This window comes from Oncorhynchus masou, unplaced genomic scaffold (assembly GCF_036934945.1).
Source record: "Oncorhynchus masou masou isolate Uvic2021 unplaced genomic scaffold, UVic_Omas_1.1 unplaced_scaffold_1678, whole genome shotgun sequence".
NCBI classification, from domain to species: Eukaryota; Metazoa; Chordata; class Actinopteri; order Salmoniformes; family Salmonidae; genus Oncorhynchus; species Oncorhynchus masou.
The window spans coordinates 48,416-120,504 of NW_027006918.1; the positions used below are offsets into that span (position 1 = coordinate 48,416).

The following is a 72,089-nucleotide window of genomic DNA, read 5'->3' on the forward strand; positions in this document are numbered from 1 at the left end:
ACCCACCAACCCTGGAGAGATACAGTCACCCACCAACCCTGGAGAGATACAGTCACCCACCAACCCTGGAGAGATACAGTCACCCACCAACCCTGGAGAGATACAGTCACCCACCAACCCTGGAGAGATACAGTCACTCACCAACCCTGGAGAGATACAGTCACCCACCAACCCTGGAGAGATACAGTCACCCACCAACCCTGGAGAGATACAGTCACCCACCAACCCTGGAGAGATACAGACACCCACCAACCCTGGAGAGATACAGTCACCCAACAACCCTGGAGAGATACAGTCACCACCAACCCTGGAGAGATACAGTCACCACCAACCCTGGAGAGATACAGTCACCCACCAACCCTGGAGAGATACAGTCACCCACCAACCCTGGAGAGATACAGTCACCCAACAACCCTGGAGAGATACAGTCACCCACCAACCCTGGAGAGATACAGTCACCCACCAACCCTGGAGAGATACAGTCACCCACCAACCCTGGAGAGATACAGTCACCCACCAACCCTGAGAGATACAGTCACCCACCAACCCTGGAGAGATACAGTCACCCACCAACCCTGGAGAGATACAGTCACTCACCAACCCTGGAGAGATACAGTCACCCACCAACCCTGGAGAGATACAGTCACCCACCAACCCTGGAGAGATACAGTCACCCACCAACCCTGGAGAGATACAGACACCCACCAACCCTGGAGAGATACAGTCACCCACCAACCCTGGAGAGATACAGTCACCACCAACCCTGGAGAGATACAGTCACCACCAACCCTGGAGAGATACAGTCACCCACCAACCCTGGAGAGATACAGTCACCACCAACCCTGGAGAGATACAGACACCCACCAACCCTGGAGAGATACAGTCACCCACCAACCCTGGAGAGATACAGTCACCCACCAACCCTGGAGAGATACAGTCACCCACCAACCCTGGAGAGATACAGTCACCACCAACCCTGGAGAGATACAGTCACCACCAACCCTGGAGAGATACAGTCACCCACCAACCCTGGAGAGATACAGTCACCACCAACCCTGGAGAGATACAGACACCCACCAACCCTGGAGAGATACAGTCACCCACCAACCCTGGAGAGATACAGTCACCCACCAACCCTGGAGAGATACAGTCACCACCAACCCTGGAGAGATACAGTCACCCACCAACCCTGGAGAGATACAGTCACCACCAACCCTGGAGAGATACAGTCACCACCAACCCTGGAGAGATACAGTCACCCACCAACCCTGGAGAGATACAGTCACCCACCAACCCTGGAGAGATACAGACACCCACCAACCCTGGAGAGATACAGTCACCCACCAACCTTGGAGAGATACAGTCACCCACCAACCCTGGAGAGATACAGTCACCCACCAACCCTGGAGAGATACAGTCACCCACCAACCCTGGAGAGATACAGTCACCCACCAACCCTGGAGAGATACAGGCTTTGCAGGATTTTGTTCCAGACCACCACTGAAATGCCTGAAGTCAAATTGGCTCATCATAAAGGATTTGATGATATATTGATTGACTGGTATGTGTTGTAGTGGTACCTGGCTGGGGAAACATCTGCATACCTGGTTTGTGCCCCAATAATCTCTCCTTCCTCCCAAAGTGTGTGCTTGTTCACCTCCCTTCATGGACAGGATTTGACAGGAATTGATTAGTATGGAAACTCATGCCATAACCTTCGCCTTCACCAATCCAATGCTTTTACATTTTATGGGGAGTAGTGAATGAGTGTACACTTCAGGAAGCAGTAAATACTTTTGGGACGCACCCCTGGCCCAGGCCGGAGGATCTCCAAATTGACCACTTGTCAAAGGTTGCCTACACATTCTGTGGTGCTCTATTCTGGAATATGAACTGTCGTTTGTCGCCCCCTGGTGGAAAGAACGTAATATAATCCTTCTCTCTATATTTCTGTGCATTTTGTACCTCGCAGCGCACCGTACAAATATTCAAAGTTCAACGCCGAGATTACCGTTCTGCGAGCAGCAGGATAATATGTAGGCAGCACAACAGCATATTATTTTTTTCCGAAATAAAAAATAATAATAACAAATAATAATAATACATCAATAAAAATATAAATGTATATATTTTTATTCTAAATAAGAGTCGAATTTGACAATATCGATTATTGTGGCACTGTAGTTCAATACAACTGTTTTTCACAGCATTGCAACCACGTTTGAAACAAATAAATGGATAATTTGACATATTTTTAACTTGTATAATTTGACCAGCATTTGTTTTGAAAGTTTCCAATCTGAATACTGGCATGTTGAAAGCTGTTGTGTAGGTCAGTGATGTAGTGGTGCCGGAAGAAGTGGGTATACAGTACTCTAATTTAGTAAAACATTTTCCAAACGGCCCAGAGAAGTAAAGGCACCCTATGGGAAAGATTATATGAGAAACGGTGGCACTGAATGACCTAAAACTATAAATCCCCATATTGGTCTTTCACAGTCAGACCAACACAAGCTGTACTGTTCAGTAGGATAATAGTAGACCAACCCAAGCTGTACTGGTCAGTAGGATAATAGTAGACCAACCCAAGCTGTACTGTTCAGTAGGATAATAGTAGACCAACCCAAGCTGTACTGGTCAGTAGGATAATAGTAGACCAACCCAAGCTGTAATGTTCAGTAGGATAATAGTAGACCAACCCAAGCTGTACTGTTCAGTAGGATAATAGTAGACCAACCCAAGCTGTAGTGTTCAGTAGGATAATAGTAGACCAACCCAAGCTGTACTGGTCAGTAGGATAATAGTAGACCAACCCAAGCTGTACTGTTCAGTAGGATAATAGTAGACCAACCCAAGCTGTACAGTTCAGTAGGATAATAGTAGACCAACCCAAGCTGTACTGTTCAGTAGGATAATAGTAGACCAACCCAAGCTGTACTGTTCAGTAGGATAATAGTAGACCAACCCAAGCTGTACTGTTCAGTAGGATAATAGTATTACTATTATTGAAACAGAGAAACTGACTTTGTTCTCAGTCAGACTTTGAACAGAAAAACAATACAATTGAATGTACTAAGTATATAACAATGATTAAACCACATTAGAAGACCACATTTGAGTTTTCGGAAAAATCTAAGAAATGTAGATTAGAGAGTAGTTTCCCTTTAATTCAAGTGTGAACCTGTAGTACAGGCACCAAGCACTATTGTTGGATTAGCAGTGTTTCTATAGTACAGACACCAAGCACTATTGTTGGATTAGCAGTGTTTCTATAGTACAGACACCAAGCACTATTGTTGGATTAGCAGTGTTTATATAGTACAGGCACCAAGCACTATTGTTGGATTAGCAGTGTTTATATAGTACAGGCACCAAGCACTATTGTTGGATTAGCAGTGTTTCTATAGTACAGGCACCAAGCACTATTGTTGTATTAGCAGTGTTTCTATAGTACAGGCACCAAGCACTATTGTTGGATTAGCAGTGTTTCTATAGTACAGGCACCAAGCACTATTGTTGGATTAGCAGTGTTTCTATAGTACAGACACCAAGCACTATTGTTGGATTAGCAGTGTTTCTATAGTACAGGCACCAAGCACTATTGTTGGATTAGCAGTGTTTCTATAGTACAGGCACCAAGCACTATTGTTGGATTAGCAGTGTTTCTATAGTACAGGCACCAAGCACTATTGTTGTATTAGCAGTGTTTCTATAGTACAGGCACCAAGCACTATTGTTGTATTAGCAGTGTTTCTATAGTACAGACACCGAGCACTATTGTTGGATTAGCAGTGTTTCTATAGTACAGACACCAAGCACTATTGTTGTATTAGCAGTGTTTCTATAGTACAGACACCGAGCACTATTGTTGGATTAGCAGTGTTTCTATAGTACAGACACCAAGCACTATTGTTGGATTAGCAGTGTTTCTATAGTACAGGCACCAAGCACTATTGTTGTATTAGCAGTGTTTCTATAGTACAGGCACCAAGCACTATTGTTGGATTAGCAGTGTTTCTATAGTACAGGCACCAAGCACTATTGTTGGATTAGCAGTGTTTCTATAGTACAGACACCAAGCACTATTGTTGGATTAGCAGTGTTTCTATAGTACAGGCACCAAGCACTATTGTTGGATTAGCAGTGTTTCTATAGTACAGGCACCAAGCACTATTGTTGGATTAGCAGTGTTTCTATAGTACAGGCACCAAGCACTATTGTTGTATTAGCAGTGTTTCTATAGTACAGGCACCAAGCACTATTGTTGTATTAGCAGTGTTTCTATAGTACAGGCACCAAGCACTATTGTTGGATTAGCAGTGTTTCTATAGTACAGGCACCAAGCACTATTGTTGGATTAGCAGTGTTTCTATAGTACAGACACCAAGCACTATTGTTGGATTAGCAGTGTTTCTATAGTACAGGCACCAAGCACTATTGTTGGATTAGCAGTGTTTCTATAGTACAGACACCGAGCACTATTGTTGGATTAGCAGTGTTTCTATAGTACAGACACCAAGCACTATTGTTGTATTAGCAGTGTTTCTATAGTACAGACACCGAGCACTATTGTTGGATTAGCAGTGTTTCTATAGTACAGACACCAAGCACTATTGTTGGATTAGCAGTGTTTCTATAGTACAGACACCTAGCACTATTGTTGGATTAGCAGTGTTTCTATAGTACAGACACCGAGCACTATTGTTGGATTAGCAGTGTTTCTATAGTACAGACACCTACACTATTGTTGGATTAGCAGTGTTTCTATAGTACAGACACCTACACTATTGTTGGATTAGCAGTGTTTCTATAGTACAGACACCGAGCACTATTGTTGGATTAGCAGTGTTTCTATAGTACAGACACCAAGCACTATTGTTGGATTAGCAGTGTTTCTATAGTACAGACACCTAGCACTATTGTTGGATTAGCAGTGTTTATATAGTACAGACACCGAGCACTATTGTTGGATTAGCAGTGTTTCTATAGTACAGACACCTACACTATTGTTGGATTAGCAGTGTTTATATAGTACAGACACCTAGCACTATTGTTGGATTAGCAGTGTTTCTATAGTACAGACACCGAGCACTATTGTTGGATTAGCAGTGTTTCTATAGTACAGACACCTACACTATTGTTGGATTAGCAGTGTTTCTATAGTACAGACACCTACACTATTGTTGGATTAGCAGTGTTTCTATAGTACAGACACCGAGCACTATTGTTGGATTAGCAGTGTTTATATAGTACAGACACCTACACTATTGTTGGATTAGCAGTGTTTCTATAGTACAGACACCTACACTATTGTTGGATTAGCAGTGTTTCTATAGTACAGACACCTACACTATTGTTGGATTAGCAGTGTTTCTATAGTACAGACACCTACACTATTGTTGGATTAGCAGTGTTTCTATAGTACAGACACCTACACTATTGTTGGATTAGCAGTGTTTCTATAGTACAGACACCGAGCGCTATTGTTGGATTAGCAGTGTTTCTATAGTACAGACACCTACACTATTGTTGGATTAGCAGTGTTTCTATAGTACAGACACCTACACTATTGTTGGATTAGCAGTGTTTCTATAGTACAGACACCTACACTATTGTTGGATTAGCAGTGTTTCTATAGTACAGACACCTACACTATTGTTGGATTAGCAGTGTTTCTATAGTACAGACACCTACACTATTGTTGGATTAGCAGTGTTTCTATAGTACAGACACCTACACTATTGTTGGATTAGCGGTGTTTCTGTAGTACAGACACCTACACTATTGTTGGATTAGCAGTGTTTCTATAGTACAGACACCTACACTATTGTTGGATTAGCAGTGTTTCTATAGTACAGACACCTACACTATTGTTGGATTAGCAGTGTTTCTATAGTACAGACACCTACACTATTGTTGGATTAGCAGTGTTTCTATAGTACAGACACCGAGCGCTATTGTTGGATTAGCAGTGTTTCTATAGTACAGACACCTACACTATTGTTGGATTAGCAGTGTTTCTATAGTACAGACACCTACACTATTGTTGGATTAGCAGTGTTTCTATAGTACAGACACCTACACTATTGTTGGATTAGCAGTGTTTCTATAGTACAGACACCTACACTATTGTTGGATTAGCAGTGTTTCTATAGTACAGACACCTACACTATTGTTGGATTAGCAGTGTTTCTATAGTACAGACACCGAGCGCTATTGTTGGATTAGCAGTGTTTCTATAGTACAGACACCTACACTATTGTTGGATTAGCAGTGTTTCTATAGTACAGACACCTACACTATTGTTGGATTAGCAGTGTTTCTATAGTACAGACACCTACACTATTGTTGGATTAGCAGTGTTTATATAGTACAGACACCAAGCACTATTGTTGGATTAGCAGTGTTTCTATAGTACAGACACCTACACTATTGTTGGATTAGCAGTGTTTCTATAGTACAGACACCTAGCACTATTGTTGGATTAGCAGTGTTTCTATAGTACAGACACCGAGCACTATTGTTGGATTAGCAGTGTTTCCAGCACTATTGTAACACAGGATATCTGTTAGATAGGAACAACAGTAGTGACACATGGTTAGGTTGGACACAAGATATCTGTTAGACAGGAACAACAGTAGTGACACATGGTTAGGTAGGACACAAGATATCTGTTAGATAGGAACAACAGTAGTGACACATGGTTAGGTAGGACACAAGATATCTGTTAGACAGGAACAACAGTAGTGACACATGGTTAGGTAGGACACAAGATATCTGTTAGACAGGAACAACAGTAGTGACACATGGTTAGGTAGGACACAAGATATCTGTTAGATAGGAACAACAGTAGTGACACATGGTTAGGTAGGACACAAGATATCTGTTAGACAGGAACAGTAGTGACACATGGTTAGGTAGGACACAATATATCTGTTAGATAGGAACAACAGTAGTGACACATGGTTAGGTAGGACACAAGATATCTGTTAGACAGGAACAACAGTAGTGACACATGGTTAGGTAGGACACAAGATATCTGTTAGACAGGAACAACAGTAGTGACACATGGTTAGGTAGGACACAAGATATCTGTTAGATAGGAACAACAGTAGTGACACATGGTTAGGTAGGACACAAGATATCTGTTAGACAGGAACAACAGTAGTGATACATGGTTAGGTAGGACACAATATATCTGTTAGATAGGAACAACAATTAACATTTAAGTCATTTTAGCAGACGCTCTTATCCAGAGAGACTTACAGTAGTGACTGGATACATTTTCATACGTTGCATTGGCAGGACAATTCCATTAGTAGTTGGGAGGAGAGCAGAAACAGCCTAACACCTCCACTGATACTGTGTAACCTGTCTGCAGTCAACCAGCCATCCAGACTGAAGTGAAGGCCTTGTTACAGAATGAAAACACCTTCTCTTTCGTCGGCATGGCAACCTGTAAACATGTCAGTGGCGTCACAATGTTGCACAACAGCAGCAGAACATTGGATGGAGGGTCATTGTATCATGACACAGTGTCCCTGTCTATTCTACTGTATTGGTACATGTGGTATTACAATACATTAGAAGATCTGTAGACGGCAGCATTGAAACAATTTACAACACATCGTCAACTAGCAACCTACTCTGTTTCAGTGCTGTTTAAATATCCCACTTATTTTATTCTGCTGTTAGAGGCCATCAGTAGAGACAGTCAGGAAAATAGTCTTTGTAGGAAGTTTTTTTCTTTCAAACACGGGAAGTGTTTGTCTGTGTTTGGGAACTGTAACTGTACTGTATATAGTAATGTACTGTATATAGTAATGTACTGTAACTGTACTGTATATAGTGATGTACTGAATATAGTAATGTACTGTAACTGTACTGTATATAGTAATGTACTGTAACTGTACTGTATATAGTAATGTACTGTAACTGTACTGTAAATAGTAATGTACTGTATATAGTAATGTACTGTATATAGTAATGTACTGTAACTGTACTGTATATAGTAATGTACTGTATATAGTAATGTACTGTATATAGTAATGTACTGTATATAGTAATGTACTGTAACTGTACTGTATATAGTAATGTACTGTATATAGTAATGTACTGTATATAGTAATGTACTGTATATAGTGATGTACTGTATATAGTAATGTACTGTAACTGTACTGTATATAGTAATGTACTGTATATAGTAATGTACTGTATATAGTAATGTACTGTATATAGTAATGTACTGTAACTGTACTGTATATAGTAATGTACTGTATATAGTAATGTACTGTATATAGTAATGTACTGTATATAGTGATGTACTGTAACTGTACTGTATATAGTAATGTACTGAATATAGTAATGCACTGTAACTGTACTGTATATAGTAATGTACTGTAACTGTACTGTATATAGTAATGTACTGTATATAGTAATGTACTGTAACTGTACTGTATATAGTAATGTACTGTATATAGTAATGTACTGTAACTGTACTGTATATAGTGATGTACTGTAACTGTACTGTATATAGTAATGTACTGAATATAGTAATGTACTGTAACTGTACTGTATATAGTAATGTACTGTAACTGTACTGTATATAGTAATGTACTGTAACTGTACTGTATATAGTAATGTACTGTATATAGTAATGTACTGTAACTGTACTGTATATAGTAATGTACTGTATATAGTAATGTACTGTATATAGTAATGTACTGTATATAGTGATGTACTGTAACTGTACTGTATATAGTAATGTACTGAATATAGTAATGTACTGTAACTGTACTGTATATAGTAATGTACTGTAACTGTACTGTATATAGTAATGTACTGTATATAGTAATGTACTGTAACTGTACTGTATATAGTAATGTACTGTATATAGTAATGTACTGTAACTGTACTGTATATAGTAATGTACTGGAACTGTACTGTATATAGTAATGTACTGTATATAGTAATGTACTGTAACTGTACTGTATATAGTAATGTACTGTAACTGTACTGTATATAGTAATGTACTGTAACTGTACTGTATATAGTAATGTACTGTATATAGTAATGTACTGTAACTGTACTGTATATAGTGATGTACTGTAACTGTACTGTATATAGTAATGTACTGAATATAGTAATGTACTGTAACTGTACTGTATATAGTAATGTACTGTAACTGTACTGTATATAGTAATGTACTGTAACTGTACTGTATATAGTAATGTACTGTATATAGTAATGTACTGTAACTGTACTGTATATAGTAATGTACTGTATATAGTAATGTACTGTATATAGTAATGTACTGTATATAGTAATGTACTGTATATAGTGATGTACTGTAACTGTACTGTATATAGTAATGTACTGAATATAGTAATGTACTGTAACTGTACTGTATATAGTAATGTACTGTAACTGTACTGTATATAGTAATGTACTGTAACTGTACTGTATATAGTAATGTACTGTATATAGTAATGTACTGTAACTGTACTGTATATAGTAATGTACTGTATATAGTAATGTACTGTAACTGTACTGTATATAGTAATGTACTGGAACTGTACTGTATATAGTAATGTACTGTATATAGTAATGTACTGTAACTGTACTGTATATAGTAATGTACTGTAACTGTACTGTATATAGTAATGTACTCTATATAGTAATGTACTGTAACTGTACTGTATATAGTAATGTACTGTAACTGTACTGTATATAGTAATGTACTGTAACTGTACTGTATATAGTAATGTACTGTATATAGTAATGTACTGTATATAGTAATGTACTGTAACTGTACTGTATATAGTAATGTACTGTAACTGTACTGTATATAGTAATGTACTGTATATAGTAATGTACTGTAACTGTACTGTATATAGTAATGTACTGTATATAGTAATGTACTGTATATAGTAATGTACTGTAACTGTACTGTATATAGTAATGTACTGTAACTGTACTGTATATAGTAATGTACTGTAACTGTACTGTATATAGTAATGTACTGTATATAGTAATGTACTGTAACTGTACTGTATATAGTAATGTACTGTAACTGTACTGTATATAGTAATGTACTGTAACTGTACTGTACTGTATATAGTAATGTACTGTACCTGTACTGTATATAGTAATGTACTGTAACTGTACTGTATATAGTAATGTACTGTATATAGTAATGTACTGTAACTGTACTGTATATAGTAATGTACTGTATATAGTAATGTACTAAATATAGTGATGTACTGTAACTGTACTGTATATAGTAATGTACTGTATATAGCAATGTACTGTATATAATAATGTACTGTATATAGTAATGTACTGTAACTGTACTGTATATAGTAATGTACTGTATATAGTAATGTACTGTATATAGTAATGTACTGTAACTGTAACTGTACTGTATATAGTAATGTACTGTATATAGTAATGTACTGTAACTGTACTGTATATAGTAATGTACTGTATATAGTAATGTACTGTAACTGTACTGTATATAGTAATGTACTGTATATAGTAATGTACTGTAACTGTACTGTATATAGTAATGTACTGTATATAGTAATGTACTGTAACTGTACTGTATATAGTAATGTACTGTATATAGTAATGTACTGTAACTGTACTGTATATAGTAATGTACTGTATATAGTAATGTACTGTATATAGTAATGTACTGTATATAGTAATGTACTGTAACTGTACTGTATATAGTAATGTACTGTAACTGTACTGTATATAGTAATGTACTGTAACTGTACTGTATATAGTAATGTACTGTAACTGTACTGTATATAGTAATGTACTGTATATAGTAATGTACTGTAACTGTACTGTATATAGTGATGTACTGAATATAGTAATGTACTGTAACTGTACTGTGTATAGTAATGTACTGTAACTGTACTGTATATAGTAATGTACTGTAACTGTACTGTATATAGTAATGTACTGTATATAGTAATGTACTGTATATAGTAATGTACTGTAACTGTACTGTATATAGTAATGTACTGTATATAGTAATGTACTGTATATAGTAATGTACTGTATATAGTGATGTACTGTAACTGTACTGTATATAGTAATGTACTGAATATAGTAATGTACTGTAACTGTACTGTATATAGTAATGTACTGTAACTGTACTGTATATAGTAATGTACTGTATATAGTAATGTACTGTAACTGTACTGTATATAGTAATGTACTGTATATAGTAATGTACTGTAACTGTACTGTATATAGTAATGTACTGGAACTGTACTGTATATAGTAATGTACTGTATATAGTAATGTACTGTAACTGTACTGTATATAGTAATGTACTGTAACTGTACTGTATATAGTAATGTACTGTATATAGTAATGCACTGTAACTGTACTGTATATAGTAATGTACTGTAACTGTACTGTATATAGTAATGTACTGTAACTGTACTGTATATAGTAATGTACTGTATATAGTAATGTACTGTATATAGTAATGTACTGTAACTGTACTGTATATAGTAATGTACTGTAACTGTACTGTATATAGTAATGTACTGTATATAGTAATGTACTGTAACTGTACTGTATATAGTAATGTACTGTATATAGTAATGTACTGTATATAGTAATGTACTGTAACTGTACTGTATATAGTAATGTACTGTAACTGTACTGTATATAGTAATGTACTGTAACTGTACTGTATATAGTAATGTACTGTAACTGTACTGTATATAGTAATGTACTGTATATAGTAATGTACTGTAACTGTACTGTATATAGTAATGTACTGTAACTGTACTGTATATAGTAATGTACTGTAACTGTACTGTACTGTATATAGTAATGTACTGTACCTGTACTGTATATAGTAATGTACTGTAACTGTACTGTATATAGTAATGTACTGTATATAGTAATGTACTGTAACTGTACTGTATATAGTAATGTACTGTATATATTAATGTACTGTATATAGTAATGTACTAAATATAGTGATGTACTGTAACTGTACTGTATATAGTAATGTACTGTATATAGCAATGTACTGTATATAATAATGTACTGTATATAGTAATGTACTGTAACTGTACTGTATATAGTAATGTACTGTATATAGTAATGTACTGTATATAGTAATGTACTGTAACTGTAACTGTACTGTATATAGTAATGTACTGTATATAGTAATGTACTGTAACTGTACTGTATATAGTAATGTACTGTATATAGTAATGTACTGTAACTGTACTGTATATAGTAATGTACTGTATATAGAAATGTACTGTAACTGTACTGTATATAGTAATGTACTGTATATAGTAATGTACTGTAACTGTACTGTATATAGTAATGTACTGTATATAGTAATGTACTGTAACTGTACTGTATATAGTAATGTACTGTATATAGTAATGTACTGTATATAGTAATGTACTGTAACTGTACTGTATATAGTAATGTACTGTAACTGTACTGTATATAGTAATGTACTGTAACTGTACTGTATATAGTAATGTACTGTAACTGTACTGTATATAGTAATGTACTGTATATAGTAATGTACTGTAACTGTACTGTATATAGTAATGTACTGTAACTGTACTGTATATAGTAATGTACTGTAACTGTACTGTACTGTATATAGTAATGTACTGTACCTGTACTGTATATAGTAATGTACTGTAACTGTACTGTATATAGTAATGTACTGTATATAGTAATGTACTGTAACTGTACTGTATATAGTAATGTACTGTATATATTAATGTACTGTATATAGTAATGTACTAAATATAGTGATGTACTGTAACTGTACTGTATATAGTAATGTACTGTATATAGCAATGTACTGTATATAGTAATGTACTGTAACTGTAACTGTACTGTATATAGTAATGTACTGTATATAGTAATGTACTGTAACTGTACTGTATATAGTAATGTACTGTATATAGTAATGTACTGTAACTGTACTGTATATAGTAATGTACTGTATATAGTAATGTACTGTAACTGTACTGTATATAGTAATGTATTGTAACTGTACTGTATATAGTAATGTACTGTAACTGTACTGTATATAGTAATGTACTGTAACTGTACTGTATATAGTAATGTACTGTAACTGTACTGTATATATTAATTTACTGTAACTGTACTGTATATAGTAATGTACTGTAACTGTACTGTATATAGTAATGTACTGTATATAGTAATGTACTGTAACTGTACTGTATATAGTAATGTGCTGTATATAGTAATGTACTGTAACTGTACTGTATCTAGAGTAGAATCCATCTTCTCTCACCTTCTCCCCTCAAGACCAACATCACACAAGATGCTTCAGAAAAACAACAACAACAAGCTGGTGAAGTTGCTACCCAACAGGAACAACCAATATGTTTAAGTTATATAGTCTACAAAGTGTTAATATCACCACCATGGATGTTTAAGTTATATAGTCTACCAAGTGTTAATGTCATTGTAGAGGGTGGGGCCCAAAGACCCTCCCCATTAGTGATTAAGGGGACTTGAAGATTCATCTGTTTTGCTGCAGGCCTTATAATAGATACTGTTTCTATGTGTCTAAAACTCTGCCACTATACGTTGTACAAGCATCTATATTAGTTTTTGTGGTTCGGCCCTGGCTGATGTGAGAGTGTTCTTGCAGGCTGGGTCTGAGTCTATATTAGTCTTTGTGGTTAGGCCCTGGCTGATGTGAGAGTGGGCTTGCAGGTTGGGTCTGGTTTAGACTGAAACTAGATAAAGAGAAGTAACCACTGTCTGGTTTTGACATGTTGGTATTGTGTGACAGTGGACAATGCTAATGAATTCAGAGAAGCTACTGTACCAAGTTACTTTATAAGGTAACCTCAGCTTATTGATACACACACACACATTGACATAGGTGATCATACCACGAGAGAGTGAAAACATGTATATAATCAGCTGTGAACTTGTGATGTTATAGCACAACTATGTGTAACTTTGCTGCTCTGCCAGCAGTTTCCTGTGGAGTTTTTCTAATGTCAGTGTTTCCTGTAGGTTGGTGGGTTTAACCACTGATCTTATCTGCTTATAGGTTTGTCACGTCATAGAAGTAAGGAAGAGATGAGATAGAAGTCATATAGTCTAGCAGTATTTCTCACTCTTCAGTCCTCTCTTCATGACAGTAGACTTGTTTCGCTCAGTGGAGCCCCAGTTAGAGACAGATATGATACCTGCAGTGATTTTCATGATCCTATTCTGGAGCACAGGTAGGATGCTGTTATAGTGATATACACTTGTGACAGTTACTGAGATATGATTTAATATTGTAAGATATATTATAATTTGCAGGGTTAGTAAAATAACATACAACTGGAAGCAGACAGTAAACATCTGTCTCAAAGCAGGACAATGATGTGATCACCTGTAAATATACTTTACTGTAGTCTAACTGTCCATCTGGGGACAGGCACTAATGTCAGTTAAGTTGTGATGGTGTCCTGCATCCTGTTGTATATTCAGTGTGTCAATGATTGATTGTATCTGTCTCAATGTAAATTAATGAGAGTATATACGATGTATTATATATTATATTGGTGTTATGTTAGAGTAGGAGAAGGGAGGGGTGTAGATGCTAGAGGTCTATGAGCTGAGTCAAGATCAACAGGTCCAACACTATGAGAGAGAGAGAGAACATGCGCGAGAGAGAAAAAGAGAGATGAGCAGCGTGAGAGAGAGGAGAGGGGAGGAATGGGGTGAACAGAGGAGAGAGAAGGGGAGGGGACAGAGGAGGGGAGGGGACAGAGGAGGGTAGGGGAGAGAGAAGGGGAGGGTGGAGAGGTGAAGGGGAGAGAGATTTGTGGAGGAGAGAGAATGAGAGAGAAAGGGAGGGGAGAAAGAAGGGGAGGGGATATTTGAGGAGGAGAGAGAAAGTATCAAGTAAGGGCAACAGTAAGACCTTCTCAGCCAGCTGGATCCACTAAGGCCCTCTCAGTCAGCTGGCTCCACTAAGGCCCTCACAGTCAGCTGGCTCCTATAAGGCCCTCACAGTCAGCCGGCTCCACTAAGGCTCTCTCAACAAGCCAGCTCCACTAAGGCCCTTTCAACAAGCCAGCTCCAATAGGGCCCTCTCAACCAGCTGGCTACACTGGTGCCCTCTCAACCAGCTGGCTCCACTGGTGCCCTCTCAACCAGCTGGCTCCACTAGGGCCCTCTCAACCAGCTGGCTCTTATCGGGCCCTTTCAACCAGCTGGCTCCACTAGGGCTCTCTCAACCAGCCTCCTCCACTAGGGCCCTCTCAACCAGCTGGATCCATTAAGGCCCTCTCAACCAGCTGGATCCATTAAGGCCCTCTCAACCAGCTGGCTCCACTAGGGCCCTCTCAGTCACCCGGCTCAACTAAGGCCCTCTCAACCAGCTGGATCCATTAAGGCCCTCTCAGTCAGCTGGCTTCACCTAGGCCCTCTCAGTCAGCTGGCTCCACTAAGGCATTAAGGCCTCTCAGTCAGCTGGCTTCACCACAGGCCCTCTCAGTCAAGGCTCCCTAAGGCCCTCTCACAGTCAGCCGGCTCCACTAAGGCCCTCACAGTCAGCCGGCTCCACTAAGGCTCTCTCAACAAGCCAGCTCCACTAAGGCCCTTTCAACAAGCCAGCTCCAATAGGGCCCTCTCAACCAGCTGGCTCCACTAGGGCCCTCTAAACCAGCTGGCTTCACAAGGGCCTTCTCAGTCACCCGGCTCCACTAAGGCCCTCTCAGTCACCTGGCTCCACTAAGGCCCTCTCAGTCACCTGGCTCCAATAGGGCCCTCTCAACCAGCTGGCTACACTGGTGCCCTCTCAACCAGCTGGCTCCACTTGGGCCCTCTCAACCAGCTGGCTCCACTAGGGCCCTCTCAACCAGCTGGCTCCACTAGGGCCCTCTCAACCAGCTGGCTCCACTAGGGCCCTCTCAACCAGCTGGCTCCACTAGGGCCCTCTCAACCAGCTGGCTCCACAAGGGCCCTCTCAACCAGCTGGCTCCACAAGGGCCCTCTCAGTCACCTGGCTGCAATAGGGCCCCTCTCAACCAGCTGGCTACACTGGTGCCCTCTCAACCAGCTGGCTCCACTGGTGCCCTCTCAACCAGCTGGCTCCACTAGGGCCCTCTCAACCAGCTGGCTCCACTAGGGCCCTCTCAACCAGCTGGCTCTTATCGGGCCCTTTCAACCAGCTGGCTCCACTAGGGCCCTCTCAACCAGCCTGCTCCACTAGGGCCCTCTCAACCAGCTGGATCCATTAAGGCCCTCTCAACCAGCTGGATCCATTAAGGCCCTCTCAACCAGCTGGCTCCACAAAGGCCCTCTCAATCAGCTGGCTTCACTAAGGCCCTCTCAGTCACCCGGCTCCACTAAGGCCCTCTCAGTCAGCTGGCTTCACCTAGGCCCTCTCAACAAGCCAGCTCCAACAGGGCCCTCTCAACCAGCTGGCTCCACTAGGGCACTCTCAATCAACTGGCTCCACTAGGGCCCTCTCAAACAGCTGACTCCACTAGGGCCCTCTCAGCCAGCTGACTCCAGTAGGGCCCAATCAACCAGCTGGCTCCACTAGGGCCCTCTCAGTCAGCCAGATCCACTAGGGCCCTTTAATCCAGCTGGCTCCACTAAGGCCCTCTCAGTCAGCCGGATCCACTAAGGCCCTCTCAACCAGCTGGCTCCACTAGGGCCCTCTCAGTCAGCCGGATCCACTAGGGCCCTTTAAACCAGCTGGCTCCACTAAGTTCCTCTCAGTCAGCCGGCTCCACTAAGGCCCTCTCAAACAGCCGGCTCCACTAAGGCCCTCTCAGTCATCTGGCTTCACTAGGGCCCCCTCAACCAGCTGGCTCCACTAAGGCCCTCTCAGTCATCTGGCTCCACTAGGGCCCTCTCAACCAGCTGGCTACACTTGGGCCCTCTCAAACAGCCGGCTCCACTAGGGCCCTCTCAGCCAGCTGGCTCCACTAGAGCCCTCTCAGTCATCTGGCTCCACTAGGGCCCTCTCAACCAGCTGGCTCCACTAGGGCCCTCTCAAACAGCCGGCTCCACTAGGGCCCTCTTAGTCAGCTGGCTCCACTAAGGCCCTCTCAACCATCTGGCTCCACAAGAGCCCTCTCAGCCAGCTGGCTCCACTAGGGCCCTCTCAGCCATCTGGCTACACTTGGGCCCTCTCAACCAGCCGGCTCCACTAGGGCCCTCTCAGCCAGCTGGCTCCACTAGAGCCCTCTCAGTCATCTGGCTCCACTAGGGCCCTCTCAACCAGCTGGCTCCACTAGGGCCCTCTCAAACAGCCGGCTCCACTAGGGCCCTCTTAGTCAGCTGGCTCCACTAAGGCCCTCTCAACCATCTGGCTCCACAAGAGCCCTCTCAGCCAGCTGGCTCCACTAGGGCCCTCTCAGCCATCTGGCTCCACTAGGGCCCTCTCAACCAGCCGGCTCCACTAGGGCCCTCTCAACCAGCTGGCTCCACTAGGGCCCTCTCATCCAGCCGGCTCCACTAGGGCCCTCTCAACCAGCTGGCTCCACTAGGGCCCTCTCAACCAGCCGGCTCCTCTAGGGCCCTCTCAACCATCTGGCTCCACTAGGGCCCTCTCAACCAGCCGGCTCCACAAGGGCCCTCTCAACCAGCTCGCTCCACTAGAGCCCTCTCAGTCATCTGGCTCCACTAGGGCCCTCTCAACCAGCTGGCTCCACTAGGGCCCTCTCAACCTGCTGGCTCCACTAGGGCCCTCTCAGTCATCTGGCTCCACTAGGGCCCTCTCAGTCAGCTGGCTTCACCTAGGCCCTCTCAGTCAGCTGGCTCCACTAAGGCCCTCACAGTCAGCCGGCTCCACTAAGGCCCTCACAGTCAGCCGGCTCCACTAAGGCTCTCTCAACAAGCCAGCTCCACTAAGGTCCTTTCAACAAGCCAGCTCCAATAGGGCCCTCTCAACCAGCTGGCTACACTGGTGCCCTCTCAACCAGATGGCTCCACTGGTGCCCTCTCAACCAGCTGGCTCCACTAGGGCCCTCTCAACCAGCTGGCTTCACTAGGGCCCTCTCAACCAGCTGGCTCCACAAGGGCCCTCTCAGTCACCCGGCTCCACTAAGGCCCTCTCAGTCACCTGGCTGCACTAGGGCCCTCTCAACCAGCTGGCTCCACTAGGGCCCTCTCAGTCAGCTGGCTTCACCTAGGCCCTCTCAGTCAGCTGGCTCCACTAAGGCCCTCACAGTCAGCCGGCTCCACTAAGGCCCTCACAGTCAGCCGGCTCCACTAAGGCTCTCTCAACAAGCCAGCTCCACTAAGGCCCTTTCAACAAGCCAGCTCCAATAGGGCCCTCTCAACCAGCTGGCTCCACTAGGGCCCTCTCAACCAGATGGCTCCACTAGGGCCCTCTCAGTCACCCGGCTCCATTAAGGCCCTCTCAACAAGCCAGCTCCAATAGGGCCCTCTCAACCAGCTGGCTACACTGGTGCCCTCTCAACCAGCTGGCTCCACTTGGGCCCTCTCAACCAGCTGGCTCCACTAGGGCCCTCTCAACCAGCTGGCTCCACTAGGGCCCTCTCAACCAGCTGGCTCCACTAGGGCCCTCTCAGTCAGCCGGATCCACTAGGGCCCTCTCAACCAACTGGCTCCACTAGGGCCCTCTCAGTCAGCCGGATCCACTAGGGCCCTTTAAACCAGCTGGCTCCACTAAGGCCCTCTCAGTCAGCCGGATCCACTAAGGCCCTCTCAACCAGCTGGCTCCACTAGGGCCCTCTCAGTCAGCCGGATCCACTAGGGCCCTTTAAACCAGCTGGCTCCACTAAGTTCCTCTCAGTCAGCCGGCTCCACTAAGGCCCTCTCAAACAGCCGGCTCCACTAAGGCCCTCTCAGTCATCTGGCTTCACTAGGGCCCCCTCAACCAGCTGGCTCCACTAAGGCCCTCTCAGTCATCTGGCTCCACTAGGGCCCTCTCAACCAGCTGGCTACACTTGGGCCCTCTCAAACAGCCGGCTCCACTAGGGCCCTCTCAGCCAGCTGGCTCCACTAGAGCCCTCTCAGTCATCTGGCTCCACTAGGGCCCTCTCAACCAGCTGGCTCCACTAGGGCCCTCTCAAACAGCCGGCTCCACTAGGGCCCTCTTAGTCAGCTGGCTCCACTAAGGCCCTCTCAACCATCTGGCTCCACAAGAGCCCTCTCAGCCAGCTGGCTCCACTAGGGCCCTCTCAGCCATCTGGCTACACTTGGGCCCTCTCAACCAGCCGGCTCCACTAGGGCCCTCTCAGCCAGCTGGCTCCACTAGAGCCCTCTCAGTCATCTGGCTCCACTAGGGCCCTCTCAACCAGCTGGCTCCACTAGGGCCCTCTCAAACAGCCGGCTCCACTAGGGCCCTCTTAGTCAGCTGGCTCCACTAAGGCCCTCTCAACCATCTGGCTCCACAAGAGCCCTCTCAGCCAGCTGGCTCCACTAGGGCCCTCTCAGCCATCTGGCTCCACTAGGGCCCTCTCAACCAGCCGGCTCCACTAGGGCCCTCTCAACCAGCTGGCTCCACTAGGGCCCTCTCATCCAGCCGGCTCCACTAGGGCCCTCTCAACCAGCTGGCTCCACTAGGGCCCTCTCAACCAGCCGGCTCCTCTAGGGCCCTCTCAACCATCTGGCTCCACTAGGGCCCTCTCAACCAGCCGGCTCCACAAGGGCCCTCTCAACCAGCTCGCTCCACTAGAGCCCTCTCAGTCATCTGGCTCCACTAGGGCCCTCTCAACCAGCTGGCTCCACTAGGGCCCTCTCAACCTGCTGGCTCCACTAGGGCCCTCTCAGTCATCTGGCTCCACTAGGGCCCTCTCAGTCAGCTGGCTTCACCTAGGCCCTCTCAGTCAGCTGGCTCCACTAAGGCCCTCACAGTCAGCCGGCTCCACTAAGGCCCTCACAGTCAGCCGGCTCCACTAAGGCTCTCTCAACAAGCCAGCTCCACTAAGGTCCTTTCAACAAGCCAGCTCCAATAGGGCCCTCTCAACCAGCTGGCTACACTGGTGCCCTCTCAACCAGATGGCTCCACTGGTGCCCTCTCAACCAGCTGGCTCCACTAGGGCCCTCTCAACCAGCTGGCTTCACTAGGGCCCTCTCAACCAGCTGGCTCCACAAGGGCCCTCTCAGTCACCCGGCTCCACTAAGGCCCTCTCAGTCACCTGGCTGCACTAGGGCCCTCTCAGTCACCTGGCTCCACTAAGGCCCTCTCAGTCAGCTGGCTCCACTAAGGCCCTCACAGTCAGCCGGCTCCACTAAGGCCCTCACAGTCAGCCGGCTCCACTAAGGCTCTCTCAACAAGCCAGCTCCACTAAGGCCCTTTCAACAAGCCAGCTCCAATAGGGCCCTCTCAACTTGCTGGCTCCACTAGGGCCCTCTAAACCAGCTGGCTCCACAAGGGCCTTCTCAGTCACCCGGCTCCACTAAGGCCCTCTCAGTCACCTGGCTGCACTAGGGCCCTCTCAACCAGCTGGCTCCACTAGGGCCCTCTCAACCAGCTGGCTCCACTAGGGCCCTCTCAGTCACCCGGCTCCATTAAGGCCCTCTCAACAAGCCAGCTCCAATAGGGCCCTCTCAACCAGCTGGCTACACTGGTGCCCTCTCAACCAGCTGGCTCCACTTGGGCCCTCTCAACCAGCTGGCTCCACTAGGGCCCTCTCAACCAGCTGGCTCCACTAGGGCCCTCTCAACCAGCTGGCTCCACTAGGGCCCTCTCAACCAGCTGGCTCCACTAGGGCCCTCTCAACCAGCTGGCTCCACAAGGGCCCTCTCAACCAGCTGGCTCCACAAGGGCCCTCTCAGTCACCTGGCTGCACTAGGGCCCTCTCAACCAGCTGGCTCCACTAGGGCCCTCTCAGTCACCCGGCTCCATTAAGGCCCTCTCAACAAGCCAGCTCCAATAGGGCCCTCTCAACCAGCTGGCTACACTGGTGCCCTCTCAACCAGCTGGCTCCACTTGGGCCCTCTCAACCAGCTGGCTCCACTAGGGCCCTCTCAACCAGCTGGCTCCACTAGGGCCCTCTCAACCAGCTGGCTCCACTAGGGCCCTCTCAACCAGCTGGCTCCACTAGGGCCCTCTCAACCAGCTGGCTCCACAAGGGCCCTCTCAACCAGCTGGCTCCACAAGGGCCCTCTCAGTCACCTGGCTGCAATAGGGCCCTCTCAACCAGCTGGCTACACTGGTGCCCTCTCAACCAGCTGGCTCCACTGGTGCCCTCTCAACCAGCTGGCTCCACTAGGGCCCTCTCAACCAGCTGGCTCCACTAGGGCCCTCTCAACCAGCTGGCTCTTATCGGGCCCTTTCAACCAGCTGGCTCCACTAGGGCCCTCTCAACCAGCCTGCTCCACTAGGGCCCTCTCAACCAGCTGGATCCATTAAGGCCCTCTCAACCAGCTGGATCCTTTAAGGCCCTCTCAACCAGCTGGCTCCACAAAGGCCCTCTCAGTCAGCTGGCTCCACTAAGGCCCTCACAGTCAGCCGGCTCCACTAAGGCCCTCACAGTCAGCCGGCTCCACTAAGGCTCTCTCAACAAGCCAGCTCCACTAAGGTCCTTTCAACAAGCCAGCTCCAATAGGGCCCTCTCAACCAGCTGGCTACACTGGTGCCCTCTCAACCAGCTGGCTCCACTGGTGCCCTCTCAACCAGCTGGCTCCACTAGGGCCCTCTCAACTAGCTGGCTCCACTAGGGCTCTCTCAACCAGCTGGCTCAACTAGGGCCCTCTCAGTCACCCGGCTCCACTTAAGCCCTCTCAACAAGCCAGCTCCAATAGGGCCCTCTCAACCAGCTGGCTACACTGGTGCCCTCTCAACCAGCTGGCTCCACTAGGGCCCTCTCAACCAGCTGGCTCCACTAGGGCCCTCTCAACCAGCTGGCTCCACTAGGGCCCTCTCAACCAGCTGGCTCCACAAGGGCCCTCTCAGTCACCTGGCTGCACTAGGGCCCTCTCAACCAGCTGGCTCCACTAGGGCCCTCTCAGTCACCCGGCTCCACTAAGGCCCTCTCAACAAGCCAGCTCCAATAGGGCCCTCTCAACCAGCTGGCTACACTGGTGCCCTCTCAACCAGCTGGCTCCACTAGGGCCCTCTCAACCAACTGGCTCCACTAGGGCCCTCTCAACCAGCTGGCTCCACAAGGGCCCTCTCAGTCACCTGGCTGCACTAGGGCCCTCTCAACCAGCTGGCTACACTAGGGCCCTCTCAGTCGCCCGGCTCCACTAAGGCCCTCTCAGTCACCTGGCTCCACTAAGGCCCTCTCAACCAGCCGGTTCCACTAAGGCCCTCTCAACCAGCTGGCTTCACTAAGGCCCTCTCAACAAGCCAGCTCCAACAGGGCCCTCTCAACCAGCTGGCTCCACTTGGGCACTCTCAACCAACTGGCTCCACTAGGGCCCTCTCAAACAACTGACTCCACTAGGGCCCTCTCAGCCAGCTGACTCCAGTAGGGCCCTATCAACCAGCTGGCTCCACTAGGGCCCTCTCAGTCAGCCAGATCCACTAGGGCCCTTTAAACCAGCTGGCTCCACTAAGGCCCTCTCAGTCAGCCGGATCCACTAAGGCCCTCTAAACCAGCTGGCTCCACTAAGGCCCTCTCAGTCAGGCGGCTCCACTAAGGCCCTCTCAAACAGCCGGCTCCACTAAGGCCCCCTCAACCAGCTGGCTCCACTAGGGCCCTCCCAACCAGCCGGCTCCACTAGGGTACTCTCAGCCAGCTGGCTCGAGTAGGGCCCTATCAACCAGCCGACTCCACTAAGGCCCTCTCAGTCATCTGGCTCCACTAGGGCCCTCTCAACCAGCTGGCTACACTTGGGCCCTCTCAACCAGCCGGCTCCACTAGGGCCCTCTCAGCCAGCCGGCTCCACTAGGGCCCTCTCAGCCAGCTGGCTCCACTAGAGCCCTCTCAGTCATCTGGCTCCACTAGGGCCCTCTCAACCAGCTGGCTCCACTAGGGCGCTCTCAAACAGCCGGCTCCACTAGGGCCCTCTTAGCCAGCTGGCTCCACTAAGGCCCTCTCAACCATCTGGCTCCACAAGAGCCCTCTCAGCCAGCTGGCTCCACTAGGGCCCTCTCAGCCATCTGGCTCCACTAGGGCCCTCTCAACCAGCCGGCTCCACTAGGGCCCTTTAAACCAGCTGGCTCCACTAAGGCCCTCTCAGTCAGCCGGATCCACTAAGGCCCTCTAAACCAGCTGGCTCCACTAAGGCCCTCTCAGTCAGCCGGCTCCACTAAGGCCCTCTCAAACAGCCGGCTCCACTAAGGCCCCCTCAACCAGCTGGCTCCACTAGGGCCCTCCCAACCAGCCGGCTCCACTAGGGTACTCTCAGCCAGCTGGCTCGAGTAGGGCCCTATCAACCAGCCGACTCCACTAAGGCCCTCTCAGTCATCTGGCTCCACTAGGGCCCTCTCAACCAGATGGCTACACTTGGGCCCTCTCAACCAGCCGGCTCCACTAGGGCCCTCTCAGCCAGCTGGCTCCACTAGAGCCCTCTCAGTCATCTGGCTCCACTAGGGCCCTCTCAACCAGCTGGCTCCACTAGGGCCCTCTCAAACAGCCGGCTCCACTAGGGCCCTCTTAGCCAGCTGGCTCCACTAAGGCCCTCTCAACCATCTGGCTCCACAAGAGCCCTCTCAGCCAGCTGGCTCCACTAGGGCCCTCTCAGCCATCTGGCTCCACTAGGGCCCTCTCAACCAGCCGGCTCCACTAGGGCCCTCTCAACCAGCTGGCTCCACTAGGGCCCTCTCATCCAGCCGGCTCCACTAGGGCCCTCTCAACCAGCTGGCTCCACTAGGGCCCTCTCAACCAGCCGGCTCCACTAGGGCCCTCTCAACCAGCTGGCTCCACTAGAGCCCTCTCAGTCATCTGGCTCCACTAGGGCCCTCTCAACCAGCTGGCCACTAGGGCCCTCTCAACCAGCTGGCTCCACTAGGGCCCTCTCAGCCATCTGGCTCCACTAAGTTTTATTTACTGTGGTGTTTGTTCTCCACTGGTTACCCTGTTCTCATCACAACAGGTCACACATTCTGCTGACATGATTGCACACTGTGGTATTTTACCTAACAGATAACAATATTATATTTGTTTTCAAATTATTTTGGGGTCTTTGTAATCTGAGGGAAATATGTGTCTCTTTTATCGTTGTACATTTGGCAGGAGGTTAGGAAGTGCAGCTCAGTATCCAACTCATTTTGTGGGCAGTGGGCACATAGCCTGTCTTCTCTCTGCGTACCTCTCTCAATAGCAAGGCTATGCTCACTGAGTCTGTAAATTGTCAATTTTTTTCTCAGTTTTTTTTCTCAGTCACAGTGGTCAGATAGTTTGCCATCGTTTATGTATGTTTGGTTATAATTTGTTTGGGCCAGACTGTCTGAGTTCTGTCCTGAGGCTTTGTTGGGTTAGTAGTGGTTTGTGAACTAAGCTTCAGGACCAGCTGGATGAAGGGACTTTTCTCTATGTTCATCTCTTGGTATTTCAGTGCTGGTCTCTTGTTTTTATGTGGTTATAGACATTGAAGACTTGTTTCTGGATATTAATTAGTGATGGAAATTAATGACAGCTTGCTAGCTAACCTAGCCAATGAGGTGTGTGTGAAAGAAATAGTCAAATAAGTTATGCTAGTTACTACCCCTAATAACTTTCTCAAATAATAATGTTTGAAAGAGTGTGAGTGTGTATGCTTGATAAATAGTAATGGAAGGTCTGGCTTTCCAAGACATTCTGTTCCTCTGCAAGCAGACCTGATGATTGTAGATGGAGGGAGAACCTGTTATTTAAAATGGAAGAATATAACTTCCTGTAGCCTATATAATATAACAATGACAACAATCCCTTCATATATACTGTAGTTGAATGTTATTTTAGTTTCATAAAAAGTGTTCATTAAAACAAATCATGATGTTTGGTGGATGGATTCAGTGTAGATGTTCTGCTGTGTATCGAGGGGTTTATATGAAAGTGGTAGATTTGTAATTCTTTACCAGAGAAAGTTCTGGATTACTTGTCTTTGGGTGACCTCAGGCTTTGACAATTCAGCTACTTTGTTCACAGTACTACTGTAATGTTCTGGGTGTAGCTGGTGCAGAGGAGTCAGGACAGTAGAGATGAGTAACACATGTAACTTTACTCAAATATTCCAATAACGTGTCGTAAATACCGAGCCCACAGTAACAGACCAAACATACATAAAACAATCCCGCACAAAAATCATGGAGAAAACAGAGGGTTAAATAATGAACATGTCATTTAGAATTGGAACCAGGCGTTTAAAACAAAGACAAAACAAATGGAAAATGAAAAGTGGATCGGCGATGGCTGGAAGGCCGATGACGTCGAACGCCGAACGCTGCCCGAACAAGTAGCGGGACCGACTGCTGTGGAAGTTGTAACAGTAACCCCCCCTTGACGCGCAGGGCGATCCGGATGGAGACGGTGGAACTCCCACAGCAATGAAGGGTCCGACACCGGCACCCGGCATCTCTCTTCCGGACCGTACCCCTCCCACTCCTCGAGGTACTGAAGGCCTTTCGCCCGATGCCTCGAATCCATTATGGCTCAAACAGCATACGCCGGGGCCCCCTCGATGTCCAGAGGGGGTGGAGGAACCACCTGCACCTCAGACTCATGGAGTGGACCAGCCACCACCGGCCTGAGGAGAGACACATGGAACGAGGGGTTAATACGGTAATCGAGGGGAAGCTGTAACCTGAAGCAAACCTCGTTCAGTCTCCCCAGGACTTTGAATGGCCCCACAAACAGCGGGCCCAGCTTCTGGCAGGGCAGGCGGAGGGGAAGGTTTCGGGTTGAGTGCCAGACCAGGGCCTCACTGCGGTGGCGGAGGTGAAAACCCAGTGGCGCAGGTGAAAACCAGAGGTAAGGCTGACCGAGACCCCAGACGTTCCATAAACGCCCTCCAGACCCTTGACGTGATCTGGTGACCTCGATCAGACACTATAACCTCTGGCACCCCATAGTGCCGGAAGACGTGTGTAAGCAGGGCCTCCTCAGTCTGTAGGGCCGTTTGGAGACTGGGAAAAGGAAGGAGACGGCAAGACTTAGAGAACTGATCCACAACGACCAGGATCGTGAGGGAGGAAGATCCTTGAGGAAATCCACAGACAGGTGCGACCACGGACATTGTGGAATGGGTAAGGGCTGTAACGTCCCTCTGGGCAGGTGGGGGGAAGTGGGCTCTGTACGTAACGCCGCTCGATGTCCGCATCCAGCTCCCACACTACCGGTGCCACCAGGCAAGAGGCCGAAATTTCGGGAGTGTGATCTATGGACCGCTCCTCTGTGTCATACATCCGGGACAGTGCGTTTGCCTTCGCGTTCTGGGAACCTGGTCTGTAGGACAGTGTGTCTGCCTTAGCGTTCTGGGAACCTGGTCTGTAGGACAGTGCGCCTGCCTTAGCATTCTGGGAACCTGGTCTGTAGGACAGTGCGTCTGCCTTCGTGTTCTGGGAACCTGGTCTGTAGGACAGTGTGTCTGCCTTAGCGTTCTGGGAACCTGGTCTGTAGGACAGTGCGTCTGCCTTAGCGTTCTGGGAACCTGGTTTGTAGGACGGTGAACACAAAACGGGTACAAAAAATATTCAGTCTCCACCTTGCCTGGCGAGGGTTCAGTCTCCACCTTGCCTGGCGAAGGTTCAGTCTCCACCTTGCCTGGCGAGGGTTCAGTCTCCACCTTGCCTGGCGAGGGTTCCGTCTCCACCTTGCCTGGCGAGGGTTCAGTCTCCACCTTGCCTGGCGAGGGTTCAGTCTCCTCGCTGCCCGGATGTACTCCAGATTGCGGTGGTCAGTCCAGATGAGAAAAGGGTGTTAAGCCCCTTCAAGCCAAAGTTTCCACGCCTTCAGAGCCTTGACAACAGCCAACAGCTCCCGATCCCCCACATCATAGTTTCGCTCCGCCGGGCTGAGCTTCTTCGAAAAGAAAGCACAGGGACGGAGCTTTAGTGGCGTACCCGAGCGCTGAGAGAGCACGGCTCCTATCCCAGATCCGGATGAGCCAGCACGGGAGCCGAGGTAAACAGAGCCCTCAGGTGACCAAAAGCCCTGTCCGCCTCAGCCGTCCACTGCAGTCGCACCGGTCCCCCCTTCAGCAGTGAGGTAATGGGAGTCGCTACCTGACCAAAGCCCTGGATAAACCTCCGGTAGTAGTTGGCTTCCTGACCAAAGCCGCTGCACCTCCTTTACTGTGGTGGGAGTCGGCCAATTACACACGGCTGAAATGCAGTCACTCTCCATCTCCACCCCTGAAGCTGAAATGCAGTCACTCTCCATCTCCACCCCTGAAGCTGAAATGCAGTCACTCTCCATCTCCATCCCTGAAGTGGAAATGCAGTCACTCTCCATCTCCACCCCTGAAGCTGAAATGCAGTCACTCTCCATCTCCATCCCTGAAGTGGAAATGCAGTCACTCTCCATCTCCACCCCTGAAGCTGAAATGCAGTCACTCTCCATCTCCATCCCTGAAGCTGAAATGCAGTCACTCTCCATCTCCACCCCTGAAGCTGAAATGCAGTCACTCTCCATCTCCATCCCTGAAGCTGAAATGCAGTCACTCTCCATCTCCACCCCTGAAGCTGAAATGCAGTCACTCTCCATCTCCATCCCTGAAGCTGAAATGCAGTCACTCTCCATCTCCATCCCTGAAGCTGAAATGCAGTCACTCTCCATCTCCATCCCTGAAGCTGAAATGCAGTCACTCTCCATCTCCACCCCTGAAGCTGAAATGCAGTCACTCTCCATCTCCATCCCTGAAGCTGAAATGCAGTCACTCTCCATCTCCATCCCTGAAGCTGAAATGCAGTCACTCTCCATCTCCATCCCTGAAGCTGAAATGCAGTCACTCTCCATCTCCACCCCTGAAGCTGAAATGCAGTCACTCTCCATCTCCATCCCTGAAGCTGAAATGCAGTCACTCTCCATCTCCACCCCTGAAGTGGAAATGCAGTCACTCTCCATCTCCACCCCTGAAGTGGAAATGCAGTCACTCTCCATCTCCACCCCTGAAGCTGAAATGCAGTCACTCTCCATCTCCATCCCTGAAGCTGAAATGCAGTCACTCTCCATCTCCACCCCTGAAGCTGAAATGCAGTCACTCTCCATCTCCATCCCTGAAGCTGAAATGCAGTCACTCTCCATCTCCACCCCTGAAGCTGAAATGCAGTCACTCTCCATCTCCATCCCTGAAGCTGAAATGCAGTCACTCTCCATCTCCACCCCTGAAGTGGAAATGCAGTCACTCTCCATCTCCACCCCTGAAGCTGAAATGCAGTCACTCTCCATCTCCATCCCTGAAGCTGAAATGCAGTCACTCTCCATCTCCACCCCTGAAGCTGAAATGCAGTCACTCTCCATCTCCATCCCTGAAGCTGAAATGCAGTCACTCTCCATCTCCACCCCTGAAGCTGAAATGCAGTCACTCTCCATCTCCATCCCTGAAGTGGAAATGCAGTCACTCTCCATCTCCACCCCTGAAGCTGAAATGCAGTCACTCTCCATCTCCATCCCTGAAGCTGAAATGCAGTCACTCTCCATCTCCACCCCTGAAGCTGAAATGCAGTCACTCTCCATCTCCATCCCTGAAGCTGAAATGCAGTCACTCTCCATCTCCACCCCTGAAGCTGAAATGCAGTCACTCTCCATCTCCATCCCTGAAGCTGAAATGCAGTCACTCTCCATCTCCATCCCTGAAGCTGAAATGCAGTCACTCTCCATCTCCATCCCTGAAGCTGAAATGCAGTCACTCTCCATCTCCACCCCTGAAGCTGAAATGCAGTCACTCTCCATCTCCATCCCTGAAGCTGAAATGCAGTCACTCTCCATCTCCATCCCTGAAGCTGAAATGCAGTCACTCTCCATCTCCATCCCTGAAGCTGAAATGCAGTCACTCTCCATCTCCACCCCTGAAGCTGAAATGCAGTCACTCTCCATCTCCATCCCTGAAGCTGAAATGCAGTCACTCTCCATCTCCACCCCTGAAGTGGAAATGCAGTCACTCTCCATCTCCACCCCTGAAGTGGAAATGCAGTCACTCTCCATCTCCACCCCTGAAGCTGAAATGCAGTCACTCTCCATCTCCATCCCTGAAGCTGAAATGCAGTCACTCTCCATCTCCACCCCTGAAGCTGAAATGCAGTCACTCTCCATCTCCATCCCTGAAGCTGAAATGCAGTCACTCTCCATCTCCACCCCTGAAGCTGAAATGCAGTCACTCTCCATCTCCATCCCTGAAGCTGAAATGCAGTCACTCTCCATCTCCACCCCTGAAGTGGAAATGCAGTCACTCTCCATCTCCACCCCTGAAGCTGAAATGCAGTCACTCTCCATCTCCATCCCTGAAGCTGAAATGCAGTCACTCTCCATCTCCACCCCTGAAGCTGAAATGCAGTCACTCTCCATCTCCATCCCTGAAGCTGAAATGCAGTCACTCTCCATCTCCACCCCTGAAGCTGAAATGCAGCCACTCTCCATCTCCATCCCTGAAGCTGAAATGCGGTACCCTAGGAAGGAGACATTTCTCAGCCTTGGCGTACAGGTCAGGCTCCAACAGTCGACCAAGTACCTTGAGCATCAGGGACACACACTTGGCGCGTGTAGCGAAGTATATCAGAATGTGGTCGATATATACACTACTACACCCTGCCCCTGCAGGTCCCGGAAAATCTCGTCTACAAAGGTCTGGAAGACATCAACCCGTACGGCATGACAAGGTTCTCATAGTGCCCTGAGGTGGTACTAAATGTCTTCCCCTCGTCCCCCTCCCGGATACGCACCAGGTTGTAAGCGCTCCTGAGATCCAATTTTGTGAAGAAGCCCGTGCATTGACTCTATCGCACTAGATATGAGAGGCAGCAGGTTGCTGTACCTCACAGTGATTTGGTTGATACCTCGATAGTCAATGCACGGGCGCAGACCGCCATCCTTCTTCACCGCCAGAACAAGGACAGGGACCGACTTCGGCGGAAGTCGTGACACCTACAACTGTCACCTTTTGTAGCAACTGATTTACTTAACTAAAGGCACATCTCAATATGTGATCCAGGTGTCTTAGTGTTCCTATAGAAATCCGTGTCCAAACACAGCATTAAAGAGCGTCTAATCAGAATAGTGTACAGAGCTAAGTTATTACAACTATTAAAATGTAATGTGTTTTTTAGTGTTTATTCTGTGTCATTAAAAAAACACTGTTGCCTATTAGATCAATATTAGTGTGAACACATCTGATTGGACTAGATCCATGTTTAGGTGACACCATTCCTTGTCTTTATTGGTTTGTATGAGAAGGCATTTTGGGAGAAGGTGGTGGACCGTTTGAGGAGTCTACAGTTCCCCTGGTGGAGGTTCTTCGAACACTGATATTTAAGTCTGAGGTTGATTAAAACCAAACGTGGTGCTGCTGTGTGGTGTGTTATCTTGAATACCAGGCAGATGTTGGAGTACAGAATTAAATGGTGGAAACTGAACACGTTGAACTTGTTGAATTCTTTCTCAGAAAAATTGGTTTCCAACAGGGTTCTTTGGCTGTCATAAAAGGAGAACCCTGTTACATGTAGAACTCTTTTTGGTTCCATGTAGAACCCTCTGTAAAAAGGAACTAAAAAAGGCTTCTACCTGGAGGGGTTCTACCTGGAACTAAAAAGGGTTCTTCAAAGGGTTCTCCTATGGGGACAGTGGAAGAATCCTTCCAGGTTCTAGATAGCCCCTTTATAAAGAGTGCAGGACTATATTGCTGTATTGGTTCTGTGGTTTTCTGTAAAACAAAATGGTTCTTTGGTTCTGGTAAGTTAAGATCATCAGAAATACTATGAAACATCCCCACTTTTAGAACCCATTAACAACCAGGAAAAGAAAAGTAGCTTCTATGCATACTGAGGCATCATCACTCATAATAGACAGGAATGACAATAAAGACATGCTCACAAACACAAGACAATAATGAAATTAACAAAACAAAATCATAAATGTTATGAAATAAAACTTGAATTTGAATTGAATTGAAATGACAGTAAATCAACATTGTAGATGATAAAAGATTTGAATGAAAGTTTAACATTTACTGGTTGTGATAGTGCATTCAGAAAGTATTCAGACCACTTGACTTTTAACACATGTTGATATGTTACAGCCTTATTACAAAATGGATTCAATTGTTTTTCCCCCCTTAATCTCCACTCTATACACCCCATAATGACAAAACAAAAACAGGTTTTCAGAAATGTTTTAAAAATAAACTGAAATATATAAATATAGTAGAAATGCCAGGTTTCCTCCAGATGTGACGCTTATCATTCAGGCCATAGAACCTTAGTTTCTTCAGACCAGAGGATCTTGTTTCTAATGGTCTGAGAGTCTTTAGGTGCCTTTTGACAAACTCCAAGCGGGCTGTCATGTGCCTTTTACTGAGGAGTGGCTTCCATCTGGCCACTCAACCATAACGGCCTGATTGGTGGAATGCTGCAGAGATTGTTGTCCTTCTGGAAGGTTTTCCCATCTCCACAGAGTAACACTGGATCACTGTCAGGGTGACCATCGGGTTATTGGTCACCTCCTTGACCAAGGCCCTTCTCCCCTGGTTCTCAGTTTAGCCTGGCGGCCAGCTCTAGGAAGAGTCTTGGTGGTTCCAGACTTCTTCCATTTAACAATGATGAAGTCACTTTCAATGGGGACCTTCAATACTGCAGACATTTTTAGTTCCCTTCCCCAGATCTGTGTCTCTACACATTCCTGTCTCTGAGCTCTACAGACAATTCCTTCGACCTCATGGCTTGGTTTTTCCATTGACATGCACTGTAAAGTGTGGGACCTCATATAGACAGGTGTGTGCCTTTCCAAATCATCTCAAGGATGATCAATGGAAACAGCATCGACCTGAGCTCAATGTTGAGTCTCATACTGTTGCAAAGGATCTGAATACATATGTCAATTAGGTCTTTCAGATTTTTGCTTTTAATACATTAGCAAAAAATTCTAAATACCTGTTTTTGCTTTGAAATTATGGGGTATTGTCTGGAAATTGATGATGATCAGGATAGATAATAATAAGGTATTTGAGGTAGATATGTATATGAAGGCAGGGTAAAGTGACTAGACATCAGGATAGATAATAATAAGGTATTTGAGGTAGATATGTACATGAAGGCAGGGTAAAGTGACTAGACATCAGGATAAATAATAATAAGGTATTTGAGGTAGATACGTACATGAAGAACAGAGCAGAAGAAGCAAATTGTCAATGTAAAAGTGTGAGTGTGTGAGTGTGTGTGTGTGTGTGTGTGTGTGTGTGTGTGTGTGTGTGTGTGTGTGTGTGTGTGTGTGTGTGTGTGTGTGTGTGTGTGTGTGTGTGTGTGTGTGTGTGTGTGTGTGTGTGTTGTCGTGTCTTTGGCTCTGCCGGATTAATTGCTATTCTATGAAATCCTTTCTCCGTAATTAATATCACCTGATTGAACTAATCAGGTAAATGTAATTAACTAGAGAGTTGGGCACCACAAAATAATATTTATAGAGCTGTTATCTCCCGAATAAACTCTTAAAGATCTAGTAATATTTTACATCAATAGCAGTCAATATTAATCGTCACCTTAATTCAGTCTCATCTGAAATTGTAAATTCTTCACGAACCCTGGCTAACAAGTTGAATCAGCCACACAAAATTGGGTTTAATTATTTATTTACTAAATACCTAACTAATCACACAGAATAACATATACAAATAATGAATTATACCGGGATAATTCTTTACGTCATAAAGGAAAACGTCCCTAGCGGGCGGAACAGATATGACAGCTTGTTACACAAAGGAAAAGGGGCTGGGTTGAGTGAAAGAGCGGGAGACTGAGGAACAAAGGGAAAGGGGCTGGGTTGAGTGAAAGAGCGGGAGACTGAGGAACAAAGGAAAAGGGGCTGGGTTGAGTGAAAGAGCAGGAGACTGAGGAACAAAGGGAAAGGGGCTGGGTTGAGTGAAAGAGCAGGAGACTGAGGAACAAAGGGAAAGGGGCTGGGTTGAGTGAAAGAGCGGGAGACTGAGGAACAAAGGAAAAGGGGCTGGGTTGAGTGAAAGAGCGGGAGACTGAGGAACAAAGGGAAAGGGGCTGGGTTGAGTGAAAGAGCAGGAGACTGAGGAACAAATGAAAAGGGGCTGGGTTGAGTGAAAGAGCAGGAGACTGAGGAACAAAGGAAAAGGGGCTGGGTTGAGTGAAAGAGCAGGAGACTGAGGAACAAAGGAAAAGGGGCTGGGTTGAGTGAAAGAGCGGGAGACTGAGGAACAAAGGAAAAGGGGCTGGGTTGAGTGAAAGAGCGGGAGACTGAGGAACAAAGGAAAAGGGGCTGGGTTGAGTGAAAGAGCGGGAGACTGAGGAACAAAGGAAAAGGGGCTGGGTTGAGTGAAAGAGCGGGAGACTGAGGAACAAAGGAAAAGGGGCTGGGTTGAGTGAAAGAGCGGGAGACTGAGGAACAAAGGAAAAGGGGCTGGGTTGAGTGAAAGAGCGGGAGACTGAGGAACAAAGGAAAAGGGGCTGGGTTGAGTGAAACAGCGGGAGACTGAGGAACAAAGGAAAAGGGGCTGGGTTGAGTGAAAGAGCAGGAGACTGAGGAACAAAGGAAAAGGGGCTGGGTTGAGTGAAAGAGCAGGGAGACTGAGGAACAAAGGAAAAGGGGCTGGGTTGAGTGAAAGAGCAGGGAGACTGAGGAACAAAGGGAAAGGGGCTGGGTTGAGTGAAAGAGCAGGGAGACTGAGGAACAAAGGGAAAGGGGCTGGGTTGAGTGAAAGAGCAGGGAGACTGAGGAACAAAGGAAAAGGGGCTGGGTTGAGTGAAAGAGCGGGAGACTGAGGAACAAAGGAAAAGGGGCTGGGTTGAGTGAAAGAGCAGGGAGACTGAGGAACAAAGGAAAAGGGGCTGGGTTGAGTGAAAGAGCGGGAGACTGAGGAACAAAGGAAAAGGGGCTGGGTTGAGTGAAAGAGCAGGGAGACTGAGGAACAAAGGAAAAGGGGCTGGGTTGAGTGAAAGAGCAGGGAGACTGAGGAACAAAGGAAAAGGGGCTGGGTTGAGTGAAAGAGCAGGGAGACTGAGGAACAAAAAAAAAGGGGCTGGGTTGAGTGAAAGAGCGGGAGACTGAGGAACAAAGGAAAAGGGGCTGGGTTGAGTGAAAGAGCAGGGAGACTGAGGAACAAAGGAAAAGGGGCTGGGTTGAGTGAAAGAGCAGGGAGACTGAGGAACAAAGGAAAAGGGGCTGGGTTGAGTGAAAGAGCAGGGAGACTGAGGAACAAAGGAAAAGGGGCTGGGTTGAGTGAAAGAGCAGGGAGACTGAGGAACAAAGGAAAAGGGGCTGGGTTGAGTGAAAGAGCGGGAGACTGAGGAACAAAGGAAAAGGGGCTGGGTTGAGTGAAAGAGCAGGGAGACTGAGGAACAAAGGAAAAGGGGCTGGGTTGAGTGAAAGAGCAGGGAGACTGAGGAACAAAGGAAAAGGGGCTGGGTTGAGTGAAAGAGCAGGGAGACTGAGGAACAAAGGAAAAGGGGCTGGGTTGAGTGAAAGAGCGGGAGACTGAGGAACAAAGGAAAAGGGGCTGGGTTGAGTGAAAGAGCGGGAGACTGAGGAACAAAGGAAAAGGGGCTGGGTTGAGTGAAAGAGCAGGGAGACTGAGGAACAAAGGAAAAGGGGCTGGGTTGAGTGAAAGAGTGGGAGACTGAGGAACAAAGGAAAAGGGGCTGGGTTGAGTGAAAGAGTGGGAGACTGAGGAACAAAGGAAAAGGGGCTGGGTTGAGTGAAAGAGCGGGAGACTGAGGAACAAAGGAAAAGGGGCTGGGTTGAGTGAAAGAGCGGGAGACTGAGGAACAAAGGAAAAGGGGCTGGGTTGAGTGAAAGAGCGGGAGACTGAGGAACAAAGGAAAAAAGCTGTGCAAAGGGAGAAGCGATGTCTGTATCGTAAATACAGTATCTTATCATACTAAATTACCGCCCATTTGGAAAAGGAAAATGCAATAAATATTTACTCTGAGCTGCGCTTCAGTAGGTTGGTGGTAGATGGAAGGCCGTGTTGCCAAACCGAGTCCTTTGTCCTGTGAAGAATGTCTCTGCTGGTAAATTGGATACGTTGTGGTAACGTCGTTGTGTGGTAGATGGGATACTCTGTCTGTTCCTTCCTAACCTGCGTTTGCAGCTGCGGTCGCTAACTCAACGGCTAGGAGGTATCACTTCTGTCGTGAATAAGAGTTCAAAGTTCATACCTTTCGCAACCAAAGCTCATGCTGATGTTGGCTTCGTTCTGTAGTTTTATCTGAGCCATTCTGACATAGGATCGTCATCCTCACGTCCTCGGAACAGAAAGTTATGTTGTCGTCAAGAGCTTATATAGGAAGGGAGAGGAGGGTGTGTGTGAAACGTTTTATAGCCCATGTCCCTTCACAGAGGTGGGCCACTGAGTGAGCAGCCCTAACTTATGAAAACACACATTTCACATTTTAGAAGCTAAAATCACATTTCATCCCACAAATAATTTCATATTCAAACATTTAAATTGAACAACAATTCCATGTGAATCTGATAACTCTTGATGTATAAACTTTCCACTGTGAAGTTTATGTCATCTTATCATTGATGAGAATGTCTCAGATGACAACCGAGCTGACATCATATTCATTAAGTACCACTGCACATGTTAAATTGTTCGGATAACCAGAATATAGGTCATTTCCCCCCCACCTTCTGATGTTCCCAGAATCTCTATGTTAACCAAGGGGTTTTCAAATGTAACATCAGTAGGGTAGAGAGAGGAAAAAGGGGGGAAGAGGTATTTATGACTGTCATAAACCAACCCCCAGGCCAACCTCATGACAGTGTGTGTGTGTGTGTGTGTGTGTGTGTGTGTGTGTGTGTGTGTGTGTGTGTGTGTGTGTGTGTGTGTGTGTGTGTGTGTGTGTGTGTGTGTGTGTGTGTGTGTGTGTGTGTGTGTGTGTGTGTTTGTGTGTGTGTGTGGTCTATGTAGTTTATGAATGTGTGTGGGTTTGGTGTGAGAGTGTCAATGTAGTGTGAGGAGAGGAGGAGAGGAGAGGAGAAGATGGGAGGGGTTAGAAGAAGAGAAATGGGGGAAAGAGAGTGAGAGAAGAGGAGAGGGGCAGAATATGAGAAGAAAGGAGAAGAATATGAGGTGTGGCAGAATAAGAGTAAAGAGGGGGAGAAGAGAAGAAGAGGGGGGAGAAGAGGAGAGGGGGAGAGGTGGAGAAGAGAGGGGGAGGAGAAGATAGGTGGAGGAGAGGAAGAGAGGAGAAGAGGAGGGGGTGGAGAAGAGGAGAGGGTTAGAAGAGGAGAGGGCAGGGGAGGAGAGGAGGGAATGGGAGAGGAGAGGAGAAGGGGGAGGAGAGGAGAGGGGGGAGAAGAGGAGGATGAGAGAAGGGGAGAGGAAGAGAAGAGAGAGGAGGTACTGTTTGTCTCCCACCATTCCACTCAGAGGACTCTAGTGTTATCAAGTGGGTGTTTCCACTATATTTAGTTTACCAGTCATTTCAGTGAAGAGAACAAGTGCACACTTTAGGAGAAAGGAGAGATAATTGGGACAATGCATATTTCCAGTCTACAGTCCTGATTCTGTGACACCAGATTACCACCTAGTGGCCATAAGAGGAACTGTCCTGTCAGTGTGTTTTTACTGCTGGCTCAAAACAACACATGACCTGCAAACAGGATATGATTCATGTGTGAGTACTAAAAGCACATGAATATAGTATATTATAGTATATTTATTATATATTTGGGTCTGATAAGTAAACACTCTTAATGTTAAATGTGTTATCACTCAGGAGAACATTGGACACTATGTAACCAAACACATGTGAAACCTCATGATAAACCTGTCTTCTCCATCACATCATGAAAGGTCATGTTGATGTTCATTTAACCTCTGTCTCTCTCTTTCTCCCCTGTCTCTCTCTTTCTCCTCTGTCTCTCTCTTTCTCCTCTGTCTCTCTCTTTCTCCCGTCTCTCTCTTTCTCCCATCTCTTTCTTTCTCCTCTGTCTCTCTCTTTCTCCCCTGTCTCTCTCTTTCTCCTCTGTCTCTCTCTTTCTCCCCTGTCTCTCTCTTTCTCCCCTGTCTCTCTCTTTCTCCTCTGTCTCTCTCTTTCTCCTCTGTCTCTCTCTTTCTCCCCTGTCTCTCTCTTTCTCCTCTGTCTCTCTCTTTCTCCCCTGTCTCTCTCTTTCTCCTCTGTCTCTCTCTTTCTCCCCTGTCTCTCTCTTTCTCCTCTGTCTCTCTCTTTCTCCCCTGTCTCTCTCTTTCTCCCCTGTCTCTCTCTTTCTCCCCTGTCTCTCTCTTTCTCCCCTGTCTCTCTCTTTCTCCCCTGTCTCTCTCTTTCTCCCCTGTCTCTCTCTTTCTCCTCTGTCTCTCTCTTTCTCCTCTGTCTCTCTCTTTCTCCTCTGTCTCTCTCTTTCTCCCCTGTCTCTCTCTTTCTCCTCTGTCTCTCTCTTTCTCCCCTGTCTCTCTCTTTCTCCCCTGTCTCTCTCTTTCTCCTCTGTCTCTCTCTTTCTCCCCTGTCTCTCTCTTTCTCCTCTGTCTCTCTCTTTCTCCCCTGTCTCTCTCTTTCTCCCCTGTCTCTCTCTTTCTCCTCTGTCTCTCTCTGTCTCTCTCTTTCCCTGTCTCTCTCTTTCTCCCCTGTCTCTCTCTTTCTCCTCTGTCCTCTCTTTCTCCTCTGTCTCTCTCTTTCTCCTCTGTCTCTCACTTTCTCCTCTGTCTCTTCTCCCCTGTCTCTCTCTTTCTCCTCTGTCTCTCTCTTTCTCCCCTGTCTCTCTCTTTCTCCTCTGTCTCTCTCTTTCTCCCCTGTCTCTCTCTTTCTCCCCTGTCTCTCTCTTTCTCCCCTGTCTCTCTCTTTCTCCCCTGTCTCTCTCTTTCTCCCCTGTCTCTCTCTTTCTCCTCTGTCTCTCTCTTTCTCCCCTGTCTCTCTCTTTCTCCTCTGTCTCTCTCTTTCTCCCTGTCTCTCTCTTTCTCCCCTGTCTCTCTCTTTCTCCTCTGTCTCTCTCTTTCTCCCCTGTCTCTCTCTTTCTCCCTGTCTCTCTCTTTCTCCTCTGTCTCTCTCTTTCTCCCCTGTCTCTCTCTTTCTCCTCTGTCTCTCTCTTTCTCCCCTGTCTCTCTCTTTCTCCTCTGTCTCTCTCTTTCTCCTCTGTCTCTATCTATCTCCCCTGTCTCTCTCTTTCTGTCTCTCTCTTTCTCCCTGTCTCTCTCTTTCTCCCCTGTCTCTCTCTTTCTCCCTCTGTCTCTCTCTTTCTCCCTGTCTGTCTCTCTCTTTCTCCTCTCCCCTGTCTCTCTCTTTCTCCTCTGTCTCTCTCTTTCTCCTCTGTCTCTCTCTTTCTCCTCTGTTTCTCTCTTTCTCCTCTGTCTCTCTCTTTCTCCTCTGTCTCTCTTTCTCCCCTGTCTCTCTCTTTCTCCTCTGTCTCTCTCTTTCTCCTCTGTCTCTCTCTTTCTCCACTGTCTCTCTCTTTCTCCTCTGTCTCTCTCTTTCTCCCTGTCTCTCTCTTTCTCCTCTGTCTCTCTCTTTCTCCTCTGTCTCTCTCTTTCTCCTCTGTCTCTCTCTTTCTCCTCTGTCTCTCTCTTTCTCCCCTGTCTCTCTCTTTCTCCTCTGTCTCTCTCTTTCTCCTCTGTCTCTCTCTTTCTCCTCTGTCTCTCTCTTTCTCCCCTGTCTCTCTCTTTCTCCTCTGTCTCTCTCTTTCTCCTCTGTCTCTCTCTTTCTCCCCTGGCTCTCTCTTTCTCCTCTGTCTCTCTCTTTCTCCTCTGTCTCTCTCTTTCTCCTCTGTCTCTCTCTTTCTCCTCTGTCTCTCTCTTTCTCCCCTGTCTCTCTCTTTCTCCCCTGTCTCTCTCTTTCTCCCCTGTCTCTCTCTTTCTCCTCTGTCTCTCTCTTTCTCCTCTGTCTCTCTCTTTCTCCCCTGTCTATCTCTTTCTCCTCTGTCTCTCTCTTTCTCCCCTGGCTCTCTCTTTCTCCCCTGGCTCTCTCTTTCTCCTCTGGCTCTCTCTTTCTCCTCTGTCTCTCTCTTTCTCCTCTGTCTCTCTCTTTCTCCCCTGTCTCTCTCTTTCTCCTCTGTCTCTCTCTTTCTCCTCTGTCTCTCTCTTTCTCCTCTGTCTCTCTCTTTCTCCTCAGATCTCCAGGCTCAAAGTGTCAGTCCACCAGGTAGGTAGAGTATAAATCTACAGTGATTATAGCAGTTCAATAGTAGTCAACTTTATTATCCCACATGGAGAAATTCATGTGTCCATACAAACCATTCTACAACCCAATAACAAGTAGTGTTTTATGGAACTACTAATACTTGTCAACCACAAAGCATTACTGCTGTTAGAATAACAGAATAACTGTCATCATCTGTCCTCACCACTGTGTTTTCCTCTCTGCTGTTTACAGCTGAACAATCAGTCAGACTGGTGGATGGGACCACTTCCTGTTCTGGGATAGTGGAAGTCTTATTTGAAGGAGAGTGGTTGGGTCTATGTCCTAGTTGGTGGAGCATGATGAGAGAGACTAAGGTTGTGTGTAGAGAGATGGACTGTGGGAATCCTGTATCTGAATCTAGAAGACCCCTGATTGAATATAGAAGAGGAGGAGTCACACTATATAGTAGTTGTAGTGGAAATGAGTCTTCTATTAGACAGTGTAAAATCATAGGAGGACCTGGTGTCTGTGATGGTGGATATTATCATCATGTGACCTGTTCAGGTAAGAGACTGGTCATATTGAGAGATTTATTTATACATTATACAATATTACCATGTATCATGTTTTATGTGTTTTTAATTCATTTAAATAGAGGGAGAGATGTCAGATGTATTTAAACATTATATTTGTGTTTGTCATATTGGTTTATGGGAGATGTTCATGGGCAGATCATTGTAGTTCAGATGGTACTGAAGTGAAGCTGCCTGATGGATGTCCAGCTGTTTATTTTCTATAAAGTGAAGTGAACTTATTCCTGTCTCCTGTCTGCATTATTCCCAACCCGATCCTGAGTGACTAAGAACCCATTTCTACCTCTTACAGTATCAAACATAGCAAACTACAATCTTTTATCCAACATATTTGTGTTTAGTCCTTGACATTGTCATCAACAAAACTGATTGAATGTTCAACCAACTCTTTTTCTCCAGAGTCTGTGCGGCTTGTGGATGGAGCTGGTCTCTGCTCTGGGAGAGTGGAGGTGAAGTCCAATCAGTCCTGGGCCTCAGTGTGTGAAGCTGACTTTGACCGGCAGGATGCAGAGGTAGTCTGTAGGGAGCTTGGCTGTGGGGCTCCTGCAGCTCTACAGGGGGGGCTCTATGGAGAAGGTGAGGGTCAGACCTGGGATAAAGAGTTCCAGTGTAAAGGCAATGAGTCCCTTCTCCTGGACTGTGACACCTCAGACAGAGAGAACAACACCTGCCTACCTGGTAATGCTGTTGGACTCACCTGCTCAGGTAAGAAACAGTTTGTCACTCAATCAACATTGTTTCTCACCTGGAGTTTAAAAAAAATATATTTTACCTTTATTTTACTAGGCAAGTCGGTTAAGAACAAATTCTTATTAGCAATGACGGCCTAGGAACAGTGGGTTAACTGCCTGTTCAGGGGCAGAACGACAGATTTGTACCTTGTCAGCTTGGGGATTCGAACTTGCAACCTTTCGGTTACTAGTCCAACGCTCTAACCACTAGGAGTGATGAATATGAGCGACAATATATGTGTGTTTTAGTGAGAAAATAGTAGGATTACTGTCTCTCTCTTTTCTTTTCTCAGAGCCTGATGATGTGAGGCTGGTGGGAGGAGGCAGTCGCTGTGCTGGTGGAGTGGAGTGGTACGACCAGGGAGAGTGGAGGACTGTGGGAGCTTCAGACTGGAACCAGAGGGATGAAGCTGCAGTTGTGTGTAGACAGCTGGGTTGTGGCTCCACTGTTTCAGTACCACCTGGAAACACCACTGGAGGGACTAGATTTCACTGTTCTGGGTCTGAGTCTTCACTGAGGGAGTGTTGGAGAATGGATGATCTCCGTCCTGGACTCACAGTGATCTGCTCAGGTAATAACAATATACACTATATTACCAAAAGTATGTGGACATTTGTGGATTTGGCTATTTCAGCCACACAGCCATGAAGTCTGCATAGACAAATATTGCCAGTAGATTGGACTTACTGAAGATCTCAGTGACTTAACGTGGCAAGTCTAGGAGCAACAACGGCTCAGCTGTGAAGTGGTAGACCACACAGACTCACAGAACGGACCACCGAGTGTTGAACCACGTAGAGCGTAAGAATAATCCTCTGTTGTAAAACTCACTGCTGAGTTCCACATACTTTAGTCCAGGTATTATATCTCCTTCCTGGACTCACAGTGACCTGCTCAGGAAATAACAACATATTATAATTATATTCAACTGATTTCCTTCATTCATACAACTTCCTCTGCACCTCTCATGATGACTGTTTAGCTTGTCAGTCTGCTTTTCTAAATAGATCAATCAGTCAAGTAGGAATCAAATACAACTTAAATATCCCAGAATGCTTTTGTATTTGAGTGTTATCTCAGTGAATGTCTCAACTCAATTCCACTGTCACATGTCGTGTTATTGTCACATCTAAACGAGGAAAGTAGTTGAGGAGCTACGTTTTCTTTTTCTCTCCTCTTGTTCCAGATGTCCTGCTTCAGCCTGATATCAACATATGTTGTCTCAGTGACTGAAGGCCCACTACTCATGTTGCCCTGTGAGGGAGGGTGGCTGGCACTGTTACATGCTGATGTTATTGTCATATTTATAGGAAACTAGTTGAAGAGGTTTTTCTTGTTCTCTTTTATTGTTACAGATCTCCTGGTCCAGCCTGATATCTTCCTGACTGACCCAATGGGAGGGGTCTCCAGGGGCCACCAGGGGCCCGAGATGTTCAGGGGCTACAACTTCACCATCACCTGCTCCACTCAGCCACAGTACCCAGGAGGCTCCTTCCTCCTCACGTTCACCGGCTCCAACAGAACCCAGACCCAGCCAGCTGTCAATCACTCTGCTGCCTTCCTCTTCCCTGCTGCAGATGACTCCCACCAAGGGAACTACAGATGTGTTTATGACAATTATGTTTTCTCTCACAACTTCTCCTCTGAGAGTGAGCTCCTCTTTCTCACCATCACAGGTAACTGAACATGAACCAGACCTATAACTTTGTCATTGACAGATTTCCCACAGATCTATGTGATGATGATCAGTCCCCTCATCAAAGGTGTTTCTGTTTGCAGCCTCTCCTCTGCCAGCCTTCATCATCAGACACGTTGTAGTGCTGCTGATCCTACTGACAACAATCACCACCTCCTACCTGTACTACAAGGTAAAGACATTTACTCAGACGTTACAAGTCATTTAAACTAGAGGGAGAGGGTGAGGGGGAGAGGGAGGGAGATAGGAGAGAGTAAATGTCTGACTGTTGGTGCTGTGTCTCCCTAGCCCACCAGGAGGCAGAAGAGAGTGAACAGGGTGAGCAGCATGGATCTTTATGTCAATGCCATGGAGATGGTCTCTCTGAGCTCCAGAGCTGAAGCTGGACCGGGAGAGGAGAGAGCAGCCCAGGGGACGGAGTAGGAGTAGAATGAAGCTGACCCTACATGCTGATCTTAGGTCAGTTTTGTGTTTTAAATCGATGGTCAGCAGTGGACTGGTGTTTAAAATGTGGTGACAAACCTTAAGTATTTCTAATTTTAATAACAATTTGAGAATAAGTTTATTTTTCTAGAACCTTGTAAGAAATCTAAAAGGAGTGACTGCAACCACCATTATTCATTTAGTTTGTTTTTACAACCAGAGAAACATGGGGTTTTGGTAACATGGGATTTGGGTAACATGGGGTTCTAGGTAACATGGGGTTTTGGGTAACATGGGGTTTTGGGTAACATGGGGTTTTGGGTAACAAGGGGTTTGGGGTAACAAGGGGTTTGGGGGAACATGGGGTTTGGGGTTACATGGGGTTTGTGGAAAAATGGGCTTTTGGTAACAATCGGTTTTTCATTATTTTAAGAGAGTAGCTCAATTACGTCTGTTTCATGTTCCAGAATGTATTGGTCTTATCTTCTTTAGTGTCTCTTAGATTCTTTATTTTATTTAGTGTCTCTTAGATTCTTTATTTTATTTAGTGTCTCTTAGATTCTTTATCTTATTTAGTGTCTCTTAGATTCTTTATCTTATTTAGTGTCTCTTAGATTCTTTATCTTATTTAGTGTCTCTTAGATTCTTTATCTTATTTAGTGTCTTATATTCTTTATCTTATTTAGTGTCTCTTAGATTCTTTATCTTATTTAGTGTCTCTTATATTCTTTATCTTATTTAGTGTCTCTTAGATTCTTTATCTTATTTAGTGTCTCTTAGATTCTTTATCTTCTTTAGTGTCTCTTAGATTCTTTATCTTATTTAGTGTCTCTTAGATTCTTTATCTTATTTAGTGTCTCTTAGATTCTTTATCTTATTTAGTGTCTCTTAGATTATTTATCTTATTTAGTGTCTTATATTCTTCATCTTATTTAGTGTCTCTTAGATTCTTTATCTTATTTAGTGTCTCTTAGATTCTTTATCTTATTTAGTGTCTCTTAGATTCTTTATTTTATTTAGTGTCTCTTAGATTCTTTATCTTATTTAGTGTCTCTTAGAATCTTTATCTTATTTAGTGTCTCTTAGATTCTTTATCTTATTTAGTGTCTCTTAGATTATTTATCTTATTTAGTGTCTTATATTCTTTATCTTATTTAGTGTCTCTTAGATTCTTTATCTTATTTAGTGTCTCTTAGATTCTTCATTTTATTTAGTGTCTCTTAGATTCTTTATCTTATTTAGTGTCTCTTAGATTCTTTATCTTATTTAGTGTCTCTTAGATTCTTTATCTTCTTTAGTGTCTCTTAGATTCTTTATCTTATTTAGTGTCTCTTAGATTCTTTATCTTATTTAGTGTCTCTTAGATTCTTTATCTTATTTAGTGTCTCTTAGATTATTTATCTTATTTAGTGTCTTATATTCTTTATCTTATTTAGTGTCTCTTAGATTCTTTATCTTATTTAGTGTCTCTTAGATTATTTATCTTATTTAGTGTCTTATATTCTTTATCTTATTTAGTGTCTCTTAGATTCGTTATCTTATTTAGTGTCTCTTAGATTCGTTATCTTATTTAGTGTCTCTTAGATTCTTTATCTTATTTAGTGTCTCTTAGATTCGTTATCTTATTTAGTGTCTCTTAGATTCGTTATCTTATTTAGTGTCTCTTAGATTCTTTATCTTATTTAGTGTCTCTTAGATTCGTTATCTTATTTAGTGTCTCTTAGATTCGTTATTTTATTTAGTGTCTCTTATATTCTTTATCTTATTTAGTGTCTCTTAGATTCTTTATCTTATTTAGTGTTTCTTTAGATTCTTTATCTTGAAGTGTTTCCATTATTAGTCCATGTATTATTATAATCATCTGTTCATTCTTTGTATTTTGAAACATTTTTTAATGAAGGGGTTTGTTGCTGTTTACCTCTCATGATGTTATTGATTATGATATAGATTAGTGATATGTTGTTAGTAGTATAGAGATAATGATGTTATTGATTATAAATGTTATGATATTGATTATGATGTAGATTATTGTTATGATGTTGCTCTCTAAACTGCCATGTAATCAACTGAATGCTTTTAATAAAATTACAGGCTGTCAGTCTTGTGTGATTTAATTATTAGACAGACGACAACATACAGTATGAATTAACTGAGATCAGTCTGTGTGATTCCCCTCTTGGACAGACTACAACATACAGTATGAATTAACTGAGATCAGTCTGTGTGATTCCCCTCTTGGATTAACTGTCATGCTGAAACCCTCATATCAAATCTGTAAGTGTGTGTGTGTGTGTGTGTGTGTGTGTGTGTGTGTGTGTCTGTGCGTGTCCGTGTTCAGTACTCTGGTGGCGGAGGATGTGTGTCTCTGTACCCCAGTACATGTGTAGTGTAGGATGTGTGTCTGTGTCCTCCAGTACATGTGTAGTGTAGGATGTGTGTCTGTGTACCCCAGTACATGTGTAGTGTGGGATGTGTGTCTGTGGACCCCAGTACATGTGCAGTGTAGGATGTGTGTCTGTGTACCCCAGTACATGTGGAGTGTAGGATGTGTGTCTCTGTACTCCAGTATATGTGTAGTGTAGGATGTGTGTCCACTCCAGTACATGTGTAGTGTTGGATGTGTGTCTGTGTCCTCCAGTACATGTGTAGTGTAGGATGTGTGTTCACTCCAGTACATGTGTAGTGTAGGATGTGTGTCCACTCCAGTACATGTGTAGTGTTGGATGTGTGTCTGTGTCCTCCAGTACATGTGTAGTGTAGGATGTGTGTTCACTCCAGTACATGTGTAGTGTAGGATGTGTGTCTGTTCACTCCAGTACATGTGCAGTGTTGGATGTGTGTCTGTGTCCTCCAGTACATGTGTAGTGTAGGATGTGTGTTCACTCCAGTACATGTGTAGTGTAGGATGTGTGTCTGTTCACTCCAGTACATGTGCAGTGTTGGATGTGTGTCTGTGTCCTCCAGTACATGTGTAGTGTAGGATGTGTGTTCACTCCAGTACATGTGTAGTGTAGGATGTGTGTCTGTTCACTCCAGTACATGTGCAGTGTAGGATGTGTGTCCACTCCAGTACACGTATAGTGTAGGATGTGTGTTCACTCCAGTACATGTGCAGTGTAGGATGTGAGTCTGAATATTCCTCCCTGAAACATATAATTGTATGGAAGCGATTAGAATGTATAACATCATAATCAATAAATGTGTAGTCTAGTCAGAATGTGTGTGTGTGTGTGTGGGCATATGGTTGTGTGAATGTGTGCACGTGAGAAGTCAGTATAAAATGAATTGTTTTGTATTCTTGACTTTAGGACGTTCCCGTGAATAAACCTTTTTGACTATTTTAGCTGGGCCTCCGTCTGTTTCATTCTTTACCAGATCTTACAAATTCTGGTTTGCAGACTGAGTATTACAATTAAATTGGTTTATGTACCTGGAGAACAAAATTCTCTTATCAATTGGTCCTTCGAGCCAGATCTCAATACCTGCCTCTGTCGTCCCAAGGAACTGCTGAGAACGTGCACGGGCGGATCCAGGATCCGTGAGACAAAGACCTGACCTCTGAATTGAGGGTTTTTTTCAGGCCAGTGGGTGAACTGGTACACGACAGAGGTGGAGACGAGATCCAACTGACATTGCTTTTCCCAGTCTACAAGAAGGTCAGGAAAGCTTTATTCACGAATTAGGGGAATTGACGCTTGGGCTACATTCAAAAATATATTGTTTTTGTTGATTGTTTTTGTGTAGTTTAGGTGTTGATTTTAAATTCCCGTAGTAGGGCATTCTTACCCTGAAGACCTATCTTTAGAATTTTGTGTAGAGAAAAGTTTTAAAGGGAATGAAGTATTCTATGCAAATGGAAGGTAGGAATTGGGTGTAGAGCCCCCTAGGAAGCAGTAGAAGGGGGTCCGTGGTGACACCAGGTATCTGCAGTACCAAACTAAACTAAGGAATATTAGAGAATATATTAGAAGGTTCGTAAATAGAGGGTTTTTAGTTTACTGTTCTGGGTCTGAGTCTTCACTGAGGGAATGTTCCAGAAGTTATGATCTCCATCCTGGACTCACAGTGATCTGCTCAGGTAATAACAAGATACACTATATGGCCAAAAGTAGGTGGACATTAGGTGGCACGTCTAGGAGCAACAACGGCTCAGCTGCGAAGTGGTAGACCACAAAAACTTACAGAATGAACCTTAGAAGCGCATAAAGCGTGAACATATATGATTGAAAAACTCACTGCTGAGTTCCACATACTTTAGTCCATGTATTATATCTCCTTCCTGGACTCACAGTGATCTGATCAGGAAATATCAACATATTATAATTATATTCAACAGATTTCCTTCATTCATACAACTTCCTCTGCACCTCTCATGATGACTGTTTAACTTGTCAGTCTGCTTTACTAAATAGATCAATCAGTCAAGTAGGAATCAAATACAACTTTAATATCCCAGAATGCTTTTGTATGTGAGTGTTATCTCAGTGAACGTCTCTACTCACTACCACTGTCACATGTCATGTTATTGTCACATCTAAATGAGGAAAGTAGTTGAGGAGCTACATTTTCTTTTTCTCTCCTCTTGTTCCAGATGTCCTGCTTCAGCCTGATATCAACATATGTTGTCTCAGTGACTGTAGGCCCACTACTCATGTTGCCCTGTGAGGGAGGGTGGCTGGCACTGTTACATGCTGATGTTATTGTCATATTTATAGGAAACTAGTTGAAGAGGTTTTTCTTGTTCTCTTTTATTGTTACAGATCTCCTGGTCCAGCCTGATATCTTCCTGACTGACCCAATGGGAGGGGTCTTCAGGGGCCACCAGGGGCCCGAGATGTTCAGGGGCTACAACTTCACCATCACCTGCTCCACTCAGCCACAGTACCCAGGAGGCTCCTTCCTCCTCACGTTCACCGGCTCCAACAGAACCCAGACCCAGCCAGCTGTCAATCACTCTGCTGCCTTCCTCTTCCCTGCTGCAGATGACTCCCACCAAGGGAACTACAGCTGTGTTTATGACAATTATGTTTTCTCTCATAACTTCTCCTCTGAGAGTGAGCTCCTCTCCCTCACCATCACAGGTAACTGAACATGAACCAGACTTATAACTTTGTCAATGACAGATTTCCCACAGATCTATGTGATGATGATCAGTCCCCTCATCAAAGGTGTTTCTGTTTGCAGCCTCTCCTCTGCCAGCCTTCATCATCAGACACGTTGTAGTGCTGCTGATCCTACTGACAACAATCACCACCTCCTACCTGTACTACAAGGTAAAGACATTTACTCAGACGTTACAAGTCATTTAAACTAGAGGGAGAGGGTGAGGGGGAGAGAGAATGGAGATACGAGAGAGTAAATGTCTGACTGTTGGTGCTGTGTCTCCCTAGCCCACCAGGAGGCAGAAGAGAGTGAACAGGGTGAGCAGCATGGATCTTTATGTCAATGCCATAGAGATGGTCTCTCTGGGCTCCAGAGCTGAAGCTGGACCGGGAGAGGAGAGAGCAGCCCAGGGGACGGAGTAGGAGTAGAATGAAGCTGACCCTACATGCTGATCTTAGGTCAGTTTTGTGTTTTAAATCGATGGACAGCAGTGGACTGGTGTTTAAAATGTGGTGACAAACCTGATGTGGTTCTAATTTTAATAACAAGTTCAGAATCTCTTTCTAGAACCTTGTAAGAAATTTAAAAGGAGTGACTGCAACCACCATTATTCAATTAGTTTGTTTTTTTAACCAACAGAGAAACATGGGTTCTGGTAACATGGGGTTTTGGGTAACATGGGATTCTGGTAACATGGGGTTTTGGGTAACATGGGGTTTTGGGTAACATGGGGTTCAGGGTAACATGGGGTTTTGGATAACATGGGGTTTTGGTAACATGGGGTTTTGGGTAACATGGGGTTTTGGGTAACATGGGGTTTTGGGTAACATGGGGTTTGGGTAACATGGTGTTCTGGGAAACATGGGGTTTTGGGTAACATGGGGTTTTGGGTAACATGGGGTAACATGGGGTTTTGGGTAACATGGGGTTTGGGTAACATGGGGTAACATGGGGTTTTGGGTAACATGGGGTAACATGAGGGTTGTGTAACATGGGGTTATGGTAACATGGGGTAACATGGGTTACAATGGGGTAACATGAGGTTTGGGTAACATGAGGTTTGGGTAACATGAGGTTTGGGTAACATGGGGTTATGGTAACATGGGGTAACATGGGGTTTGGGTAACATGGGTTTTGGTAACATGGGGTTTTGGGTAACATGGGGTAACATGGGTTAACATGGGGTAACATGGGAATTTGGGTAACATGGGGTGCATGGGGTAACATGGGGTTTTGGGGTAACATGGGGTTTTGGGGTAACATGGGGTTTTGGGTAACATGGGGTTATGGTAACATGGGGTAACAAGGGGTTATGGTAACATGGGGTAAATGGGTTTTGGGTAACATGGGTTTTGGGTAACATGGGGTTTTGGGTAACATGGGGTTATGGTAACATGGGGTAACATGGGGTTATGGTAACATGGGGTAACATGGGTTTTGGGTAACATGGGGTTATGGTAACATAGGGTAACATCGGTTTTGGTAACATGGGGTAACATGGGTTTTGGTAACATGGGTTTTGGGTAACATGGGGTTTTATTATTGTAAGATAGTAGCTACATTTCGTCTGTTTGCTTTTTGCTTTTGGCTTTATGTCTTTATCTTGGTTTGTTGTTGGGGTTTGTTTTCATGATGTTGTTTACTTCACTATGTTATTGATTATAAATGTTATGATATTGATTATGATGTAGATTAGTGTTATGTTGTTAGTAGTATAGAGATAATGTTATTGATTATAAATGTTATGATATTGATTATGAAGTAGATTATTGTTATGATGTTGCTCTCTAAACTGCCATGTAATCAACTGAATGCTTTTAATAAAATTACAGGCTGTCAGTCTTGTGTGATTTAATTATTAGACAGACTACAACATACAGTATGAATTAACTGAGATCAGTCTGTGTGATTCCCCTCTTGGATTAACTGTCATGCTGAAACACTCATATCAAATCAGTAAGTGTGTGTGTGTGTGTGTGTGTGTGTGTGTGTGTGTGTGTGTGTGTGTGTGTGTGTGTGTGTGTGTGTGTGTGTGTGTGTGTGTGTGTGTGTGTGCGTGTCCGTGTTCAGTACTCTGGTGGCGGAGGATGTGTGTCTGTGTACCCCAGTACATGTGTAGTGTAGGATGTGTGTCCCCTCCAGTACATGTGCAGTGTAGGATGTGTGTCTGTGGACCCCAGTACATGTGGAGTGTAGGATTTGTGTCTCTGTACTCAAGTACATGTGGAGTGTAGGATGTGTGTCTCTGTACTCCAGTATATGTGTAGTGTAGGATGTGTGTCCACTCCAGTACATGTGTAGTGTTGGATGTGTGTCTGTGTCCTCCAGTACATGTGTAGTGTAGGATGTGTGTTCACTCCAGTACATGTGTAGTGTAGGATGTGTGTCCACTCCAGTACATGTGTAGTGTAGAATGTCTGTCCACTCCAGTACATGTGTAGTGTAGGATGTGTGTCCACTCCAGTACATGTGTAGTGTAGGATGTGTGTCTGTCCACTCCAGTACACGTATAGTGTAGGATGTGTGTCCACTCCAGTACATGTGTAGTGTAGGATGTGTGTCTGTCCACTCCAGTACATGTATAGTGTAGGATGTGTGTTCACTCCAGTACATGTGCAGTGTAGGATGTGAGTCTGAATATTCCTCCCTGAAACATATAATTGTATGGAAGCGATTAGAATGTATAACATCATAATCAATAAATGTGTAGTCTAGTCAGAATGTGTGTGTGTGTGTGTGTGGGCATATGGTTGTGTGAATGTGTGCACGTGAGAAGTCAGTATAAAATGAATTGTTTTGTATTCTTGACTTTAGGACGTTCCCGTGAATAAACCTTTTTGACTATTTTAGCTGGGCCTCCGTCTGTTTCATTCTTTACCAGATCTTACAAATTCTGGTTTGCAGACTGAGTATTACAATTAAATTGGTTTATGTACCTGGAGAACAAAATTCTCTTATCAATTGGTCCTTCGAGCCAGATCTCAATACCTGCCTCTGTCGTCCCAAGGAACTGCTGAGAACGTGCACGGGCGGATCCAGGATCCGTGAGACAAAGACCTGACCTCTGAATTGAGGGTTTTTTTCAGGCCAGTGGGTGAACTGGTACACGACAGAGGTGGAGACGAGATCCAACTGACATTGCTTTTCCCAGTCTACAAGAAGGTCAGGAAAGCTTTATTCACGAATTAGGGGAATTGACGCTTGGGCTACATTCAAAAATATATTGTTTTTGTTGATTGTTTTTGTGTAGTTTAGGTGTTGATTTTAAATTCCCGTAGTAGGGCATTCTTACCCTGAAGACCTATCTTTAGAATTTTGTGTAGAGAAAAGTTTTAAAGGGAATGAAGTATTCTATGCAAATGGAAGGTAGGAATTGGGTGTAGAGCCCCCTAGGAAGCAGTAGAAGGGGGTCCGTGGTGACACCAGGTATCTGCAGTACCAAACTAAACTAAGGAATATTAGAGAATATATTAGAAGGTTCGTAAATGATGTGAGGTATCAGTGACACCAAGACTATCAGTGGACACTACACTACCTATATAAACTAAAGAAGCAGAGGTTAAGAGATAGTCTATCAGTGGACACTACACTACCTATATCAACTAAAGAAGCAGAGGTTAAGAGATAGACTATCAGTGGACACGACACTACCTATATAAACTAAAGAAGCAGAGGTTAAGAGATAGACTATCAGTGGACACTACACTACCTATATAAACTAAAGAAGCAGAGGTTAAGAGATAGACTATCAGTGGACACGACACTACCTATATAAACTAAAGAAGCAGAGGTTAAGAGATAGACTATCAGTGGACACTACACTACCTATATAAACTAAAGAAGCAGAGGTTAAGAGATAGACTATCAGTGGACTCTACACTACCTATATAAACTAAAGAAGCAGAGGTTAAGAGATAGACTATCAGTGGACACTACACTACCTATATAAACTAAAGAAGCAGAGGTTAAGAGATAGACTATCAGTGGACACTACACTACCTATATAAACTAAAGAAGCAGAGGTTAAGAGATACACCTAGAGGGTGAGCACACACCTAGGGAATAGTGACATAAGAGATCAGAGTTTTAAGCACACAGATAGAATAAGAAGATAATTATTTGTGTGAGAGAAATATATATTTATCAGTCAAAAGTCATAAGGAGAAACCAAGAATAAGTAGAACTTATAGTCGTATAAAGTGTGAGATCTAAATGAGGTATCAGGATTCATACAAATAATGATTGTAAAATTCTAGGAAAGATTAACGGGATATTTCTGGAGGAGGTTCCGGAGTTAACCGGAGATGAGTGGGATATGCATTTAAAATATAAAAGATATGTCTACTTCTGTTTAAGGTGGAGGAAGGAGTATGAATTTGATGGGAGTTTGGAAGTAGAAAAGTTGGAACTGATGATACCGCGAATACGTAAGACATGTGGAGACCAGGCAGATAAGAAGCAAGCAGAGGGGCTAGACACAGCGAGGGTTAGCCGAAGAGAATACGTAAGACATGTGGAGACCAGGCAGATAACCAGCAAGCAGAGGGGCTAGACACAGCGAGGGTTAGCCGAAGAGAATACGTAAGACATGTGGAGACCAGGCAGATAAGAAGCAAGCAGAGGGGCTAGACACAGCGAGGGTTAGCCGAAGAGAATACGTAAGACATGTGGAGACCAGGCAGATAAGAAGCAAGCAGAGGGACTAGACACAGCGAGGGTTAGCCGAAGAGAATACGTAAGACATGTGGAGACCAGGCAGATAAGAAGCAAGCAGAGGGACTAGACACAGCGAGGGTTAGCCGAAGAGAATACGTAAGACATGTGGAGACCAGGCAGATAAGAAGCAAGCAGAGGGACTAGACACAGCGAGGGTTAGCCGAAGAGAATACGTAAGACATGTGGAGACCAGGCAGATAAGAAGCAAGCAGAGGGACTAGACACAGCGAGGGTTAGCCGAAGAGAATACGTAAGACATGTGGAGACCAGGCAGATAAGCAGCAAGCAGAGGGACTAGACACAGCGAGGGTTAGCCGAAGAGAATACGTAAGACATGTGGAGACAAGGCAGATAAGCATCAAGCAGAGGGGCTAGACACAGCGAGGGTTAGCCGAAGAGAATACGTAAGACATGTGGAGACCAGGCAGATAAGAAGCAAGCAGAGGGGCTAGACACAGCGAGGGTTAGACGAAGGGAATACGTAAGACATGTGGAGACCAGGCAGATAAGAAGCAAGCAGAGGGGCTAGACACAGCGAGGGTTAGCCGAAGGGAATACGTAAGACATGTGGAGACCAGGCAGATAAGAAGCAAGCAGAGGGGCTAGACACAGCGAGGGTTAGCCGAAGGGAATACGTAAGACATGTGGAGACCAGGCAGATAAGCAGAGGGGCTAGACACAGCAAGGGTTAGCCGAAGAGAATACGTAAGACATGTGGAGACCAGGCAGATAAGAAGCAAGCAGAGGGGCTAGACACAGCGAGGGTTAGCCGAAGGGAATACGTAAGACATGTGGAGACCAGGCAGATAAGAAGCAAGCAGAGGGGCTAGACACAGCGAGGGTTAGCCGAAGGGAATACGTAAGACATGTGGAGACCAGGCAGATAAGAAGCAAGCAGAGGGGCTAGACACAGCGAGGGTTAGCCGAAGGGAATAGGTAAGACATGTGGAGACCAGGCAGATAAGCAGAGGGGCTAGACACAGCGAGGGTTGGCCGAAGGGAATAGGTAAGACATGTGGAGACCAGGCAGATAAGCAGAGGGGCTAGACACAGCGAGGGTTGGCCGAAGGGAATAGGTAAGACATGTGGAGACCAGGCAGATAAGCAGAGGGGCTAGACACAGCCAGGGTTAGCCGAAGGGAATAGGTAAGACATGTGGAGACCAGGCAGATAAGCAGAGGGGCTAGACACAGCGAGGGTTAGCCGAAGGGAATACGTAAGACATGTGGAGACCAGGCAGATAAGCAGAGGGGCTAGACACAGCGAGGGTTAGCCGAAGGGAATAGGTAAGACATGTGGAGACCAGGCAGATAAGCAGAGGGGCTAGACACAGCGAGGGTTAGCCGAAGGGAATAGGTAAGACATGTTGAGACCAGGCAGATAAGCAGAGGGGCTAGACACAGCGAGGGTAAGCCGAAGGGAATAGGTAAGACATGTGGAGACCAGGCAGATAAGCAGAGGGGCTAGACACAGCGAGGGTTAGCCGAAGGGAATAGGTAAGACATGTGGAGACCAGGCAGATAAGCAGAGGGGCTAGACACAGCGAGGGTAAGCCGAAGAGAATAGGTAAGACATGTGGAGACCAGGCAGATAAGCAGAGGGGCTAGACACAGCGAGGGTTAGCCGAAGGGAATAGGTAAGACATGTGGAGACCAGGCAGATAAGCAGAGGGGCTAGACACAGCGAGGGTTAGCCGAAGGGAATAGGTAAGACATGTGGAGACCAGGCAGATAAGCAGAGGGACTAGACACAGCGAGGGTTAGCCGAAGGGAATAGGTAAGACATGTGGAGACCAGGCAGATAAGCAGAGGGACTAGACACAGCGAGGGTTAGCCGAAGGAAATACATAAGACATGTGGAGACCAGGCAGATAAGCAGCAGGCAGAGGGGATAGACACAGCGAGGGTTAGCCGAAGGGAATAGGTAAGACATGTGGAGACCAGGCAGATAAGCAGCAGGCAGAGGGGATAGACACAGCGAGGGTTAGCCGAAGAGAGGAAGGGAGCAGAAAGAGAAGAGAAAGAGGAAGTGACAAACAGGGAAGATGTAAGAAGCCAGGAACTAGAACGTAGGATGAACAAGCAACAGGATGCAGGGGAAAGAGGAACCATCACCACGGCTCCTCTGGAGGTCTCTCATAAACCTAAATTATACCCTGATAGATGGAGAGAGAATCCCCATGATGAACCTGTGTTGGTGAGACGACGGCAGCCAGGGCTTCCCGTCCCACCCCCACCACTCCCGAATGGGGAACCTCCTGGAGCCGAGGGAGGGGTAGAGCATAGAGGTGGAGAAAGGGAGAAAGTGGAGAAAAGTGGATAGAGACAGTCAGAAGAAAGGGGGAGACGGATGCTTTAACTGTCACAAACCGGGTTCACTTGGAAGAGGCACCGTGTTGGAATTGTCTCGGTGCTGGAATATTTGCGCCCCCATCTTTTAAATAGGGTTGTTGGTCCAGGAGGTAACATTTTTGCCTACAACGCGGGAGACTCGGGTTCGAATCTCAGCCTATGCACCGATAGACTGAAATTCATTATGATTATAATTCAACTATTTATAGGTTTTGCCCGGAAAGATACTGTTGTTAGTGTTTATTTGAGATATAAACTGAATGTTTTAATAGCTTGTTTAGGTTAAATTGAACTAATTCATTACAACATAATAGTGAGGCGATTTCGATGTGATACGTTGTGTTGCCTAAATGATCTGCTGGAATAACGTATTGAGACTGGAGTCATATTTAAATTCCTGAATCATAGAGGAGACAGTTACCTAAACCTGATTAATTTGACAATAATAACAGAGATACGATAAAGTTTTGCCCATCAGAATGTTTTTATTCTTATGGATTGACTGACATGCGATATAAATTTAGCGAAGTACATGGTACTTTAAAATTTGGAGTAGAGAAAGTTGGAAAGTTTGGTTTTGCTCTTGCAATAGACTTAAAGCGGAGCTCGGTTTGAGTAGAGGGTAAGTTGCAGGAGGCAGATTGGGTTGTTGCTAACTAACGCTGTGATATCATTGAGAACTAACGTAAAACTGTGTCAAGTAGAATACACCATAACGGTACTCAAATTGATTTGACAGCTGTTCGGGTACAGACTCTTTTCTGTACTTCTGTCAGTATAATTTTGATTGAGAGAAGTTGATTGATGTTGTAAGTTCTGTTCAAGATCAGACATTCGTATTCTAAACATTCTAATCTGTTTCCATTACGTGGATCCATGTCCGGTCGGTAAAGGGGATTGCAGGTTGAGTTAATTTTATTTTAAAGGGACAGTGCACATTAATCACAGTTGTGGGTATCTAATGGCAGGATATTCCTATTAAGATTTTTGGGAGACTGTCTGCAGACGGACTGAAGGGGTTTCATATATGACCATTGAGGACATTTTAAACTAATAATTGGAAGGAGTAAAATGGACTGATCATTAGGTTTTGGTTGTAGTTAACGTTTGGGTTACTGAAGTCGTTTGACAATAGGGGTTTTGGGGGAAGTAACGCTTCATTGTCTTTCTGTGGAAATGTTTTCCGGTGGTTTTAATCTTGAAGGGAGCGAGTGAGTGAGATAGAGGCATGTTTCTACCAACATTGAAAAGTCCTGGATATGTTGTGTTTGTTTTTAGCTTTAGGGTTTGTGGATATTTCCATTTTCCTATAGACACGAAATCTTAAAGGGGTTCAGACATGTGGAATATGAAACGTGTTATTTTCTGAGTTTTAATGAAACACTTGAATTCTTTTGATAAGGGCTGGGAATCTGGGGTACAACATGTAGAAAACGGTTTGAGGGGTTTTCTTTAATTTGCATTATATAAATAGAGTAAAACGACTGTAAAAGGATGGTAGGACGATTGGAATCCAGCCAGTGAAGGAAAGGAAGCCAGGTTAGACTATTGGAACCCAGCCTCTGAAGGAAAGGGAGCCAGGTTAGACTATTGGAATCCAGCCTCTGAAGGAAAGGAAGCCAGGTTAGCCTATAGGAACCCAGCCTCTGAAGGAAAGGAAGCCAGATGAGACTATAGGAACCCAGCCTCTGAAGGAAAGGAAGCCAGGTTAGACTACTGGAACCCAGCCACTGAAGGAAAGGAAGCCAGGTTAGACTATTGGAATCCAGGCAGCGAAGGAAAGGAAGCCAGGTTAGACTATAGAACCCAGCCTCTGAAGGAAAGGAAGCCAGGTTAGACTATAGGAACCCAGCCTCTGAAGGAAAGGAAGCCAGGTTAGACTATTGGAATCCAGCCAGCGAAGGAAAGGGAGCCAGGTTAGACTATAGGAACCCAGCCTCTGAAGGAAAGGAAGCCAGGTTAGACTATTGGAACCCAGCCAGCGAAAGAAAGGAAGCCAGGTTAGACTATTGGAACCCAGCCAGTGAAGGAAAGGAAGCCAGGTTAGACTATTGGAACCCAGCCAGCGAAGGAAAGGAAGCCAGGTTAGACTATTGGAACCCAGCCAGCGAAGGAAAGGAAGCCAGGTTAGACTATAGGAACCCAGCCTCTGAAGGAAAGGAAGCCAGGTTAGACTATTGGAATCCAGCCAGCGAAGGAAAGGAAGCCAGGTTAGACTATTGGAACCCAGTCAGCGAAGGAAAGGAAGCCAGGTTAGACTATTGGAACCCAGCCAGCGAAAGAAAGGAAGCCAGGTTAGACTATTGGAATCCAGCCTCTGAAGGAAAGGAAGCCAGGTTAGCCTATAGGAACCCAGCCTCTGAAGGAAAGGAATCCAGGTGAGACTATAGGAACCCAGCCAGTGAAGGAAAGGAAGCCAGGTGAGACTATAGGAACCCAGCCAGTGAAGGAAAAGAGCCCAGTTTAGGGTGTAGGAACTTATCCCAGGATGAAAAGAAGGCTGGTTAGAAAGGAAAGGACACAAGGTTAGAGAATTGGAGGGCAGCTGGTATGTTAGAGAATAGTCTGCTTCCTCAGAGAAGACACTTCCTGTTGTCTGTGTGTGAGTCATGACAGACTGTTCAGAGCATGGAGACACACACACACACACACACAGGCAAACACACACACAGACACACAGACACACAGACACACAGACACACAGACAGACAGACAGACAGACAGACAGACAGACAGACAGCCAGACAGACAGACAGCCAGACAGCCAGCCAGCCAGCCAGCCAGCCAGCCAGCCAGCCAGCCAGCCAGCCAGCCAGCCAGCCAGCCAGACAGACAGACAGACAGACAGACAGACAGACAGACAGACAGACAGACAGACAGACAGACACACACACACACACACACACACACACACACACACACACACACACACACACACACACACACACACACACACACTTCACTCACCAAAGTAGACTGGTTTCCCACAGATGGGACAGTAGCCCACCATGATAGATGATATTCCTGACACTGTTTTTTAGCAGACAGGAAGTGTGTATGTAGAGAGTATGAGATGGAGAAAGTGTACGTAGAGAGTATGAGATGGAGAAAGTGTACGTAGAGAGTATGAGATGGAGAAAGTGTGTGTAGAGAGAGAGAATGTGTGTGTGAGAGAGTGTGTAGAGAAAAGGTGTGTGTGTGTGTCAGAGAGATGTACAGGAAATAGGTTGAACTCTGTGAATGTGGCGTGTTGTGATGACAGAACCAGGATGTGGTGAGAACCTTGTCACAGCGAGACAAAGAAACATCACTTCAAAATAAATTACGAGATTAACACATTGGTGTCATTGGTGAAAATAAATTTACATACAACTAAGAAAGATATGATAGAACTAGAAAGATATGATAGATAGAACTAGAGATATGAAACATAGAACTAGAAAGATATGATAGATAGAACTAGAGATATGAAACAGAGAACTAGAAAGATATGATAGATAGAACTGGAAAGACAGAATAACCTTTAGATTGAAGATACTGTATGTCTATTATATTCTGGGCTGTTATGACTGAACAGAACATCAGTTGGGACGAGATCTGGAGCAAGGCTGTCAATGATATAGGTCACCCCGAAAACAGATAATGAGGAGAAGAAATGGAGAGAAGATAGAGACAGGGAGAGAGAGGAGCGAGAGAGAGAGAGGAGAAAGAGAGAGAGAGACAGAGAGAAAGAGAGGGGAGAACGAGAGAGTGGAGAAAGAGAGAGAGACAGAGAGAAAGAGAGATGAGAAAAAGAGAGGGGAGAAAGAGATGAGAGAGAGAGAGAGAGAGAGAGAGAGAGAGAGAGACTTGGTGCTGAATAGGGGGACTCAATAAAAGGAGTCAGCATATCAAGTTACCTGTTCAGTCGTTTTTTCATTTCTCTTTTCTCTCCAACAGAGACTAGGTGCCTCTCAATTAAAAAGGGAAACTTGACACCCACCCCACACTTCACACACACCCACAGAGGGGCGAGGGGAGTGGAGAGAAGGGAGATAAGGTGAGGATGAGTGAATGGGGAGACAGATGGGGGAGAGATAGGGGTGAGAATGGATGGGCGGGGGAGACAGACAGGGGAGAGAGAGTGGTGAGGATGGAGGAGGGGGAGACAGATGGGGGAGACAGTTGTGAGGATGGATAGATGCATGGGGAGACAAACGGGGAGAGATAGTCTGTGTGTGCATCTCCTTTCCCAACCTCTCCTCTCCCTTCCTCTCCTTTCCCGTCCTCTCCTCTCCTCTCCTCTCTTCTCCTCTCCCTACCTCTCCTCTCCTCTCCCTACCTCTCCTCTCCTCTCCTGTCCTCTCTTCTCTTCTCCTGTCCTCTCCTCTCCTCTCCCTACCTCTCCTCTCCCTACCTCTCCTCTCCCTACCTCTCCTCTCCTCTCCCTACCTCTCCCTTCCTCTCCTCTCCCATCCTCTCCTCTCTTCTCCTGTCCTGTCCTGTCCTCTCCCTACCTCTCCTCTCCTCTCCCTACCTCTCCTCTCCCTACCTCTCCTCTCCTCTCCCGTCCTCTCCTCTCTTCTCCTGTCCTCTCCTCTCCTCTCCCTCTCCTCTCCCTACCTCTCTCCTCTCCCTACCTCTCCTCTCCTCTCCCTATCCTCTCCCATCCTCTCCCGTCCTCTCCTCTCCCTACCTCTCCTCTCCTCTCCCTTCCTCTCCTCTCCCATCCTCTCCCGTCCTCTCCTCTCCCTACCTCTCCTCTCCTCTCCCGTCCCACCCTCTCCTCTCCCGTCCTCTCCTCTCCCGTCCTCTCCTCTCCCTACCTCTTCTCTCCTCTCCCATCCCTCTCCTCTCCCGTCCCTCTCCTCTCCCGTCCTCTCCCTCTCCCTACCTCTCCTCTCCCTACCTCTCCTCTCCTCTCCTGTCCTCTCCTCTCCCTACCTCTCCTCTCCCTACCTCTCCTTTCCCTTCCTCTCCCCTCCTCTCGCGTCCTCTCCTCTCCCTACCTCTCCTCTCCCTACCTCTCCTCTCCTCTCCCTTCCTCTCCTCTCCATACCTCTCCTCTGCATTCCTCTCCTCTCCCTAACTCTTCTCTCCCTTCCTTCCCTCTCTTCTACCTCTCCTCTCCCTTCCTCTCCCTAACTCTCCTCCCCTTTCCTCTTCCTTCCTCTCCTCTCCCTTCCTCTCCCTTCCTCTCCCTTCCTCTCCTCTCCCTAACTCTCATCTCCCTTCCTCTCCCTTTTCTCCTACCACTTCCTCTCCCTTCCTCTCCTCTCCCATCCTCTCCTCTCCCAACCTGTCCTCTCCCTATCCCTCCTCTCCATTCCTCTCCTCACCATACCTCTCCTCTGCCTTCCTCTCCTTTCCCTAACTCTCCTCTCCCTTCCTTCCCTCTCTTCTACCTCTCCTCTCCCTTCCTCTCCTCTTCCTTCCACTCCTCTCCCTTCCTCTCCCTTCCTCTCCTCTCCCTAACTCTCCTCTCCCTTCCTCTCCCTTCTTCTCCTCTCTCTTCCTCACCCTTCCTCTCCACTCCCTTACTCTCCCTTCTTCTCCTACCCCTTCCCTCTCCCATTGTCTCATCTCCCTTCCTCTCATCTTCCTTCCTTCCTCTCCCCCTTCCTTTCCTCTCCCTACCTCTCCTCTCCCTACCCCTCCTCTCCCTTCCTTTCCTCTCCTCTCCCTACCTCTCCTCTCTCTTCCTCACCTGAAGTTAATACCCACACAGCAGGAACAACCATAACGATGACAATGACAACAACAACAAGCTGGTGAAGTTGCTACCCAACAGAAAAATCCATGACAACGACAACAAGTTGGTAAAGTTGCTACCCAACAGTATTCACCATGACAGCGACAATGATAACAACAGCAAGCTGGTAAAGTTGCTACCCAACAGCACTAACCATGACAGCAACAATGATAACAACAACAAGCTGGTAAAGTTGCTACCCAACAGCACTAACCATGACAGCGACAATGACAACAACAACAAGTTGGTAAAGTTGCTTCTAGAATAAAATCATCCAGTTGGGATCATTATGAAAAAGTTCATGTCACTACCATGAATGTTTAAGTTATATAGTCTACCAAGTGTTAATTCATACTATGATACTTGTGAGTTGATGTGATGTCATTGATGATTTCTAACAGATACACCTTGATGTTGTTTCGTTCTTTTCTTATTCTACTTGAATAAACTCAAGACTTGAATGTAGTTTGTAGTCATTTACTTCCATATAGGGTCATTGTTTACAGACACAGCTGTAGGCTGACCTGACCCCACCCTGACTTGCAGGTGCCTTGGTGGAAGAGTAGGGTAACATCTCACAGCAAGAACTAGCAAATATGGTGCAGTCCAAGAGGAGGAGATGCACTACAGTACTTAATGCAGCTGGTGACCACACCAGATACTGACTGTTACCCCCCCCCCTCCTTTGTTCAGGGACACATTATTCTATTTCTGTTAGTAACATGTCTGTGGAACTTGTTCGGTTTATGTCTCAGTTGTTGAATCTTGTTATGTTCATACAAATATTTACACATGTTAAGTTTGCTGAAAATAAACGCAGTTCATTATATGAGTTTAGTTCTTACTGACAGACTGGGTTGGTAGAAGGAGACAGGGGAGGAGGGAGAGAGAGATGAGAGAGATAGGACTTATTGACAGACTGGGTTGGTAGAAGGAGACAGGGGAGGAGGGAGAGAGAGATGAGAGAGATAGGACTTATTGACAGACTGGGTTGGTAGAAGGAGACAGGGGAGGAGGGAGAGAGAGGGGAGAGAGAGATGAGAGAGAGATAGGACTTATTGACAGACTGGGTTGGTAGAAGGAGACGAGGGAGGAGGGAGAGAGAAGGGAGAGAGATGAGAGAGAGATAGGACTTATTGACAGACTGGGTTGGTAGAAGGAGACAGGGGAGGAGGGAGAGAGAGATGAGAGAGATAGGACTTATTGACAGACTGGGTTGGTAGAAGGAGACAGGGGAGGAGGGAGAGAGAGATGAGAGAGAGATAGGACTTATTGACAGACTGGGTTGGTAGAAGGAGACAGGGGAGGAGGGAGAGAGAGATGAGAGAGATAGGACTTATTGACAGACTGGGTTGGTAGAAGGAGACAGGGGAGGAGGGAGAGAGAGGGGAGAGAGAGATGAGAGAGAGATAGGACTTATTGACAGACTGGGTTGGTAGAAGGAGACAGGGGAGGAGTGAGAGAGAGACAAACACCAGTGATGTCATCATAACCAGTAACCTGTTCCTCTCTTGGCCCAGCCCAGCCTGACCCTGACATATAGCATCAGGCCTGTTGAGTTGACTTGGGTAACAGACCTCTAGCTTCTACACCACATCCCCCCTTCTCCTGCTCTAACATGAGACCTCATCAGTACTCATTTTGGGTGCTGGTACTGTTTCTATTTAGGTGCTGGAACATTAAGCCAATATTCTATAAGAGGTGAACTCAAGCAGTAGAAAGTTAGAGGTGATATTATAGGACACACTATGTGTAACTTTGCTGCTCTGCCAGCAGTTTCCTGTGGAGTGTTTCTGATGTCAGTGTTTCCTGTAGGTAGGTGGGTTTAACCACTCATCTTGTCTGATCTTGTCTGCTTAAAGGTTGAGTTCACCTCTTATAGAAGTCATATAGTCTAGCAGTATTTCTCACTCTTCAGACCTCTCCTTATGACAGTAGACTTGTTTCGCTCAGTGGAGCCCCAGTTCGAGGCAGATATGATACCTGCACTGGTACTGATGACCCTGTTGTGGAGCACAGGTAGGATGCTGTTATACTGATATACACGTGTGACAGTTACTGAGATGTGATTTAATATTGTAAGATATCTTACCATTTGCAGGGTTAGTAAAATAACATGCAACTGGAAGCAGACAGTAAAAATGTGTCTCAAAGCAGGACAATGATGTGATCACCTGTAAATGTACTTTACTGTAGTCTAACTGTCCATCTGGGGACAGGCACTAATGTCAGTTAAGATGTGATGGTGTCCTGCATCGGACTGTTGTACAGTGGGGCAAAAAAAGTATTTAGTCAGCCATCCATTGTTCTCTTAAAAAGATGAGAGAGGCCTGTAATTTTCATCATAGTACACTTCAACTATGACAGACAAAATGAGAAAATCGTGACAAAATCACATTGTAGGATTTTTTTATTAATTTATTTGCAAATTATGGTGGAAAATAAGTGTTTGGTCACCTACAAACAAGCAATATTTCTGGCTCTCACAGACCTGTAACTTCTTCTTTAAGAGGCTCCTCTGTCCTCCACTCATTACCTGTATTAATGGCACCTGTTTGAACTTGTTATCAGTATAAAAGACACCTGTCCACAACCTCAAACAGTCTAAATACTAAAGACTTTTTTGCCCCCCTTCATATATACTGTAGTTGAAGGTTATTTTAGTGTCATAAAAAGTGTTCTTTAAAACAAATCAGGATGCTTGGTGGATGGATTCAGTGTAGATGTTCTGCTGTGTATCGAGGTGTTTATATGAAAGTGGTAGATTTGTAATTCTTTACCAGAGAAAGTTCTGGATTACTTGTCTTTGGGTGACCTCAGTCTTTGACAATTCAGCTACTTTGTTCACAGTCCTACTGTAATGGTCTGGGTGTAGCTGGTGCAGAGGAGTCAGGACAGTAGAGATGAGTAACACATGTAACTTTACTCAAATATTCCAATAACGTGTCATAAATACCGAGCCCACAGTAACAGACCAAACATACATAAAACAATCCCGCACAAAAACCATGGGGAAAACAGAGGGTTAAATAATGAACATGTCATTTGGAATTGGAACCAGGCGTGTAAAACGAAGACAAAACAAATGGAAAATGAAAAGTGGATCGGCGATGGCTAGAAGGCCGATGACGTCGACCGCCGAACGCTGCCCGAACAAGGAGCGGGACCGACTTCTGTGGAAGTTGTAACAGTAACCCCCCTTGACGCGCAGGGCGATCTGGATGGAGACGGTGGAACTCCCACAGCAATGAAGGGTCCGACACCGGCACCCGGCATCTCTCTTCCGGACCGTACCCCTCCCACTCCACGAGGTACTGAAGGCCTTTCGCCCGATGCCTCGAGTCCATTATGGCTCAAACAGCATACGACGGGGCCCCCTCGATGTCCAGAGGGGGTGGAGGAACCACCTGCACCTCAGACTCATGGAGTGGACCAGCCACCACCGGCCTGAGGAGAGACACATGGAACGAGGGGTTAATACGGTAATCGAGGGGAAGCTGTAACCTGAAGCAAACCTCGTTCAGTCTCCCCAGGACTTTGAATGGCCCCACAAACAGCGGGCCCAGCTTCTGGCAGGGCAGGCGGAGGGGCAGGTTTCGGGTCGAGAGCCAGACCAGGGCCTCACTGCGGTGGCGGAGGTGAAAACCAGAGGTAAGGCTGACCGAGACCCCCAGACGTTCCATAAACGCCCTCCAGAACCTTGACGTGAACTGGTGACCTCGATCAGACACTATAACCTCTGGCACCCCATAGTGCCGGAAGACGTGTGTAAACAGGGCTTCCTCAGTCTGTAGGGCCGTACGGCATGACAAGGTTCTCATAGTGCCCTGAGGTGGTACTAAATGCCGTCTTCCTCTCGTCCCCCTCCCGAATACGCACCAGGTTGTAAGTGCTCCTAAGATCCAATTTTGTGAAGAAGCCCTGTGCATTGACTCTATCACACTGGCTATGAGAGGCAGCAGGTAGCTGTACCTCACGGTGATTTGGTTGATACCTCGATAGTCAATGCACGGGCGCAGACCGCCATCCTTCTTCACCGCCAGAACAAGGACAGGGACCGACTTCGGTGGAAGTCATGACACCTACAACTGTCACCTTTTGTAGCAACTGATTTACTTAACTAAAGGCACATCTCAATATGTGGTCCAGGTGTCTTAGTGTTCCTATAGAAACCTGTGTCCAAACACAGCATTAAATAGCATCTAATCAGAATAGTGTACAGAGCAAAGTTATTACAGCTATTTAAATGTAATGCGTTTTTAGTGTTTATTCTGTGTCATTAATAAAATCACTGTTGCCTATTAGATCAATATCAATGTGAACACGTCTGATTGGACTAGATCCATGTTGAGGTGAGACACGTCTGATTGGACTAGATCCATGTTGAGGTGAGACACGTCTGATTGGACTAGATCCATGTTGAGGTGAGACACGTCTGATTGGACTAGATCCATGTTGAGGTGAGACACGTCTGATTGGACTAGATCCATGTTGAGGTGAGACACGTCTGATTGGACTAGATCCATGTTGAGGTGAGACACGTCTGATTGGACTAGATCCATGTTGAGGTGAGACACGTCTGATTGGACTAGATCCATGTTGAGGTGAGACACGTCTGATTGGACTAGATCCATGTTGAGGTGAGACACGTCTGATTGGACTAGATCCATGTTGAGGTGAGACATGTCTGATTGGACTAGATCCATATTGAGGTGAGACCATTCCATGTCTGTATTGGTTTGTGTGAGAAAGCATTTTGGGAGAAGGTGGTGGACCGTTTGAGGATTCTACAGTTCCCCTGGTGGAGGTTCTTGGAACACTGATATTTAAGTCTGAGGTTGATGAAAACAAATTTGGTGCTGCAATGTTGTGTGTTATCTTGAATACCAGGTAGATGTTGGAGTACAGAATGAAATGGAGAGGAGAAGGAGAGGAGAGAAGCGAGGGGGAGTAGAGGAGAGGAGAAGGGGAGTAGAGGAGAAGTGAGGGGGAGTAGAGGAGAAGAAAGGGTCAGAAGGGGAGAAGGGGAAGAGGAGAGGGGGGAGATGATGAGAGTGCAGGAAGAGCAGAGGTGGAAAGAGTAGAAGAGAGGGGGAGAAAGACAGAGGGGGAGAAGAGGGGGAGAAGAGGAGAGGGGGAGTTGAGGGGGAAGATAGGGGCAGAAGAGTAGATGATAGGCAGAATAGGAGAAGAGATAGGGAGAAGAGGAGAGAGGGGAGGGGAGGGGAAGAAGAGGAGAGGGGGAGGAGAGGAGAAGGGGAGGAGAAGGGGAGAAGGGGGAGAAGAGGAGAAGAAAGGGAGAGAAGAGGAGAACAGAGAGGGAGAAGAGGAGAGGAGAAGGGGAGAAGAGGAATTGGAGAGAAGAGGAAAGGGGGAGAAGAGGACAGGAGGAGGGCAGGGGAAGAAGAGTAGAGGGGGGAAGAGTAGATGGGGGAGAAGAGGAGAAGAGAGGGTCAGAAGAGGAGAGGGGGAGAAAAGGGGGGTGAAGAGGAGAATAAAGAGGGACAGAAGAGGAGAGGAGAGGGAGAGAAAAGAGACTGGGAGACGAAGAGAGGAGAAGAGGAAAGGGGGAGGGGAGGGGAGGTAGAGGAGAGCGGGGAGAGAAAAGAGGGAGAGAAAAGAGAGGAGGAGAGGGAGAGAGGGAGAGAAAAAGAGGGAGAGAAAAGAGAGGAGGAGAGGGAGAGAGCGAGAGAAAAAGAGGGAGAGAAAAGAGACTGGGAGACAAAGAGAGGGGAGAAGAGGCTGGAGAAGAGAGGGGAGGGGAGAAGATAGAGGAGGAGAGAGGAGAGGTTGAGAAGAGGAGAGGGGTGGGAGAAGAGGAGAAGAGAGGAGGAGAGAGGAGAGGAGGAGAGAGGTTGAGAAGAGGGGAGGGGGAGGAGAGAAGAGGAGAGGGGGGATAGGTGGAGAAGAGAAGAGGGGGAGAAGAGAAGTGAGGAGATAAGGTGAGTGAGGAGGAGAAAAGGAGAACATTTACATTTTACATTTAAGTCATTTAGCAGACGCTCTTATCCAGAGCGACTTACAAATTGGTGAATTCACCTTCTGACATCCAGTGGAACAGCCACTTTACAATAGTGCATCTAAATCATTAAGGGGGAGGGGGGTGAGAAGGATTACTTATCCTATCCTAGGTATTCCTTGAAGAGGTGGGAGAAGAGAGGGAGAGGAGGGGAAGAAGAGAAGAGGAGAGGGGGGAGGAGGAGAAGGGAGGGAGGAGAAGAGAGGGGGAGAAGGGAGGAGAAAAGGTGAGTGAGGAGGAGAAAAGGAGAGGGGAGGGGAGGGGAGAAGAGAGGTGGAGAAGAGAAGAGGAGAGGTGGAGAAGAGAGGTGAGGAGATAAGGCGAGTGAGGAGGAGAGAGGAGAGGAGGAGAAAAGGAGAGAGGAGAGGAGGGGAGAAGAGGAAAGAGGGAGAAGAAGAGAGGGGAGAAGAGGAGAAGAGAGGGGGAGAAGAGGAGAAGAGAGGGAGAGGAGGAGAAGAGATGGGAGAGGAGGAGAGGGGGAGAAGAGGGGAGGGGAAGAAGAGGGAGAGGGAGAGAAGAGGAGAGGGGGAGAGGTGGAGAAAAGAAGAGGAGAGGGGGAGAAGAGGAGAGGGAGGGGTAGAATTGGGGAGAAGAGGAGAAGTGGAGAAGAGAGGGGGAGAAGTGGGGAGAAGAGGAGAAAAGAACAGTTGAAGAGGAGAGGAGAGGGGGGAAGAGGAAAAGTGAGGGCGAGTTCATTAACTCAATTCTACTGACAATGTTTGTCTATGGAGATTGCATGGCTGAGTGCTTGATTTTATACATCTGTCAGGAAGGGGTGTGGCTGAAATAGAATCCACTAATTTGAAGGGGTGTCCACATACTTTTGTATATATAGTGTATGTACACATGGGTGTTGTTGCACCATACCAACGTTAAGCCTGTCTTCCCCATCACATCATGAAAGGTCATGTTGATGTTCATTTAACCTCTGTCTCTTCCTCTGACTCCCCTCTTTCTCCTCTTTCTCTCTTTCTCCTCTGTCTCTCTCTTCCTCTGACTCCTCTCTGTCTCTCTCTCTCTCTTTCTCCTCTGTCTCTCTCTTTCTCCTCTGTCTCTCTCTTTCTCCTCAGATCTCCAGGCTCAAAGCGTCAGTCCACCAGGTAGGTAGAGTATAAATCTACAGTGATTATAGCAGTTCAATATTAGTCAACTTTATTATCCCACATGGAGAAAGTCATGTGTCCATACAAACCATTCTAAACCCCAATAACAAGTAGTGTTTTATGGAACTACTAATACTTGTCAACCACAAAGCATCACTGCTGTTAAATAACAGAATCACTGTCATCATCTGTCCTCACCACTGTGTTTTCCTCTCTGCTGTTTACAGCTGAACTCTCAGTGAGACTGGTGGATGGGACCACTTCCTGTTCTGGGACAGTGGAAGTATTCTACAGAGGAGAGTGGACAGGTCTATGTCCTAGTTGGTGGAGCATGATGAGAGAGACTAAGGTTGTGTGTAGACAGCTGGACTGTGGGAATCCTGTATCTGAATCTAGAGGACCTCTGATTGAAGATGGAAGAAGAGGAGTCACGATGTGGAGTTGTAGGAGAGATGAGTCTTCAATTAGACAGTGTGACATCATAGGAGGACCTGGTGTCTGTGATGGTGGATATTATCATCATGTGACCTGTTCAGGTAAGAGACTGGTCATATTGACAGATTTATTTATACATTATACAATATCACCATGTATCATGTTTTATGTGTTTTTATTTCATTTAAATAGAGGGAGAGATGTCAGATGTATTTAAACATTATATTTGTGTTTGTCATATTGGTTTATGGGACATGTTCATGGGCAGATCATTGTAGTTCAGATGGTACTGAAGTGAAGCTGCCTGATGGATGTCCAGCTGTTTATTTTCTATAAAGTGAAGTGAACTTATTCCTGTCTCCTGCCTGCATTATTCCCAACCCGATCCTGAGTGACTAAGAACCCATTTCTACCTCTTACAGTATCAAACATAGCAAACTACAATCTTTTATCTAACATATTTGTGTTTCGTCCTTGACAGTGTCATCAACTAAACTGATTGAATGTTCAACCAACTCTTTTTCTCCAGACTCTGTGCGTCTTGTGGATGGAGCTGGTCTCTGCTCTGGGAGAGTGGAGGTGAAGTCCAATCAGTCCTGGGCCTCAGTGTGTGAAGCTGACTTTGACCGGCAGGATGCAGAGGTAGTCTGTAGGGATCTTGGCTGTGGGGCTCCTGCAGCTCTACAGGGGGGGCTCTATGGAGAAGGTGAGGGTCAGACCTGGGATAAAGAGTTCCAGTGTAAAGGCAAAGAGTCCCTTCTCCTGGACTGTGACACCTCAGACAGAGAGAACATCACCTGCCTACCTGGTAATGCTGTTGGACTCACCTGCTCAGGTAAGAAACAGTTTGTCACTCAGTCAACATTGTTTCTCACCTGGAGTGAAGAATATGAGAGACAATATAGGTGTGTTTTTGTGAGAAAATATTAAGATTACTGTCTCTCTCTTTCTTTTCTCAGAGCCTGATGATGTGAGGCTGGTGGGAGGAGGCAGTCGCTGTGCTGGTGGAGTGGAGTGGTACGACCAGGGAGAGTGGAGGATTGTGGGAGCTGAGGACTGGGACCAGAGGGATGTAGCTGCAGTAGTGTGTAGACAGCTGGGTTGTGGCTCCACTGTTTCAGTACCACCTGGAAACACCACTAGAGGGTTTAGAGTTTCCTGTTCTGGGTCTGAGTCTTCACTGAGGGAGTGTTCCAGAGGTTATGTTCTCCATCCTGGACTCACAGTGATCTGCTCAGGTAAAAACAAGATACACTATATGGCCAATAGTATGTGGACTTTAGTGGATTCTGGTATTTCAGCCACACCTGACAGGTGTCTAAAATTAAGCACACCGCCATGCAATCTCCATAGACAAACATCGACAGAAAACTGTTCTTACTGAAGATGTCAGTGAATTTCAACGTGGAACATCTCGGAGCAACAACGGCTCAGCAGTGAAGTGGTAGACCACTAAAACTCACAGAACGGACCACCGAGAGCTGAACCACATAGAGCGTAAAAATAATCCTCTGTTGTTAAACTCACTGCTGAGTTCCACATACTTTAGTCCATGTATTATATCTCCTTCCTGGACTCACAGTGATCTGCTCAGGAAATATCAACATATTATAATTATATTCAACTGATTTCCTTCATTCATACAACTTCCTCTGCACCTCTCATGATGACTGTTTAGCTTGTCAGTCTGCTTTTCTAAATAGATCACTCAGTCAAGTAGGAATCAAATACAACTTAAATATCCCAGAATGCTTTTGTATTTGAGTGTTATCTCAGTGAACGTCTCTACTCACTACCACTGTCACAAAGAGAGGAGGAAGGAGGAGGAGAGGAAGAGGGAGAGATGGGAGAGATCAAATATATTTTTATCACTGAGTTCTCACCAGTGATGTCATCAAAACCAGTAACCTTTTCTACTCTTGGCCCATCCTGACCCTGACATACAGTATCAGACCTTGTAGATCAGATGGTACTGAAGTGAAGCTGCCTGATGGATGTCCAGCTGTTTATTTTATATAAAGTGAAGTGAATTTATTCCTGTCTCCTGCCTGCATTATTCCCAACCCGATCCTGAGTGACTAAGAACCCATTTCTACCTCTTACAGTATCAAACATAGCAAACTACAATCTTTTATCTAACATATTTGTGTTTAGTCCTTGACAGTGTCATCAACAAAACTGATTGAATGTTCAACCAACTCTTTTTCTCCAGAGTCTGTGCGGCTTGTGGATGGAGCTGGTCTCTGCTCTGGGAGAGTGGAGGTGAAGTCCAATCAGTCCTGGGCCTCAGTGTGTGAAGCTGACTTTGACCGGCAGGATGCAGAGGTAGTCTGTAGGGAGCTTGGCTGTGGGGCTCCTGCAGCTCTACAGGGGGGGCTCTATGGAGAAGGTGAGGGTCAGACCTGGGATAAAGAGTTCCAGTGTAAAGGCAATGAGTCCCTTCTCCTGGACTGTGACACCTCAGACAGAGAGAACATCACCTGCCTACCTGGTAATGCTGTTGGACTCACCTGCTCAGGTAAGAAACAGTTTGTCACTCAATCAACATTGTTTCTCACCTGGAGTGAAGAATATGAGAGACAATATAGGTGTGTTTTTGTGAGAAAATAGTACGATTACTGTCTCTCTCTTTTCTTTTCTCAGAGCCTGATGATGTGAGGCTGGTGGGAGGAGGTAGTCGCTGTGCTGGTGGAGTGGAGTGGTACGACCAGGGAGAGTGGAGGACTGTGGGAGCTGATGACTGGAACCAGAGGGATGAAGCTGCAGTAGTGTGTAGACAGCTGGGTTGTGGCTCCACTGTTTCAGTACCACCTGGAAACACCACTAGAGGGATTAGAGTTTACTGTTCTGGGTCTGAGTCTTCACTGAGGGAGTGTAGGAGAAGTTATGATCTCCTTCCTGGACTCACAGTGATCTGCTCAGGTAATAACAAGATACACTATATGGCCAAAAGTATGTGGACTTTAGTGGACTTTGGCTATTTCAGCCACACCTGTTGGTGACAGGTGTATAAAATTGAGCACACAGCCATGCAATCTCCATAGACAAACATTGATAGTAAAATGTCCTTTCTGAAGATCTCAGTGACTTTCAACGTGGCCTTGGAGCAACAACGGCTCAGCCGTGAAGTGGTAGACAACACAAGCAGAACGGACCACCGAGTGTTGAAATGTGTAGAGTTTAAGAATAATAAACTCACTGCTGAGTTCCACATACTTTAGTCCATGTATTATATCTCCTTCCTGGACTCACAGTGATCTGCTCAGGAAATATCAACATATTATAATTATAACTCATTTCCTTCATTCATACAACTTCCTCTGCACCTCACATGATGACTGTTTAGCTTGTCAGTCTGCTTTTCTAAATAGATCACTCAGTCAAGTAGGAATCAAATACAACTTAAATATCCCAGAATGCTTTTGTATTTGAGTGTCATCTCAGTGAACGTCTCTACTCACTACCACTGTCACATGTCATGTTATTGTCATATCTAAACGAAGAAAGTAGTTGAGGAGCTACGTTTTCTTTTTCTCTCCTCTTGTTCCAGATGTCCTGCTTCAGCCTGATATCAACATATGTTGTCTCAGTGACTGTAGGCCCACTACTCATGTTGCCCTGTGAGGGAGGGTGGCTGGCACTGTTACATGCTGATGTTATTGTCATATTTATAGGAAACTAGTTGAAGAGGTTTTTCTTGTTCTCTTTTATTGTTACAGATCTCCTGGTCCAGCCTGATATCTTCCTGACTGACCCAATGGGTGGGGTCTCCAGGGGCCACCAGGGGCCCGAGATGTTCAGGGGCTACAACTTCACCATCACCTGCTCCACTCAGCCACAGTACCCAGGAGGCTCCTTCCTCCTCACGTTCACCGGCTCCAACAGAGCCCAGACCCAGCCAGCTGTCAATCACTCTGCTGCCTTCCTCTTCCCTGCTGCAGATGACTCCCACCAAGGGAACTACAGATGTGTTTATGACAATTATGTTTTCTCTCACAACTTCTCCTCTGAGAGTGAGCTCCTCTCCCTCACCATCACAGGTAACTGAACATGAACCAGACTTTTA

The 72,089-nt window shown here is 45.8% G+C and overlaps 1 protein-coding gene across 1 annotated transcript; it reads left to right on the forward strand.

Annotated features, from left to right (window-relative positions):
* Nucleotides 1-26,995: 26,995 nt before the first annotated feature.
* Nucleotides 26,996-42,130, forward strand: LOC135531948 (deleted in malignant brain tumors 1 protein-like). The gene is made up of 4 exons (XM_064959638.1): nt 26,996-27,017; nt 40,114-40,419; nt 40,739-41,017; nt 41,802-42,130. Exons 1-4 carry the CDS (start codon nt 26,996-26,998, stop codon nt 42,128-42,130), a joined length of 936 nt encoding a protein of 311 aa, XP_064815710.1.
* Nucleotides 42,131-72,089: the final 29,959 nt, after the last annotated feature.

Coding starts and splice junctions, on each gene's coding strand:
- LOC135531948 (XM_064959638.1), top strand. CDS start 26,996: ATGAGCCAGCACGGGAGCCGAG. Junction 40,420..40,738: donor TGTTGGACTCACCTGCTCAG/GTAAGAAACAGT, acceptor TTCTTTTCTCAG/AGCCTGATGATGTGAGGCTG. Junction 41,018..41,801: donor ACTCACAGTGATCTGCTCAG/GTAATAACAATA, acceptor TTATTGTTACAG/ATCTCCTGGTCCAGCCTGAT.